Raw genomic sequence first — 72,089 nt, 5'->3', positions numbered from 1 at the left:
CGCTGCCTCCGAGCCTAGTTCTGCCACATCTGGGGTCCAGGAGGGCAGGCGACTCGTGCCAACTCCGTGAGCATCAGTTCCTTTGTTCGTGGAGTGGGGGCGGCAGCTCTTCGAGAGGCTGTTGGAAGAACTGGCGGTGATGTTTTAGGCATGCAGGTAGCCTGCCCAGGGTCCTGCGTGTCTGGTTCACTCCCTCCCAGCAGCTCAAGGCTGGGCAAGGGGCCAGTCCCTCACTCCACCATGCAGGCCCGATGGGGCAGAGCCCACAAACATGCCCGAGGGCTCCAACGAGGTGCTCTTAAGGCCAGGCCTCGGCTGGAGGAGCTGCCTGTCAGCCAGTCACCCTTCGTGCTTGAACCCTGTGTGACACGAATCTGTGGCCGGAGGATGGACAGCGGGCAGCCACCCAAGCATTACTTGCAAGGATAACGGCGGATCAGAGAAGCCAAGATCAGCGGCAAGGCAGGCCTCACAGTCACAAAATAAGACTGACTGCACTTGGGCAGGAGGCCGGGTGAGCCTCTTGCCTCCGCCATCTGCATGGCAGTGAAGAAGGACGAGAGGGACTGCTCACAGCAAGCCCAGCCACAGAGGCCTCGGCTCAGCACAGCCGGGGAGACCCTTGTCAGAAACATGGGGGTTCATCATAGTCTATGTAGCACATAGTCTGCAGGAACACTTCCCCGTTTCCCCACGAGAGGCAGCCTCTGGCACCCCGAGCTCACACACAAGGCTGGCCGGTAGCTTGGGTTCCTCAGGTGGTTTCTCTGTCCTCCCACTGCCAGGGATTCGTGCAAGAAGGATGTGGTTTGGTCAGCCTGTGGAGGGTGGGCCTTGAACTCCCAGGCTCTGCTCCAGACTCGCCAAATAAAGGAGGCAGCTCAGGTGACGTGAGGAGTGTGGGTGCTTATCCTTAGGGTCCTGTCTCCAAAGAGGCCGTTGATGATCATAGGGCAGGCAGGGCTTCGGTGCGATCCTAATTAGCAGGTGTTCATGCTACCTTGTTCCTTCAGATGACGAAAACCTCAAAGCATATTAAAAATTTTAGAGTAAGGGTGCCGGGGTGGTTCAGTTGGTTAGGTCTGCCTTCAGCTCAGGTCGTGATCCCAGGGTCCTGGGATCGAATCTGGTATCGGGCTCCTTGCTCAGCTGGGAGCCTGCTTCTCCCTCTGCCTGCTGCTCCCCGTGCTTGTGCTCTCTCTCTCTCTCTAATAAATGAAATCTTTTTTTTTTAATGAAATCTTTAAAAAAAATTTAGAGTATATTAGGGCCCCTGGGTGGCTTTGTCTGATGAGTGTCCAACACTTGGTTTCAGCTCAGGTCGTGATCTTAGGGTGGTGAGATTGAGCTCCAGGTAGGGTTCTGCGCTCAGCGGGGAGTCTTCTTGAAGATTCTCTCTCCCTCTCCCTCTGCAACTCCCCGCACCTCTCAAAAATAAAATAAATCTTTTTAAAAATGTTATAAAATCGGGGCACCTGGGTGGCTCAGTGGGTTAAGCCTCTGCCTTTGGCTCAGGTCATGATCTCAGGGTCCTGGGATCGAGCCCCGCATCGGGCTCTCTGCTCCGCGGGGAGCCTGCTTCCCCTCCTCTCTCTCTGCCTGTCTCTCTGCCTACTTGTGATCTCCGTCTGTCAAATAAATAAAATCTTAAAGATATAAAATCATTAAAAAACTAATGATGAGAAACACGTATGTTTCCCACCTAGCTTTGTCCTATTTTCTTCATAATTTATCGAATGGAAACACCCAGGGGCCATTACAGCGTCTTGTCTACTCATGCCCACCAGCATTCCTGCCCCCTCTCTGTGTAACTGCCCTCCTGATGTTGCGGTTCACTATTTTCATGCCTGTCTTTATGCTTTGGCTGGATACACCTGTGTGTAGTATTGCTTTGCATGTTATTTTTATTGTGGTTAAGATACATAACACAAAGTTTACCATTTCCCCCATTTTTACGCATACAGTTCAGTGGTATTAACAGAGTGCCATGCAACCATCACCCCATCCATCCACAGAACTTTCTTATCTTCCAAAACTGAAACTCTGTACCCATTAATCAATAACTCCAATCCTCCTCCCCATAGCCTTGCAACCATCACTCTAGTCTGATTCTGGGAATTTATGTTTCTTTTTTTTTTTTAATGATTTATTTATTTATTAGAGAGAAAGAGAATGCAAATGGTGGGAAAGGCAGCAGGAGAGAAAGAGAATCTCAAGCAGACTCCACGTCGTGAAGCCCAACGCTGGGCTCGATCTCACGACCTTGAGATCATGACCTGAGCCAAAACTAAGAGTCAGATGCTTAACCGACTAAGCCACCCACGTGTCCCTGTGCTTCTTTATATAAATGAAATTACACAATATTTGTAGTTTTGTGTCTGGCTTATTTCATTGAGTGTAATACCCTCTAAGTCCATCCAGGTTGTCACAAACGGCAAGATTTCATGCTTTCTTATGGCTAAGATTCCTAGGCATGGAATCACAAGGTCAAAGGGTTCACAGATGTTAAGCTTTTGATATAAATTAGATGACACTCTTTTGAATAACAAAGAGCGGAGGCCTTTGGCCCTGGCATTGTGTGGCTGAGGACAGCTCTCAGGCCATAAAGTAAAGCAGCAGGGTCAGAGGTTGTGGGCAATGGGGAGGTCTCACTGGGAGGTCAGGTCACTCACTGCAGGTGCTCTGGGAGGTGTGTGCCTGGGGCCCCGTGTGCTGCACCTGGACGTGAGTCTGCGTCCATAATCCCACACATTCTGGATCGTGGGGAAAGCAGAGAGGCTGCGGGCACTAGTGTGCTGGCTGTGGCCTTGCCTGTCGTACAGCACAGCACACAGCTGCCGGAAGCCCCTAGTTTGTTTGGATTCCTCCAGAACACACGTGACTTCTTGTGGTGTGAGCTGGCAGACAAGGAGGCCACCAATGCAAAAATTTCACTGTGTCCCGGAGAGGACACCAAATGTAGTTACTTCCCTGCGGGGTGGATCCACAGCTTTTGTGGGGCCTGAAGATTAAACAATTTCTGTGTGTGGGTGGGGGGGTCTGTCTTTAAGAAGCAAATTATGAATGCACAGTTAGGTGTGGGACTGTCGAGGGGCCCTGTGTGCAGGAGGGGTCCTGGGACTGAAGTGTAACTAACTTCATGGGACAGCCGCCCCTGTTCCCCTGCTGGGACTGGGCCTCCCCTGCCTAGGAGCCCACTTTTGTTTGTTTCCAAATGTATTAAATTATGTATTTTCCTTTCTTGCCTTTTGCAAGTGTATGAAAATTTAAGAATTGAGCGATAAAATAGTCATTTTGGGGCAAATTTCTCTAGTTTAACCCTTCCTACCCAAATTGCTAACATGCATCTTTCATAAAAGATGTCACACACACACACACACACACAGCCTCATCTGCAGTGCGGAGCCTGGTACATGGAGGATGGTGATGGGACAGTGAGAGAGTGGGAGTCAGGAGATCCTTCTAGCATTTACTGAGACCATCTGCACAGGCACTGTGCTGGGGACTGCATTGTCTTAGTTCACCCTTTCGCCTGGCATGGGACAGACCCTCCTAGGGGCCTCAAACAGCTCCCATATAAGTGGGCAGGGGGAAATGCCAGGATACCACAAACTGAAGTTTAAATATAAAACTGTTAGCAGAGTAATTTTGGCATCAAACCCACTGCATCAGTCAGTCTCCCAACAGGAAACAGACAGCATGTTCAAAATAGGATAATGAGGAGGGTTTATTTACAAAAATGATGTGGGTGTCAGGGAACCACACGGATAGGGCAGCCACCCAAGTTCAGTAGCAGCCAAGCACTGCCACCGTGAGGCTGGAAGGGATGAGGGAGGAGATGGCCACTGGCCTCCACAGGGAGAGAATGGCACCACAAGGCCACTGAGAGAAGACGTGACCTTGGTTGAGGGACACAGCCCGTGCATGGGGAGAACCTCTCCCCTCTCTCTCCTATCTCCTGTGGGGCTCTCCTAGGACACAGAAGACATTGGATGTGGCCCACAGTCGGCCTCCTGGGGCAGAGGGCGGAGTGGAGAAGGTGACAGGGGTCGCGGTGGATTTAAAGGGCAAAGAAAAGGTCAGTGGCACAGTCTAACCCTTTGGACCCTCAGCATCCACCGAAGACCTTTTTCCAGGTGAAAATCTTGTCTCTCCAACACAGGGGACCTGCAATGTCCCACCAGCTATCATGTCCTCATGGGGTATTGTTAGCTGGTCACACTCCCAGCTGAAATCACTGGTGTTCCTTAAAGTAAAAGGTGAAAGGGAGACAAAGAAATATGGCCGTGGGGTACCTGGATGGCTCAGTGGGTTAAGCCTCTGCCTTTGGCTCAGGTCATGATGTCAGGGTCCTGGGATTAAGCCCTGCATCGGGCTGTCTGCTCAGCAGGGGGCCTGCTTCCCACCCCTCTCCCTCTGTCTGCCTGTCTCTCTGCCTACTTGTGATCTCTCTCTCTCTCTCTGTCAAATAAATAAATAAATAAAATCTTAAAAAAAAAAAAAGAAAGAAAGAAATATGGCCGTGACAGTCTCCACCTACGGCTGGCCCCAAGGCCAAGATAATCCTAAATGTCTTCTTATAGTTCCCATTCTCTGGTCTCTTTCACTTCTGCCAGCACTTTTTGGGACAGGGTTTGTTACCGAGTGGGTGACTTGAACATTCATTCTTGCAGGATCTGAGTCCTTGGTTGCCTTGTTTTTAGGGTTACCCCAGTTTTCCATTACTAGGACTATCAGATGCAGGATTGCTCCAGTCGTGCCCCTCATTTCAGACAGTGTCCTCGATGCCCCCATTCAGTAGCAGCAACCCTGTTTCACCCTTGTGGCCAGGATCAGTCCCTCCACCCAGGACTGTGAACCCCTCTCTTTGCCTGTTGGATCAGTGGCATGCAGAGCCCCAAATGAGCTAGGACCATTTCAGATTCTGATTCATCAGAATCATGACCATGTTTCCTGGTAACTTTTCTTCTTAGGGCACCAGAAGCTCCAACTCAGCAATCTCAAGGCAGTGGAGAGATAGGAGGCAAACATTTTTCTAGAGGGTTATTAGGAATAGTAGTGAAAGAGACCATTCTTACCTCCATCACATAGTTCTTGGACCCACGTATGGCACCCTATATTGGCCACTGGTTTAAGGCACATACTGTGTCTTATAGGACAGCACCCCAGTCTTGCAGAATGTTGTCTCTCAGTGGAAAATTCCACCACCCCATCAAGCCAGAGTCTCCCAGGGGTCTCAATGAGACCAGGTGAAAAAAATGAATCTCACTGTAATCAATAAACAATACTAGCCACCAGTAGAAACCTCCCTGGAAGTCATGAGAGCCATGGTTTTAAAGCAACACTATTAATCATTATTTTTCATGCCACGACCAAGAAGGGGTACCCTGCAAATGTTTTAGCTAAACAAACAGCTCGGGCCAATCCCAGGTCTCCTCCATTACCTGGTCACAAGGAATACCCTGAGGCTACAGGTGTCTTAGTAGAGAACCTAAAGTCATCTAACCACTGCCACTGATCTGTATGTTTCAAAACACTCCATGGCCATTGTTGACCTCAGTAAAGAGGTAAACAGAGGTACACCGAAAAAACAAGTTTATTCCGGACGAGCAGAAGAATTCAGGACAAGCAAACAGTAGCAAGCTACTGATGAGTCTGTTGAGGGTTTGGGGTAGGTTGTATTTATGGGCAGGGAATGTAAAGAGGGGTGAGCTCAGTGTGAGTCAGTTCAAATAAAAAAGCAACGGAGACCAGCCTTGAAAATTTTCCTAAGCAGACAGCATCGGTCAGGCAGTCACACAACCAAACCTCAATTCAGCCCACTTTGTGAGACCAACCCCACCTGGGTCAACTCCTGTTCATGCCTCTGGCGAAACTTCCCGAGGTGGTTTCAACCTCTAATCAACCTGCCATCATCCAAGAAAATTCCAAGACTATCTATTTTCTTCAAATCAGACATTTACTGGGGCGCCTGGATGGTTCAGTCAGTTAGGCGGCCAGCTCTTGATCTCAGCTCAAGTCTTCATCTCAGGGTCATGGATTCAAGCCACGCCTCCCCCCCAAAACAGACATTTATAGAAAATCAATCCTTTAGTCCCTAAGTTTTGTCTTTCTGAGGGCACATGAGATTCTCCGATGATGATGGTTTCGATGATGGTTTCACTGGGTAAGTCCCTCTGTGAAAGAGACCCTGTAATGGTGGTAGTTTTCAAAAACTATTATGAGCAATAAACGAGAGAGACCGAAACATAGCATGTAAAACTTATATTTAAATTTGATTGATTCCTAAAAGATAAGAATTGTTATTTTTAGGATTGTGTTATCTTTTTAAAGCTCAGGTATCTCCTCCAGTTCTATTTTATATCCTCCAGTTCTATTTTATTGTATTTTGATTTATTTAGTTTTACTTTTTAAAGAAGATTTTATTGTACTTATTTGTCAGAGAGAGAGAGAGGGCACAGGCAGGGGGAGCGGCAGGATCCCACTAAGCAAGGAGCCCGATGTGGGACTCAATCCCAGGACCCCAAGATCATGACCCAAGCCAAAGGCAGACGCTTAACAGACTGAGCCACCCAGGCGCCTCTATTTATTTAGTTATAAGAAAAGCTGCTAGTTTACTCAAATTGTTTAACCTGGTGTTTACAGGCTGAAGTTAAAGCTATATGTTGGTTTGCGAGTGATTGGTGGTGATAAAAATCATCCAAAATAACGAGTCACGAGATACTTGAGCTTTAAAAAGATAACACAATCCTAAAAATAACAATTCTTATCTTTTAGGAATCAATCAAATTTAAATATAAGTTTTACATGCTATGTTTCGGTCTCTCTCGTTTATTGCTCATAATAGTTTTTGAAAACTACCACCATTACAGGGTCTCTTTCACAGAGGGACTTACCCAGTGAAACCATCATCGAGCACCACACATGTCACCACGCTTGATCTCACACGGGCTCTCTGTTGCCTCATCTGATTGCCACACTCTTCCACCCTTAAGAAAATTGTCATTTTCATAACCACTCCCCAGACTATGGGGTCTGTCAAACCTCAACCCTCTTCCTGCCCCATCCACTGCTCCCCACTCCCACCCACACATCCTTTGTTACAAATTGGTACATGCATCAAACAACCTTAAAGAATTTTAAATCTGCCCTTCTGTATATCAAGTAGCTCTTTAAAAACTTCAGAAAGCATGAAGTCACCCAGAGAACTTGTTGCTTGAGGCAGATTTTCATGCCCACTCTCAGAGCTTTTAATTTCCTAGTTCTAGGCGAGGAACCATCGTGTTGGTTTATCTTGAATCTTCGACAATTTAATTTCATGCGTCCTGGCGTGGCCGTCCTTGGCTTCACCTTGTTTGGGACTCTCCATACTTGTGGACCTGGATATCTGTATCCTTCCCCAGGTTAGAGAAGTTTTCAGCTATTTTTCTTCAAACAAGTTTTCTGCCCCTTTCTTCCTCTCTCTCTTCCTTCTGGGACCCCTACAAAGTGAATGTTTACTTGATGCCGTCTAAGACATCCCTTAACCTACCCTCATTTTTAAAAATTCTTTTTTTCGGGCGCCTGGGTGGCTCAGTGGGTTAAGCCTCTGCCTTCAGCTCAGGTCATGATCCGAGGGTCCTGGGATCGAGCCCCACATCGGGCTCTCTGCTCAGCGGGGAGCCTGCTTCCTCCTCTCTCTCTGCCTGCGTCTCTGCCTACTTGTGATCTCTGTCTGTCAAATAAATAAGTAAAAAAAAAAAAAAAAAAAAAAAAATTCTTTTTTTCTTTTTTGCTGTTCAGCTTGGGTGCTTTCCCTGACCCAGTCTTCCAGATCACCCATCTGTTCTTTTGCGCCCTCACATCTGTTGATTCCCTCTTGTGTATTTTACATTTATTGTGTTCTTCAGCTCTGGTCGGTTCTTTTTCATATTTTCTGTCTTGTTGTTGAAGTTCTCACTGAGTCATCCGCTCTTTTCTCTAGTCTGCTGACATCTTTATGACGGGTCCTCTAAACCCTTTATCAGGTAGATTTGCCTATAGCTGCTTCATTTACTTCTTTTTCTGAAGTTTCACCTTGTTTCTTTAGAGCATATTCTTCCAAATTTGGCTCGACTCATTTGACTTTGCGTGTATGAATTAGGTGGGTACAGATACTTTTTTTTTTTTTAAAGGTTTTATTTATTTATTTGACAGAGAGAGATCACAAGCAGGCAGAGAGGCAGGCAGAGAGAGAGGAGGAAGCAGGCTTCCCGCCGAGCAGAGAGCCCGATGCGGGGCTTGATCTCAGGACCCTGAGATCATGACCTGAGCCGAAGGCAGCGGCTTAACCCACTGAGCCACCCAGGCGCCCCCAGATATTTCTAAACTTGAAGTAAGAACTTTAATCTTGGGGCACCTGGGTGGCTCAGTGGGTTAAAGCCTCAGTGGGTTAAAGTGGGTTAAAGAAGGAGCTGAAGTGGGTGCAGGCTGGGGCAGTGCTGGGGCTCTCCACACAGAGGACACCCTGGTGGGACAGCCGAAGCTAAAGTGGGTGGAAGCTGGGGGACCCCAAGGCTCTCCGTGCAGGGGTGCCCTGGCAGGGCAGCTGGAGCCAAGGTGGGTATAGGCTGGGAGTCCTGGGGTGCTCTGCTCCGGGGGTGCCATGGCAAGCCATCTGGAGCTGAAGAGGTGTGAGCCTGGAGTGTTCTGGGATGTTTTGCACCTGTGTCACCTTGGGGAGGTGGCTGGAGCTACAGTGATCGCTGATTAGGGGTATCCTGGTATACTGAGTGGCATCCAGACCCTGCTTCCACCTGTGCGATCAAGGTAGACAGTGGCACTCGCCTAGCTCCTCCAACGAAAAGGAAGTTCTAGCAGCTCCCCCATCTCTTGACAGGGTTCTAGGGCGAGTTCTTTTATATCCCAGTTGCCCTTTTATTCATTTTTTTTTGATGATTTTATTTGGCAGAGTGAGCACAACCAGGGGGAGCAGCAGGCAGAGGGAGAAGCAGGCTTCCCGCTGAGGAGGGAGCTCGATGCGAGGCTCCATCCCAAAACCCTGGGATTATGACTGAGCCCAAGGCAGACACTAAACTGACTGAGCTGCCCAGGCACCCCATCTAGTTGTCCTTCTAAACCGCAGGTTTTTCTTATGCCCCACGGCAGGTCCTTCAGCCCTATCCCTCCCCGCTGCAGTTCACAGCTCGGGGTTAGGGTACACTTAGCTTGCCTTCTGCTCTCTTGCCCTTCTCTGTATGGTCACTCTACCTTTTGTTGTGCCGAAGCCGTTCAGTCACCCCTCAGGTCTTCTTCAGGCGGACTTGCTTTCTAAGCAGGTGTAGATTCCGTGTATCTGTGGAGAAGGTGCGTTCAGGGCCTTCCCGTGTCGCCATCTTGAGCTGGAACTGAGCCCTCCTCCAGTTCTGTCAGACCGAGGCTCTATCCCACCACGGAGGCTCCGTGGCTTGCTGTGGTAACTAACCTGTCTCTGCTGGTTAAGCACGTGGTCTTTGCCACTCAAAGTCTCCATTATCCACTGAAATTAGGATCTTGCTGTCAGCTCCAGTGGCTATGATGGATTTCTTCAGGGAGCTGGTCATCGACTGAAACCGTAATAAGGGGCGAGTCTTTCAGTTCTCCCAGAGAGTACAGGCAGGGGACGCTGAGCAGGTCGCATGTAACAGATCCATTCCAACGTCCTCGTTACCTGGAGCCTTAGGAATTCTTTCCTGAGGAACATATGCTGGGGAAGACCTGGCGTTTTCACCTCACTGACTGCAGGCCCGTGTCTCAGTGTCTATCGCAATCACCTGAAGGGCTTCAGATTTGGGAGGTCTGGGTTGGGGTCGGTGAACTGCGTTTCTAACAACTTCTGAGGTGCTGCTGGTACTGCTAGTCCAGGAACTCCACTTCGAAGCCCTTAAGAGCCACTGCTGTGGCCACTCACAAGTCCAGGCTTTCATCAGCCAATTTAGCAAATTGCAAATGCTCCTCCAGGCTGCTCCAGCCAAACCTCTAGGGATCCGCACCCGTATCAACAAACTGGCTGGATCGGGTCTTACATTCCGGCCCCTTTACTCTGATAGACTGAGAAGTCCCTCTCACGTGTATCCCCCCAGGTTCTTGCTGATACAGATTAGCAGATCGTGTAACTCTTTGGTGTATAACCAGGCCTTGTCATTGAGTTATGCTGGGGTCTGATGGTCGTCAGCCATCATGGGCCTAGAGGCAATGACAGGTGAAGCCTGAAGAGACTCCTACCTGCTTGCGAGATAATTAGCTATCGCAACTGGCCATTTAAAAGCCTTTATGTGGGGGCTCCTGGGTGGCTCAGTGGGTTAAGCCTTTGCCTTCAGCTCAGGTCATGATCTCAGGGGCCTGGGATCAAGTCCCGTATCCGTTCTTTGCTCGGCAGAGAGCCTGCTTCCCCTGCCCTCTCTGCCTGTCTCTGTCTACTTGTGATCTCTCTTTGTCAAATAAATAAATTAAATCTTAAAAGAATCCAAGGTTAATGGTTTTTTCTTTCAGTATTTAATGATGTTGCTCTACTGACTTCTCTCTTGAATTTTTTATAAGAAATCTACTTTCATTTTTATCTTTGCTCCTCTGTATATGTCAGTGTGTGTTTTTTGGCTGCTTGTAAGATTTTCCTTTATCATTAGTTTTTAGCAATTTTGATTATATCTTATTATTTTCATATTTCTTGTGCTTAGGTTTTATTGAGATTCTTGGATCTGTGGGTTTATAGTTTTAATCAAATTTTTAAAATTCAGGCCATTATTTCTTCAAAAAAATTTTCAATCCCTTCTTTTTCCCCTCCTTTGAGGACACGTATTACACAGATATTAGGCCACAATTGAAATTGTTCTGTAACTCACTGATACTGTTCATTAAACAAAAAAATTTTTTTTTCATTTTGGATAGTTTCTACTGCTATGTCTTCAGGATTACTCATCTTTTTTTCTGCAGTGTCTAATCTGCTGTCAATCTGCTCTGGTATACATATATATATATCTGCTGTCAATCTGCTCTGGTATACATATATATATATATATATATATATATATATATATATTTTTTTTTTTTTTTTACAATGCTGAAAAAGGATGTTTTATTATCTTAACTTGACCATAAATTATAATGATTATTTATAAAAGTTATATAAATGCAACCTATCTTTAAAGTCTCAAAGAGCCAAATACAAATAAAGCACAGAAAATTAAATGAATTTAAAAAAGTTCTGACATAATTCTTCCACACATTATATGTAATCACTGGAAGAATCATTGCAATAATAACTCAAAGTAATACTAAAGGTAACAAAAGAGATGTTTGGTCATAAATGTAAATTCATATGTACAGTATACCTACAATAATAGATCAAAGTATATCTGCAATTTCTAGCAGTAATAAACATGTTAGTTGGCAATACTGTATTCTTCAATGAAATAAGCAAGCAGATCAAGGATAAAATGTTGGATAGTCTTATCAACCAGGCCATCTTTCAGGACAGTTTCTCAGGGTAGTGTACTACACATGTATTTGAGCTGTTTGTCGTTATTCTAGAGCCAGTACTTTATTTGCACAGTGTGCACATCAAAATATAACAAATAATTATACATCAGGATTGATAGGAATACCAAGTATTATTTCACAACTGCCACTACGTGTTTCTTCTTCTCTGACACAATTGCCACAGATCCAGGCTTGCTATGTTTGAGACGATTCACCTCTTTTCGTCGGCGAGCTTCCTTCATGATCTGCTGTTCCTGGATCTGACTGTAGATAGATTTTGGTAGATGTCGGTGACGAGCAATGCGTTTTATATGAGGATGATGTTGAAATTTCTCCTTTAACTTCTGGTTATAATCTTTGGTTGCTTTTTCTCGTGATGTAAGCACACCCAATTTTTCAGAAGCATTAGCTTTCCACAGGCGAATGTTCATTTCATCAGATCCACACATAATATATTTGCTGTCAGAAGTCCATTTTACACAGATAACATGTTGCATTCTCTTTGTGTGATGGACTTCCCTGCTTCTACTTTTGTCCACAGGAAAGATACGAATAGATTTATCAAAACTAGCAGACACGAACTCTTTCCCTGTGGGAGAATGATCCTCATCAAGCACCGCAGACACGTGATCCATATGTACCATTACAGGAGTGTCCAGTGCACGCATATCAAACGTATGTTGTAATCTTCATTTGCTGCAGTAAAAATGAAAGCTTCCAAAGGGTTCCAACAAATTGTATTTGTTCTCATATCTAAGATGACCTTTTTCAGAGGAGTAGCTTGCCTCATATCATCTAGTACTATATTCCTGTCAGAAGCACAACTTCCCAAGAGAAATGTCTCAATTGGGTTAAATTTAACACTACTTATACTGTCGAATCCCCAGGTCATTGAACAGATAGGACTTGTTCTTTGTTCATCCCAAATGTCTACTTGCTGTCCACATGTGGCAAAAACAGCTTCTTTCCAGTGATGATCAATTCCTGTATACACTGTCTTTCCTAATATTGTATGTAATGGTTCTTCCTCTTCTCCGTAGCCCGGTCCATCCATTTTCCATTGTTTCACAGTTTTGTCATCGCCAACAGTAAAAAAAGAAGTCCCACAAAAGCGAGTACATATTCCTCGTACAAAACCTTCATGGGCTTGTATGGATACATTTCCGTTTAGTCAAGTTCCAAATTCTAATCTCTCCATCACATGCCCCAGAAAGGACAGTAGCCAGGCTCTTTAGATGCTTTGCCAAGCAATTGACTCCATCTCGGTGACCATCCAGAGAAGCAAGGAATGGTTTTGCAAATACCCGTTCCAGTTTGGTAGCATTTAAAGCTCTCACATATTCTTGTGGGACCTCAAAAGGATGTAAGGTAGGATGGAACTTGGAACTCTTTGTAAGTCCAGTTTGGTTTCGCGGACGTAGTTGTCCGGGTTCCGGCTCAGCATCTTCACCTTCATTTTAGCTGCTAGTTGCCCCGGAACCCCCCAAGGCTTTCCTCCGCATTCGGATTACCGCTCTGGTATATTTTTCATCTCAGACATTGTGTAGATTTCATCTCTAGAAGTTTGAGGGTTGTTTTGGTTTAACATCTTCTATCACTTAACTTTTGGACTATCTGAAACAGTTATAATTTTTTTTAAATGTCCTTGTCTGGTAATTCTAATATTTGGGTCAGTTTTGACTGATGGATTATTCTTATTATGAGTCATACTTTCCTGCTTTTTTGCATGCTTTTTAAAAAACCAGCTGTCAGATATTATGAATTTTACCTTGTTGGGTGCTGCAGTTTTTATACTCTTATATTCTTGAGCTTTGTTCTTGGATAAATTATTTGGAAAGTGTTTCTTTCAGATATTGCTTTTTAAGATTTGCTAAATGAGACCATCTGTACTCAATCTATTTTCCACTACCGAGGCAGGATTTTTCTGAGTACCCTATCCCATGCCCTGTGAATCATTAAGTGTTCCAATCTGCCTGGTGGAAGAGGCCACTATTCCAGTCCCATGTGAGTACTGGGCATTCTTCCCCCTAATTCTTTTGAGTGGTTCTTTATTCTGCCTCAAGTAGTTTCTGCACATGCTTGAGCTGTATTCAGCCAGATACTCAAGGGGCCCCTCTGCACATTTCTGGAGTTCTTTTTCTGTACTCTTCCTCTCTGGTACTCTGTCCTGCAAACTCCATCTGCTTCATCTTTTCGGAATCAGCTCTTCCCTCAGTTCAGTTTGTTGGGCTTCACTCGGGTTTCCTCTCATGCATCATGTCTGGGAAACTCTTTCAGGGCAGTAAGCTTGGTGATCATAACCATAGGGCTCATCTCTTCTTTCTCATCTTCAGGTTTCACTGCCTTTCATTGGCTGATGTCCAGTGTCTTGAAAACTACTGCTTCATATATTGTCCATCCTTGGTTGTTTCAGGAAAGAAAGTAGATCTGGTTACCGTTACTCCATTTTGGCAGGAAGTGGAAGGCAGTAGTCCTCCTCCTCAAGATCCATTGGTATGTTCCTAATTGTACATTTATAGTTTCCAATTTCTTCTATGTCCTCTAGGACTCTGTACTGGTCAGAATTATATCAAGGAAGGAGAACTACAATGGATATTATGAAGATTTTATTATAGAATTTCGATTTTACTTCAGTGGTTCTCAAAGTGTGGTCTAAACCAACATCAATTATCAGTATTACCTGAGAGTTATAAATGTAAATATCTAGGCCCAACACAGACCTACTGAATCAGAAGCTCTGAAGGTGAGACTCAGCAAACTGGTGTTAATAAGCCCTCTAGGAGATTCAGATGCATGTCGAAATTTGAGAGTCACTGCTTTACATAATTGGAGAGAGACTGGGGAAGTAATGGTCCAAATGACGGTGTTGGAAAACCAGGGGAAGAATCACTAATCAGCCCTCTTAAACATTACCCTGGGTGAACAAGTTAGTGCTTTCAGGGAAATCTGGGAGTGAGGCACATCTGCTGCTAGAATATGATCATAGAATGGACCAGAGTAGATAACTGAAGGCTGTTTTCATAACTACACTCTGTGAATTCATAGCCAAGTGGTCTGGCAATAGGTCTAGGGTTGTTGTTGTTCAGCAGAACAACAATAAGGAAGAAGAGCTGGGCATGGAGCAAGAACAAGGATGCACAACAAGGAAAAACAGCAAGAGGATACTAGAAGTTTCTGGCAACTGTCACCTCTGACCACGATGACCTTCAGATGGTTAACGCAAGTTGTTTTAGTTCGACCTCCCAAATCCTGTGCAAATTTTCTTTGGGCCAACGCCGACTCCTGCCCAAATAGGGAAGGGAATTCTGGGAAACGTAGGTCTATATTAGCTATGTAGACAGATTACAAAACCATAAAGTTCCATCCTATGTTAACCTGACATTTGGTCACACCTCTTTTAACCATATTTAACTCCAAATAAACAGCAAAGTCACGCTTCTGATTAACATACTCCATGGTTCATCAAAAAATCAAAACCAGGGGCATCTGGTTGGCTAAGTCAGTAAAGCATTCAACTCTCAATATTGAAGTCATGGGCTCAAGCCCCACATTGGACACAGAGCCTACTTGAAGGAGGAAAAAAAAAAAAAAAAGATTCAGAACATGGTAACCCTCTCCCCCAAAGAGAATACAAAATTCTCAGTTTGCATTATCTTCAAGTGATGTTTAAGCCTTTTCTTAAGTAGGTCAAGACCCCTCTGATCTCTATTAATACTTTTTAAGATTGTCAACAAGAAGAGAGAAAACGAATCAGTTGATACATACCTAATAGGTTTATAAGAACGTTCAATACTATTATACTCATTTCTACAACTTGCCATGTGGTCATAAATAGTATCTCTAACTTCTTCCTTCTCCCACCACCCATTTCCTATTTCCTTTGCCCTATACAAGTGCCTTGGATAGTCCTGATTCCTTGCTTGGTGGAAGGACCCAAACCTTCATTCCTGAAGGGTCTGGGTTCTTACTAGTCCAGCCCGCACTAAGTTGTAGTTTTCCACTAGCTTTTATCACATTTTATTGTAAAATTAAGAGCAGCCCCATGAGATATGCTGCATTCCAGACATACTCTCCCATACCCTCTTTGTGTGATCACAACCTAATTCCCCCTTTCAAATCTGGATCAACACCAGTAATCAGTCCACTTGTTCATTACCATAAGCCCAATGTGGCAATCTCCATTTCCAGTCCAATGGAACTTAGCCTGCTGAGTTCTCTGGAAGAGGCATTCCTTTCCAGGCAATTAAGACCACTGGACTAGCAGAACCCAAAGCTGCCTTAGGACTCGATGAGTCAGGCAATATCCAATTAATGATGGGCAATTCAAGTAATTTGGTAACGCTTGGTGGTCAAGCATTCAGTCCTTCCTAAGCCCAATACCAAGCTAGAAACTTTCTCAAAAGGTGAAATACTTTTTCTTCAGGGTGTGGCATAGCTTTTCTTCAAAATCCTTAAGGACTCTGTTGTCATTTACCAAAAGAAGCCTGCTAGAGGTTCTATACAAGTATCCCTACCTGCCACAGGTAACTTCATCATTGGATCTGCTAGATCATAAGCCTAAGTGACAAAGCAACCTGTACTAAGCTTGGACCTGTTGCAGAAGCTTCTCTTGTTCTGGGCCACCCTTATAAATGGCAACAATTCTGATTTCTCAGCAAATGAGTTAAAGTGACATACCCAAAGTATATATTGCCTTCAAATTCCAAACAGGCTCACTAGGCATTGTCTTTTTCTTAATGATAGGTGGCCAGATTTAGCAATTTGTCCTTCACCTAGAAAGGGGTATTACAACATGCTCTGGTCCTTCAGATCCCTAGAATTTCAGAGGCAGGTCCGTGATTTTTTGTGACATCAATTTTCTATCCTCTAGCATGCTTGAGTTTTACTAAGTATCCTGGTAGATGCTATATTCTGCTCACCATGTCTAGAATATTGTGGGCCAGCAGGACATCCTGCAGAATTCAGAGGTGATCAAAGTCTCTCTGCACCAGCTGGAAGAGTAATAAAGCCTTGATATAAAATGATGTATTGTTGGTCCCGATAGCTAATAGCAAATGATTTGTCATTACTATGAGGTTGGTGGGGGAAGCATCAATACATCAGTAGATGTGACAGAGGATTTTTTCCCAGCGAAGACACACATACCTGGAACAGCAGTTGCAGTGGAAGTCATCACCTGGGGAAATTTATGATAATCCACTATCATTCTCTATAATCCATTTGTTTTCTGCACAAACCAAACATGCGTGTGTTGAATGAAGGTAAGAACCAATGTTTCATCTTTCAAGTCAGTGGCACCAATCTCTGCAATCTCTTCTCTGCTCTTTAGATGGAAAGGTTGAGGTCACGTCCACCTACGTTTTTCATACACAATGTACTGTAGTAAAAGAACAGTTTACAACTTCGCTGTAGCTTAGTCTTGAAAGCAGATTAATAATCCCTTCGAGTTTTTCAAAATTGTTGTGGCATTGCAATCCATGAACACGGCACCTCTCAATTTCTTTCATCAGTGTTATTTTGCAGCTTTAAATGTTATGTACATCTTGTTACACCGATTTCTTTTGGGGTTAGAGCAAAGGGGCTGTGTTTCAAGTGTCTGAATTTCTCACTTGGGTCTTTTGATTTCTTTCATCAGTATTTTGTTGTACTTAGCACACAAATTCTGTTCGTATTATGAGAGTTATTCCTAAGTAAACTCTGTAGGCATGTTCAGTTTACTGAAACATCTGAACAGTTCTGGAGGTGATTACTTAGAACCCACTTCCATGTATCACAAACTAACATCTCCCCAAATGATTATCTTGGTTCGCTATTAAGGCAATGAAAACTGAAAAAGTGAAATGAGGACAGTAGGACATTATCTAGAGGATGAGGGTGCACTGAGATGAGCCATCTCAGATTTTACTCAACTGGGCTTATAGGTGTAGTGTTGAGAAATGTTCTACTGTCTCACCACGTGAATTGCTTTAGTAAAATATTCTTAAATGCAAGGATTCCTAAATAGCACAGCCTGCTAAGGACATACTACACACACATTTGGAGTTCCAGTGGGCTTTTATTGAGATAAATTAACAAAAATCAAGATTTTATCAACCATTTTTTCTGAACCTTATAAACTCAGAAGACTCTGGTCCATATGTGTACACACAACATAACACATCCCAACAAAAACAGAGTCCCACTGGAACATTTGCCAATTAACAGAAAGCCAATTTTCCCTTTCCCCAAATGTTTTCAAAAATTTGAGTCCCCACTGTTCACTTCTCAGTGGAACTAGTCCCTTGTGGCTAGGGACATTGGAATTCTATCCCACTTTTACTCAACAAAAATACTTTTTTTTTTTTTTTTTTTTAAGTTTTAGGTTGTTTCAAAAAAGGGAAGTGACTTTGTTTTCTCCAGGCACCCCTCCCCCACAACCACTGGTTAAAATACAGTAGCCTGTATCTTAATAACCCAGCCCTACCCCCTCCCTTGCCCTGCCCAGTATTGTCTACTGGAGAATTTAAACACACTTCTGCTGGAATCTGTCAGCTATGGAGGGGCAGAGTCCAGGTGCCAGGCTAGCTCCCTCTAATCTCATGAACTGTTACAGCCTTTGGACACTTAACTCTTTACCCCAAAGATGAGTTTTTAAGATCAGATACTTTCTTTGGGAGTTTTAAAAAACTATCTTTAAGGATATAAAGTAGAACTACAAGCTCACCAAAGTCCACTTAATTTCACCAAAAAGTTGACTTCAGCTCCCATGAAGCCAAAAATTTTGCTTTGACAAAGGTATTGTCAGAAAATGATTCCACGGTAACAATTTTTTAGATAGAACGTTGAAAAAAGTAGCAAATTAAAACAACATGGCTTAATTCCCAAAAAATTATTTCATTTTGTTACTCATCTATAAGGTCAGGAGTGTGGCTAAAGGCCATTTCTGATGAAGTTTTGAGCTTTCAAAGTGTTTCTAAATCCTTAGTGCAGACACCCTCCCTTTTGGGGCATAGTAACCTCCCTCCCACCCCTATTTAAAAAAAAAAAAAAAAAAAAGAAAAGAAAAGAAAGAAAAAAAAAAAAAAAAAAAAAAAAAAAAAAAAAAAAAAAACAACCAAAAAACCCCCAAGTGATCAGAATGAGATGTTTTGATTCCAACAAATGTACACTCAAGGCTTTGTGCTGAGTTATCTGGTTCTAACCCAAGCAGGATGGTATCAAACACAAAGCACACAGAAAAGGAAAGATGCTCCCATCTCATTCTGAAAACGAATTTTGATAACCAACTGCCTCCCCCCTGCCCCCCCCCCAGCCATTGGGGCCCACCCATATTAATATGCTGGGACCAACTGGAAGATAATTGAGAGATATATTCAGATTTGCTTCTCTCTTACTTCTTCCCATGGAAGATCATTTCAGAGTTAAGTTTATTCTATTCCCAAGGGAAGGCCAAGAAAGTTTCTCCACTGGAATGTATGGGAAGATAAAAACAAAACATAGGCCCAGAGGCAGCAAGGTGTGTAACAGTCCATAACCCATTACACAACTACAACCACAGGCAAAACCAGGAGTTGGACATAATTTAAATATTAAAAATAGGGAACAGTTTCATCCAAATGAACCACTGGAAAAAATATTACCGTTACTTAAAACAGATACCCAATAGTGGAAATAACACAAAAACAATTTCCAAACAATGCTCCTTATAGTGATGGGGATTAAAAAAAAAAAGAAAAAAAAAAAAAAAAAAAATAAAAGAAAGACTAGGCTTTGACCTAGTCCTTAGAGCATCTTTCCATTTAACAATTCCTTTTCAAGAGTCAAGCACCAAAACTGGACAGCTGCCTCTACAGGACTGTGTCCAATAGTGGTGTCCCAGATAGTTTAAGTGCCACTCCTCATCAGAGGCTGTACTTCAGTAATACTTTCAATTAAGTCTGTGCTTTAAGAGGGACCCACAGGCATGTGGCACCAGGCACAGTCTGAGGATGGCAAAGAAGACTGTGCGGTTTGTTTTGTCACCCACACACTCTAGCGAGATATCAAATTGCATTTACAAGCCTTTCTTGCTTTTCTTCTATAATGAATGATCCCTCTTATCTCGCCAGAGGTGGGAGAGAAAGAGAGAGCTGCATCAGTACAAGAGGCAAGATTTTTTTGGTCAAAAGTTGATGCCTTCTAAATTCCCTCCCCCCACCCCTCCCTGGAAAAAAGTTATTCCTTAATTAGGGCTTGTATTTAGTAACCAACATTGGCTGGGTAGAACATAGCTTGGATACCAAATAAATGAGCTTCCTCTTTTTTGGGTTTGTACTGTGCAGCTCTTGCTACAGTTTTTTAAGGAGTTAGGGCTATGTCTGATCAGGAGGCATCTGCAGGATTTTGATCCTAAGGAGTTTTGGGTGAGTCACAAATAGTTTTGCTTAGAACTAGGCCAAGAGTCAAAAAAGCAAACTTTGAATAACTGATTTCTTTATCCAGATGAGTTAAGCACGAAAGCATATGCAGGACTTATCTTGTAATATTTTAGGGTTCTAAAAAATGGAATATGGAAATCAAATTTTTTAAATTTTATTTTTTGTTTTTTTTTTTTTTTAACCCTAGATGCCTCCTGATTGACCTAGTACACTGGGTTAAAAGGGAATTAAAAACATTTAAAAAAAAAAGTTCACTGGTTTGATTCATCTCACTCCTTTTGCCTGGAGATCAGGCCAAACATCAAGCATGTTGGGAGGGGCACAATTTAAAGCAACACTATTGACTGTAAAAGCATTTGCCAGCAATTTACAATGCAAAATGACAGATAATTCTTGTCACAAAGCAAAAGGATGGCAAGCAGCTTTCTGTAGCATGAAAGTTAACAGCTCTCAGGAGTTGCCCATTCCTGCAAGTTTATGTATCAAGGTGGGCAGAGGGCAACACACAGAGTACAGGAAGTGATCCACAGAAAGTAAGCTCCAGAACTGCTAACATTACCAAAGCTGGTACTGGCTAATATTCTGAAATGCAAAATCCATGCTTTGTACATATACTGCTCAGACACTGCCACTCAATTGAATTCCACACTGCAAGGGAGATTAATCGTTGTCCCCTTTTGCTGAGCTCAAAAAGTTCCTCGAACTTTTTTTAAAAGGGGAGAAAGAAGCAAAGCAGAGAGCTCCTCAAAAATAACATCTTGAGTCATAGGTTTTTGAAGTTTCCTTGCTCTCTGGCAGGTGTTCTCCAAAGCTATTAGATGATACAGTGTGGTAGCAACAGTGAATCCCAGACTTCTGGGTCCCTCTTCCAACACAGGGTCACCACAGAGGTCTGCACTCTACACGAAGAGACCAAAGTACTTTTTAGAATTTAGTGTTGCGGAAAACTGAGCCCCTCTCATCTTTAGCTGCTCCCATAATCATTCTAATCCCCTTAATCCCAGCAACCTTCATCCAAAAAAAAATATATATATATATGTATATATATATATATGAACCCAGAAAAAAACTTATTTACAAAGTTTATACAAGTATACACACCCAATTTTCTATGGGACGCGCTTTGCCACAGAGGAAAGAGGGTCAGGCTCCGACATGTCTACACATCAAGTGCCATAACTGCTAATGGAAGCGTATGTAAACCAGTCTTTAGTGTTCTGCTATAGAGCACAAAGGCTTGTCATATGGCTCCTGCAATGATAGACTGCTCTTTCCTTTGGGAGCGATGATGTAATCTACTCAGCCCAGAAGAAATTTTTACTTGGGATTGTTTTTTTTTTTTAAATACATGTATTTACAGTGCGGATGAACTGCAGTTGCATATCAACTCCTCCACATAAAGAAAAAGAGAATGGTGTTTAACAGTACTAATACGTGTCATCTTCCAGCCCTGGGCTTGAGTATCGGGTAAAAAGGGAAGAGAGAGACTTCAACTTGAAACGAAAATGAAAAGACAAAAGATTTAAAAAGATAGGAAAAAAAAAAAAAAAAGAAAAAAAGTAAAGAATTACTATTGTTGACTCCTTGGGCTGTGTCTAAAAGATGATATTCTGAATGGTCTCATAGCATAAGGCACTTCGCACAAATAAGTAATAAGCTCTTCAGGCTTAAAAAACGGATGAGTAATAAGGGAGAAGTTGAAATGCACTCAAGAGTCAGCTGTTGGAGAATTTTGAAATTGTAGACAAGCTTGTGTGTTCATCAAGATTCTTCTCTTTTTAGGGTTTCTCCCCTTCTCTTCTTTATCCTCCTTCCTTGTCCCCCTTCCCCAGAAAACATTTTTAAAAAACCAGCGGTTAGTGCAACTAATGTTCAGTCAGCACACAGTGCAAACAAGTGGAACAAAAAAGGTAAATTCCTTCTTTTCAGCTTTTTCTCTTCACCAGTTAAAAAAAGAAAATGTCTGAGCTCTTTTAAGTCTTCATAGTTCCAAAATAAAAAGAAGATGAAAAACCCACAAAGAGAAGAGCATCCCCCCCAAACGATGTGTCACAGATCCAAACGAGCCTTCTGTAGTTTGTCAAAGCCTAAAGAAAGAAGAAACCTAAAATTAACTTATGTGAAAACAATATGAACCAGGATACCTAGGTTTTCACAACTCCAATCCAAATGCTCTCTCTGTAGTGGCTTCGACTGAGCCTCTGCCTGCCGTAGAATCCATTTAGGATTAAGGAATTTCTGCTAATCATTCCAGAGATAGAACAAGAGCCTGAAAGTTCTGATATCCAAAACAATTAAATTTAAAGAAAGATTTTTTTTTTTAAACTTCCATAAACTCGACAGCTTGCCAGGATACGAGCAAACACTGGCTACTTTTATGTCTGAGGGTTTTGCTTGACATTTTGGGGGGTAGGGGGGAGAAAGAAACTAAAATGAAAAGAGTAACAGAATCTCAAGAGTAACAGGTAAATGGGGTGCCTGATGGCTTAATCGGCTGATCATCTGACTTAGGCTCAGGTCAAGCTCCTAGGATCTTAGGGTCCCCGCCCGGCAGGGAGTCTGCTTGTCCCTCTTCCTCTGCCCCTGCCCTCTCTCTCTCTCTCTATCTCTCTCAAATAAATAAATAAATAAAATCTTAAAAAAAAAAAAAAAAAAAGAACAGGTAAAATGCTCATTGCTAATTTGGACACTACCTTCTCTCAAATAAACAAAGTTTCATTTTCCTTAGAAAAAACTGCAAAAACAGCCTGTATTCAGTTCTGCTGAGCCTTCTTTTGAGCATTATTACCAGAGTCCAACAGTCACCAAACAATAAAAGATAAGGATGGTGCAGGAGACAAGAGTGGGCATTTAAAAAAAGACATCCTCACAACCTGATTAAACATCTGGCAAGGAGGCACTGCAGACAATTAACCTGATTTATTAAGACGCCCAGCAGAAATTAAGAGTGATGCTAACAACAGAGAAATAACTGAGTGATAAAGGAAAAGACAAAAAATATTTTCATATTCAGACTGATGAAAAAGATTCTTCTTTGCTTTGTTTTGGAAAGCCTTGGATTTGTCTTAAGTACTGCTCACATATCACATTATACAAGAAAACTGCATTCAACAGCACCATGTAGGGGCGTCTGGGTAGCTCAGATGGTGAACCATCTGCCTTCAGCTCAGGTCATGATGCCAGGGTCCCAGGATGGGGCCCTGCATCCAGCTTGCTTCTCCCTCTCTCTCTGCCTGTGCTCTCTCCCTCTCTGTCAAATAAATACATCAACCCCCCACCCCAAACAAAACAAACAAAAAAGCAGCATTTATGAATTCTCTAATGGGACCACAACTTCATAGAAGCAATACATCCAGTTTATGGTCATTTATGCCAACAGGTGTTCTACCCTATCACTGCTATTAAATTTCCTCCAGGAAAGAGGATCTTGATTTAAACGCTATGCTTACTTAGCTGTTCTGTCAGGTACGCACATGCTTGTTAAGGTTTCTCGTCTTCTACAGGCTCGCTGTGGTATTCTGCCACATAAAGGCTCTTGTCAATGTTGCTTGGGATTGGTTTAATTTCTGTTCCCAGCTGCTCCTCAATACTTTTCAGGTTGAAGCGATCATCATATGTGATCAAGTTGATGGCTAAGCCAAGATGACCAAAGCGACCTAAAAATGAAGAACATTTTTTAATTAATAAAAAATTGAGTTAAATAGGAGAACTGATGTGCACATACAAGTCTATCAGTGGCAAAACCATACAGGACTGATGTTTTTGTTCAGTGCCATTCTGAGTTTATAAAACTGCTTCTTATGATAAGGACTCCTCATACACACATTACAACTTCAGGTTTCACAGCCCAAAGTAGTATACTATTACTCCTTTTTCAAATGACAAAACAGATACTCATTTGTGTCAAAAGTTGCCAAAATATGTACTCTAAATAGTAGTTACAGACTGCACCACCTAATGAGAAAAGGATCTCACTTGTGAATTTTATATCAATTTAAGCATACAGTAAAGTTGTTTTTTCTTAAATGCTCTAGAAGAACTGGGTATTGATCTTTTTTTTCCTTTTAATATTTATTTACTTGAGAGAGACAGAAAGCATGAGAAGTGGAGGGTCAGGGGGAGAAGCAGACTCCCTGCTGAATAGGGAGCCTGATGCAAAACTTGATCCCGGGACTCCAGGATCATGACTTGAGCCAAAAGCAGTCCCTTAACCAACTGAGCCACCCAGGGGCCCCTAGAAATCAGTCTTAAAAGAGCATCTTCCCACCCCCCCGCCAAAAGGGCATCTTCCTTTTCCTCACCTGATCTTCCAATACGATGGAGATAGGTCTCTGCCAGCTTTGGGAAGTCAAAGTTTATTACCACATTCACAGCTTGTATATCAATACCTCGGGTAAACAAATCTTAAAAGAGAAAAAAAGAACCTCTATTATATCTTTCAATTTAAGCATGTTTCTTGGCACCATAATACTCTTTAACATGTATTTCTAGGTGCAACCTAAGTTTTAGTCACTTCACTCAGTAATTCAAATGCACTTGCAAATTACTAGCATTACCTTTCATGAACATTATCATAAACAACTTTCTGCTAGCAAGTTACCTTTCCCAGTTCCATAAAGTTTTTTTATTTTTTATTTTTTTAAATTTGTCAGAGAGAGAGAGAGCGAGAGGGCAAGCACAGGCAGACAGAGTGGCAGGCAGAGGCAGAGGGAGAAGCAGGCTCCCTGCTGAGCAAGGAGCCCGATGTGGGACTCGATCCCAGGACACTGGGATCATGACCTGAGCCGAAGGCAGCTGCTTAACCAACTGAGCCACCCAGGTGCCCACAGTCCTATAAAGTTTCAAAAAATGGTTAAAGTAACTGCAAATCCAAGAGGTCAGAATGACTGGTAAACTATAAACTCCTAATAAGTATCAGAAGTAACTGTCTTTTCATCTATTTTTTAGTATGTAATCTAAGATTAAAATAGATTGAAAACTTTGTTGTGTAACCAAGAATACCTCAAAAAGACGACATAATCCACTCATAATCATTATTTGTACTTTTTAATTCACTCATTTCACCCTACTAAGTGATTCACAAGACTGAGGCAAGCACAAGGCCACCCCTTCTCTTTCCTACTCCCTACAGTAACTATGCTAATTTAGGCTCTGAAAACTACAAGTAAAGACAATTACAACAGACTAACAGCTAGGTTTCAAGGCTTCTATCAGCTCCATACTCAAACAAAATAATCCATTATGGTGACCAGTTATTTCTAAAATACTGCTTTCAATGTGTAACTCATTCCTTTAAATTGCCACTGGATAAAATTAAAATTGATATACAAGGTCCTCCACTCTACACTCTGGTCCTATCACAGTTCTCGAACACATCTCTTCCTCAAACCTTCCTCTCCATGAAATTCATCTACTTACCGTTCCTTAAACCTATCTTCTTGAAGCCCTCAATGGATTATATTTATGCCAGTTCCCTAACTTAAAACTCCTTCCTGCTTCAAGTCTAAAATTTATCTAGTTTACAGAGCGAGTTACAATTCCATCTCTTCTCAGATCATCATACCCAGTTAATTTCCCTTCCTATTAAAATTTAGGATTACTTACTATACATACCTCACATTTGCATATTAGTATTACTCCCTTGTAGATCCAGCCTAAATCCTGTAAATCAGGTTTTACTGCCACAGGACCATGCCCATTTGCTCATGTACTGTTTAAGGGTGCTTTTGAGATGGAATGGCAGAGTTGAATAACTTGTAACAGAGACCAAATGGCATAGAGCCTAAGATTTCTACGATCTGGCACTTTATTTTTTTATTTATTTTAAGATTTTATTTATTTATTTGACAGACAGAGATCACAAGTAGGCAGAGGCAGGCAGAGAGAGAAGGGGAAGCAGGCTCCCCGCTGAGCAGAGAGCCTGATGTGGGGCTCGATCCCAGGACCCTGGGATCATGACCTGAGGCGAAGGCAGAGGCTTTAACCCACTGAGCCACCCAGGCGCCCCCGACCTGGCACTTTAAAGAAAACGGTTGCAGGGCCCGTCTTCTTAATGTTATCTTTTTTATCTGATTAAACTAACAATGATATTTCACATGTACTTATTTATACACCTATGTTATTCAGTACTTATTTAATGACATACTAAATACCATTTCTGTTTGCACATTCTGAATTTGCTTAATTCAACATTTCACTGATGAACTAGTTCCTCTTCTACAGGCTCCCTAAGTGCAGGGAGTGTGTATTTAAAAATCTTTAATTGTGTTAAAATATACATAACATAAATCTGAGGAGAAGCTGTATTTTTTTTTTTTTAAGCATCAAGCAAACTAAATACCTGGCACAGAGTAAATAAATATTATGTTGAGTATCAAAAACTATTTTCGAATGAATAAACTACAATAGATTTTTGTGCAGAGTTCACTTTAAGGCATTACCATTTTACAAATAAAAAAAGGCATAAAAGAAAAGTATGACTTGCCCGAAGTCATACGATTAAAAGTTAAAAGGGTGGGACTTGAACTCCAATTTAAAATTCTAGGAGTCAAGTATCCTTTCCACCAAATCAGGTATTTTATATTTGAATACTTTGATACAAAGGTTACAAGTGCTGTATTAATCACAGCTGTATTAAGTGTCCTTTTAGATATAAAAAGCAGAGAAACAAGATAAACTGGAAACACTCAGGATATCAGACAGCCCTGTTGGTTTTTTTTAAGATTTTATTGATTTTTTTTTTTTGACAGCCAGAGATCACAAGTAGGCAGAGAGGCAGGCAGAGAGAGAGGGGGAAGTAGGCTTCCTGCCAAGCAGAGAGCCCAATGCAGGGCTTGATCCCAGGATTCTGGGATCGTGACCTGAGCTGAAGGCAGAGGCTTTAACCCACTGAGCCACCCAGGCGCCCCTCCTGTTTTGGTTCTTATAAATTAGCGAATTCAATATTCTGCTAGTATAAATTTGAAGTTTATTTCTATAGTAGTGTTCTTAAAAATCCAAGTTGTGTGTAATCTAAAATTTTGATCTGGGTGCTAGTAATACGGGTATGTACACTGAATATCCTTATAATTACTGTATTTCTGTGTATAGATCAACAACAACAACAACAAAAATTCCAGGTTCTTCTATCTACCCAGAAGCTAGTTGAGATGATTAATCTCAAACCAATACTAAGATTATATTTCCAATGTAGAGATGGGAGGATACTCAATCCATTGGTTCTGTCTGATCTGACTGTCCACCTGCCTCCCCAATTTGTTCTTCATGTACTGAAATACACCAAAATACAGACTAGCCTGTTTCTGGCAAAAAGTTTAAAAGACCACAGTAAGTGACTTCCAAAATGTAGTTTCTTAATGTAATTTATTTTGCACATGGTACAGATAACGCATTCCTGTATTCAGAAAACACGCAAATTCCAAAACTAGCTTAAAAGACAAAGATGAGGTATGAGTGCCAGTAACAAGTATTCTGCAGTTTCAGCTACAGAAACTAATTTCAGGAATTAACTATAGCTCATTCTCAACTTCAGAAATTCCAGCAATGGCGTAAGGGTGAGCTGAACTCTTGTCACAGATTCTGTTGGGAGATACGGACAGAGAAAGCAGAGGTGAACCAGGAAAAAAACAATGTGTAAAGGAAATACTTACCAGTGCAAACAAGATTGCGGCATAAGCCATTTCGGAAATCATGAAATACACGATTTCGATGTTCCTAGGAACAAAACAATGCATCTGATTTGTTTAAAAACTCATACACACAGCCCTAAAAATTTCTCATCACTAATTTCTCTTATCCAAAGTTTTGCATACCCAAATTTATACAAATGAGAGATGAACAAATTCAATACCCCTAAGTTAAAAACAGAAAGTAAAAAAAGTTAATCATAAATTAGTCTCCCATGGGAATTAATAAGCAACTAAAATATCTACTTTGGGGCGCCTGGGTGGCTCAGTCAGTTAAGCATCTACCTTCAGCTCAGGACAAGATCCTGGGGTCCTGGGATAGAGACCCACGTCAGGCTCCCTGCTCAGTGGGGAGCCTGCTTCTCCCTCTCCCCACTGCTCGTGCTCTCTAATAAATAAGATCTTAAAACAAAACAAAAACACCTACCCATATCTTTATTTAGCATTTATTTAAACTGTTAAGGATATTCTTACCCTTTCTGCTGAAGTGAATTTTAATTAAAGTGACAACTCTCACCATCTTTTTGTATATCCGTTTTTAAAATGTTTCAAACAGAAGATGACAGAAGTTTGCCTTGACCAAAACACTATTTATTTTACTCACTGTACGCAAAAACAAAAATTTATTTTCCTTTTTTTAAAATTTGAGAGTGAGGGAGCATGCAGGGCAAGCAGAGGGAAAGAATCTCAAGCAGACTCCCCACCAAGCATGGGGCTCGATGTCACCACCCTGAGATCATGACTGAGCCAGAATCAAGAGTCAGATGCTTAACTGGCTAAACCATCCAGGTGCCCCAAAAATGTACTTTTCAATTAAAAAAAAAAAAAGAAAACACGTGCATAACGATTCTAGCACAAGTGACAAATCTAGAACCTGACAAAGTGGTCTTCCCTTTCAAAGCAATGTTCTTCCATTCTGAAACAGTCTCTACAGCTTAACACATTAATTTCCTGTAACAATTTCTAATATTAGGGTCTACATAGTGGTATCTGATCCATTATCAAGCTCCTTTGAAAACAAAAGTTGAGTTAACTCAAATTCTTAATCTGTTAGTCTACAGAAACCGTTTTCACAAAATTTCAATGTTTAACTACCACACACAATAACAAATGTTTTTATAGTTTTGAATTTATTTCAATTGCTAAATCAAGTTCTGAAATCTAGGGAGACTGCATCCTAAAGGCAAATAAAGAAAAAAAGGGCTGAAGAGGTACATAAATTGAAAATCTAGAAGAATGTTGTCCAATAGAACCTCCTGCATAACAGGAATGTTCTGTATCTGTACTTTCTAAAACCACAGCTGCTAGTCACATGTAACATGGCACTTAAAATGTGATTAGTGTGACAGAGGAACTAAATTTTAAATTTCATTTAATTTTAACTCACATTGCCACATGAAACCAGTGGTTACTGTATTAAACAGTGCAAAACTACATTACTAGGGAAAAGGAATAAAATCTTGTATTTCTATTATGCTTGACAAAAATACTCACATTTATGAATTATCTCAATCTTCCAACAACCTTATGAGCTAAGAGTATGTTTATACCTATTTTATAGTTAGAAAACTGAACCAGTGGTTAAAATGAAAGGTCCTTTGTCTACTAAGGAATAATTTATTCTTAAACTTAGGGCATATGGAGGAGCATTAAAACAAAACAAAAATCCAAGAAATACTTAGAAAAAGATTTTTTTAATCCACACACGGAGTTCTAGTTTTAGACTCACCTGCCTCATTTTAGCATGGATATAGAAGCAAGAATAACCCAGTTGAGAAATCTTCTTGGCTAGCAATTCAACTCGCTGAGAGGAGTTACAGAAAATGATCGACTGGTTTATCTGAAGCTGAGCATGGCGGGTGGGGGGGCGGATAAGAAAGAAAAACAAAAACCTTCATCTACTTTGCCAAATCTTGAAAATATTGACTGACAAATGCTAAAAACATGATCTTAGAATCTCATAATACGAGAGACGCAAAATATCGTAAAATGTAAATATCATAAATATTACTCATTTACTTAACAGCTGCAGGTAAGTTGTAATTTTATTGTAGAAGAGTATACATATTAAGAGCCACGTAATTGCCAACATGACTGAAACATTCAATTCTCATTATCTGTAGTAATTCTGTTCTATAAAGTTCTTACAGACACTGAAAATGTGACTGTAGAACCACTGCTCCTAGAGAGATACAGGGAAAGGTTCCTGAGAGCCTCTAGTCACAACTTTTTCATCAACTGATCAACAGATAACCTTGTTTTATGTGTGCTACCGTTCAAATCACCTTATTTACTTGTGGCCAACAACACTGTTAACTCCTATCTATATAAAATTTATCTTAAACACATTTTCTCTGCAAACCAATCTTCTTGTGCTTAGGAGCAATGAACAGCACTAAGCTTTGGAGCCATTTTAAACCATGAAATAAACCAAAAAACAAAACAAAACAAAACCACACACACAGAGAAATGCAAAAAATGTGGCACAGACTGTGAGAAAGACATTTGTTTATGAGAGCTGAAACAAGAAGGCAGTGTGTCACTTTGTTCAATCTCAGCTGGGAATATGCGCAACAGCTGGTATTTCCCATAGTGTTACTAATATCCACAAAGGACTTCAAAAGCACACGAGTATTGACTGTAGGGTTACAAACTTTGGCATGTAGCTGAATTCGCAAATACAGAATATGCAAATAATGAGGACTGACTATAATTAAGGTCCAAGTATTTTAGAATTTAATTAAAAATGTCTTTGAGGTCTATCATACAGTATCAACTTTAGATCCACAACCAAAACTACCTTTTAGGAAAAGCTATGGACTATTTTTACACTGAAAATGGTGAGAAAACAGACACAACTGTTTTTTGGGGGTTAAGTAATGGGTAATATTCAGCAACTGAAGCCTGTTACTTACCCTGGAGAAAAGTGTGTTGAGGCAGTGTACTTTTTGGCGCTCAGTTACATAGGCGTAGTACTGGGTTACTCCCTTCAAAGTTAGTTCCTCCATCAGGTTAATCTCATAGGGTTTCTGCAAATGGGAATTCTGGAAAAAAGAAGAGTCACATAATTAAAAAAAAGCAGAACATATCTTTTAAAACTTGAAACAAATCCCCCAACATTTCTGATCAACTCGTGCTTAAAAGGCATGCATGCAGTTTTCTTCAGAGTATAAGTAATCCATGACAGTAAAAATATGTTACCATATAATAGAAAATCTAACATTCAGATATGTAGCTAAATTCCTATTTTGTACTTTGTGTACAGGATTACATTGTAATCAAAATTTATCCAGGATCAATGGCTGTATGTCAGTCTGACACCAAATGCTAAGTGAATACAGAATTTAATCAAATTACTGTTTTTAAAAAATTTATGCAAAACTAACCTTAATTCAACAGCTGACAAGAAAGCCAAAAACCTGAAATAATCAGCATAAACTGATAATAAGATGTTATTATGAATAAAGGTATACTCATGGGCAAGAGAACAGCACTGCTTCCTAGTACAGATTTATACTCACCATGAATTTCTGTACACTAAGAGGGAAAGTAGCAGAATATAATAATATCTGTCTGTTTTTAGGTAGCGTGAGAATAATATCCTCCATTATCTGCACAAAATCCTGTGACAGCAACTTATCTGCCTGCAATACAAAGGAAAGACAATTTCAAAAACAATTAGTGTCCAAGGTCTTCAGCCGCAGGAGCACTTTTGGAACAGTGTTGATTGTGAACAGTACTCTAGGACACTCCCTACTCCAAAGGCACCAAGACACATTTGCAGTGATTCAGAAGAGGGAAAAGCTATTAATACCATATTCTAGAGGAAAGAGAAAACTCTAGATAGATAAAATCCTTGTTCCCTTAACAAAATTTTAATGTGATTTCCATGAGAGGAAATACTTGGCTGAGAGTACAATCTAGAGTCAAACTACCTGGTCTGAAATCTTGTCTCCTTCACATTTATTAGCTATGCTGACAAGTTATTTAACGACCCAATACTTAAGTTTCCACAAATTTAAAATTAGCAGTAGTAACTGCTTTATAGGATACCTACCTTACAGGGTTGTTGTGAAAAGCAAATGAAGAAACACATACAGCACTTAGTGCTACACACAGTGACTAACAAACATTATCTCTCTTACTCAAAGATAAAAAACCTGTCTGAATTAGACTATGATTGACCTGATCTAGTTATCTAAAACATCCGAAGAGGAAAATCACTTTATCTCAAAATATTAACACCAGTACAGTGTATGTATAAAAACATGGCCAGATCCCCAAAATGTAGAGTACAGTAAGTTCTTAAAAGGCACTTACAACCTGATGAGATAACAAGTATACCAGAGACAAAAAAACCAAACAATACAAAGCAGGATATACTAAATGAGGGGTTAGAGACATCAGATGTTTTTTAAGACCACTGATTTTAGAAAGAGACTTAGAATGAACTTGCCTTTGAGATATTCAACAACTCCTTTCCTTGAAAAAGAAAAACAAAACCTATAATCTTGCATCCCTAAGAAAAAGACACAAGGTTGAACTATTGCTACAAATGCCTACCATCTATTGCCTTTAATGGGCAAAACATGTTTTATAAAAAGCGAATTAGTTTGAATTGACAAGAATCATGCATTTACCAGAGGTTCATAAATACGAAGAGCTTTTGCTTTATTCACTGGCAGTTATAAACAAAGCACAGAATAGTACTTTCCAAATGAAGAGACATTACCTCATCCAATACTATCATCTGGACATGATCAACTTTTGCTACTCCTTTCTTGATAAGATCCAGGATTCTTCCAGGGGTAGCTATCACCACGTGCACTACAAAAGATTAGAATATATATATATTCTCATTCATTTTAGCTTGGGCAAAGAGGATACAGTAAAGGTTTATTATACATATTTTATCAGAAAATTGTAGGGGTAGGAATAATACAAACAGGCAAGGATGTGTTTTAAGATAAGAATTTTCATTTCATCTTAGGTTGGTAAGAGAACAGTTGTTTGTTTCACTGCTACATGGGACGGGCTAATAGCTTGCCAAACCATTTGCTCCAAATAAGGGGGAATACTTGTCTTAAAACTATCCCCAATCAATAACAAAGACATACCAGGCATCTCACATACAGTTGCTTGCCTCTGAACTACAGTAATGGTCTTCAGAAGATTGTTAAAAGGAGGAAATGAGATAACCATTTTAATTAAGTGTGCAGTATGAAGCACATAGTAATTTACCAAATGATAATCATATATAAAATTTTAAACTCAAACTTTATGTATAATTTTATATAAGGGGATTTCAAGCTTGTGTTTCGTTATCTTTTTTCATTCTGTGATGTATCATGGAGAACTCAATGAAAATAAAGATAGATCAGCTTCACTGCTTAACAGCTTCGTGGAATTCCATTCGGACTATACCCCTGTATTTAGTCCTCTGACATTTAGGATATTCCAATTTTTCAGTACTACAAACCACACTGCAGTAACCCTGTATTTGCCCAGTATTTCTTCAGGAATATTCTTGAAAATACACATTTATCATTTTAAAACACAATGCCAAATTGTCCTCCATAAAGATCATACCAATTTATACCCTCAAGCTGCAAGACAGCCTATTTCTTCTCAAACTTATTATTGGTTACTAGTATCTTTTAGCCTTCCCAGCTAGATACGGTACCAAACTATTTTTATTTACATTAAAAAATTATCAGCAAGGTTAACTATCCTTTCAATTACTATCAATTTATCTTTTTTCTCCAATGAAATGGTCACTTCCTTTATTCATTTTTCTATGGCAGTGTTTCTGGTCCTTAATTCTTAACGATTTTTAGTGAAGTTCAGGAAACACCCATGTCTGCAATTATACTTGAACAGCTAGGCCACATTAAATCAGTCATTCCCTACCTGTGTCATCAAGCCTCATTATGTCATCCCGTAAATTGGTTCCTCCTGTGGTTGCCATCACTTTGGCCCCTCCCATGTGCTTGCTGACCTGGATGCAAATTTGACTGACCTGTAGAGCAAGTTCTCTAGTGGGAACAATCACCATTGCTGGAAAAGACAAAAAAGAAACATATTTTAAGGGTGTAATAAGCTACCGAAATACTGGCCCTTGCAATCTAGATACTCCGGACATTCTAAAAAGTTGAATCATAATAAGCCTAATTCTGAAAAGTCAAAAAAGTAAATCTCCTTTACCAAAAAAAAAAAAAAAAAAAAAAAAAAGAGAGAGAGAACCTATTACAGGGTTCTAGCTTTGGACTTTTCTGAGCAGCACAGCTTTATAAACCTGGTACTCCTTAGTTACAAACCTTTAAAGGGTTCTCTGCCTTGGCAACCACTACCTCAAAGTTTATTAATATTTCAGTAAGGGATTCACTGAACACCTGAATAAGAACTCCTGCTGCCCAGATTCCATTTACATCACACGCATGTAGGTAAAAGGAAGACAGGAGAAATGATCATTACAGATCAAGATCAATTTATGAAAATTTCAGAAAAAGCTTTAGAGGTCAAAATTTAAATGTTAGCTTACTCTGCACAGAACTATGGAAACTTGTTTCTTCCTACTTCCTAAGCTCTTAAAACCACAAGGCTTTATAGAAGAAAAAGTTCATGAGCTCTTGTAGACATGTAGGTGCCCCAAGAAACAACTCAGTTCCAGTTTTAAGTAGCAAAGTCAGATAACTTTATGATTCTTGCTTTCTTATCTATAAGCCAATACCTATTTCGCCTATTTCACTGGAATACTATCAAAACTGTGTGCTATGTAAAAGCCCTCTGAAAACTTAACAATCTTTTTAGAAAGCTGGGTATTTTATAAGACAACTGGGCCACAAGCCGTGAAAAGAAAAGGTAAATACTAACCACAGATTATTTAAGTTCTAAAAAAAGATGGTAATATCTTCCACATACCTGTAAAGTAAAACCGCCATTTTTAGTTTAAACAAACTAACCTTGTATATTGTCCTTCTTCAGGTCTAGCCGTTCAAGTAAGGGAATGAGGTAGGCACCGCTCTTGCCTGTTCCATTTTTTGCTCTAGCTAAGATATCCCTACCAGATAAAGCAATGGGAATGCTCTCCTCCTAAGAGACAAGAAAATGCAAATTACTTCTGAATAAAAACAGCACATAAGTAAATTATTCTCTAAAATATAATGGAAGTATACCTCTTTGGTATGGCTTTCAAGTGTCCCACATTTGCATAAGAATAGAGGCCAAGTAAATTACCAGTCAAGATCACCATCATTATCAACCAGTATTTATGAGAACTGCTTATAGTGTATTATTAAACTGTATCCCAGTGTCATAAAAACAATATAGATTTGCATGTGTGAGAATGTGTAGGACTAAGGGAGCTGGGCATCTACAACAAAGAAAACAAATGAAGAGGAACCCAGGGTGACACAAATAGGACTTGAATAAACAGAAAAAGAAGTGAAGGACCTTTCACAATGTAAAACTGGGAGAAAAAAATGGCACAAATAATACAAAGTTAAGACCGTATATTCTGAGAAAAGTAAGCAAATTTAACCACAATGAAAAATTGCAGCTTTGACAACCCATCCTTGCAAAAAATAGGAATCGGCTGGCAAAGTTTAACTTTAAGTCCTATTTGATTTATCTTATCATATAAGCTTATAATGTCAGTGTCCTATATTCAACTTCTCTGTCCTGAAATGTACTCAATTGGAGGCTCAATTCTATTCCAGTCATCTTAATCCATGGTCATATCAGACAGTGACTTTTCATTTTCACATTTAGCTTACTTTGTCATACGTGTTTTGCAAGGATAACATTTCCTATTAGGACAAGTTACCTAAACAACAGCAAAGGATTCCCCCAAATTACTGAAAATTGAATACACACATACATATATAGATAGAATAGATATAAAAAGGGAATAAGAACATTTCAATTTCTGAACCTAAAATTTTTAATTTTAATTTATAAAACCAGAAAGTTAGGAAAGTAAGTTAGGAAAGAGATTCATAATCACTTTAACAATCAGTTCTGTGTCTAAGCTCATGACCAAAATAACTATCTCTAGGGGAGCCTGGGTGGCTCAGTGGGTTAAAGCCTCTGCCTTCGGCTCAGGTCACGACCCCAGGGTCCTGGGATCCAGCCCCGCATTGGGCTCTCTGCTCAGTGCAAAGCCTGCTTCTCTCTCTCTGCCTGCCTCTCTGCCTACTTGCGTTCTCTGTCAAATAAATAAATAAAATCTTTAAAAAAAAAAAAAAAAAAGAACTATCTCTAACAGTTTAAAATCATTATTATAGGAACATCTAATAATCATCATGACTTGCATTTCCCCTCATAATAATCATCCTACTTAGAATGCATCAAAGGAAAACAAACAAACAAAGAATGCATCAAAGAGGTCAGATGGGTTCCATATGACCAGAAAAAGAAAACACAGCTCCCAGAACTGTAAATATGGTCCAGTAACAATACTGTTACCCTCTGTTCCTATAACCAGCATTAAATAGTCTGCTTATTATAATAAAGCAGGTCAAAGAAAAAATCCTTGGCTTTGACCCTTTGGTCTTAATCTCTTCGTTCCTACTTTGAGTCAACTCTGTTCATCTACAGTTGCTCTGGGGGCTTATTACCCCCTTGGGTTCATTTTTTTCTGTGTTTTTTAAGATCTTATTTTTATTTATTTGAGAGAGAGCGAAAGGAGAAGGTCAGAAGGAGAAGCAGACTCCCCATGGAGCTGGGAGCCCAATGTGGGACTCCATCCTGGGACTCCGGGATCATGACCCGTGCCAAAGGCAGTCGCTTAACCAACTGAGCCACCCAGGTGCCCCTTTTCCGTGGGTTTTAAATAGGCTACTAGCACACTACTCAGTTCTCTAACAGAATAAAAGTCTAGGTGGTCTCCAAGAGCCTCCAAATGACTTAAGTCAGGTTCTTTAAAATAAAACTTTTGAATGAAGTGAGGCAGGTGAGAATTAGCTTAAGGGTATCCTAATTTCCCATTTTGGGAAATCTAACTCAGATTAAGGCCACTAAATTCTATTCCCTTGTACTCTCTGATAGGGTTTATGCTCTACAGAAACTGTTTAAAGATAGGCTTTTTCTTTTTCTTTTTTTTTTAAACAAAGTAAGCAAGCTAGTCTCCAAGTTAAGATACACTGATAGTTTGCCCCATATAGTGACCATTATGATTAGCAGTAGCAGTCACGGAATTCAACACATCCACACTGTCTCTTACTACTATCCGCCAGAAAGATCAGATAATATAATGAAAGAGAATTCAAGTCAGGCTCAGACAACTGTGAAACCCAAGAGGAAATCATGGGAGCTACCAGGGAGAAAACAGAGGAGGAGGAAGCAAAAAACTTTAAAAACTGTCTGCTGGGCACCCAGATACTTTCATTTATATCCTTTCAAGTTAGGTATTTTTGTTTTATAATAAAAACATTCCCACACAAAAACTTGTTATGTGAATGTTCACAGCAGTATTCAAAATGGCTAGCAGTGCAAACAACCCTATCAACTGATTGATAAACCATAGGTGGTACAGCCATACAATGGAATTATTATTCGGCAATACAAAGGGAAGAAGTACTAATACATGCTACAACATGGATGAACCCTAAAAAATGCTAAGTCAAAGAAATCAGTCACAAAAAACAATGTATGTCTCCATTTATATGAAATGTCCAGAACAGGCAAATTCATGGAGATCAGTGGTTGGTCAGGGCTAGGGGAAAATGAGGGGAGACTGCTAAAACAGTTTCTTTTTAGGGTGATTAAAGTGTTCTAAAATTGATTTGCACAACTGTGAATACATTAAAAACCACTGAATTGCATACTTTAAATGCATAAATTGTGTGATATGTGATTTGCATCTTAGTCAAGTTACCAAACCCATGACAACCCCACAACAACCTCAGGTCTGATTCTGCCACCTTACTTCTCCAAGGCCGTGTTCCACCATTAAAGTGGAAATGACCCACTAAGTTATCTGTTGTGTTTCAGTTACCCTAGGATCCACCTTCCCTAGGACCCCAAATTTCTTCTGAGGAATTACATGTCCCCACCCCACCGGATAGTCTAGGTAACCTCTCCAGCTAAACAGGAGACATCAACTGAACCCAGGCCAGCTCCATGCTCTCTTCTAAGAATTTAAATTGTTATAGTAGATCCTGTAACAATTTGTAGCTTCCCAAGCCCTTCAGAACTGCCTCAGTCCTTGGTCAATGCCAAGTGTGACTTTTCTCACTCTAGTGAACTCCTCTGATATTCTTTCAATAAATTCCCCTTTGCTAAAGTCAGCCCAAGTTGGTTTGCTGCCTACAACCAAAGCACAGTATACCTTCCAATTTCCTAGTACTGAGAGGCATTCGACAGAAGTGTGGTACCGAAAAAAGGCTGAAAATTGCCCTATTAGCTGCTTTTAGGGTAGTTGTTTCTGACACTTCCTGGGTCAGCTGACCTTAAGAATCTTAATTTTAGCGGGAAAAATAGTATGAGTATGGTAGAGGAGATAGCAATGGTTATCACAGGTTATCTACTGCTGCCCAGAAAAAAGAGTCTGGAAGATAATAATTTCAAAAATATCTCTAACTTAAGGAACACACCCCAGTTTTACCACAGTAACTAATGAGTAAATGCATTTAAAGATTTTTTTTCTTGCAAATTTTGGAAAACAATTCCTATAATCCTAAGAAATCCACGTTAGCAAGAGAAATGATTTACAAAGGATTAAGAATGCTGTAATCCCTAACTATCAACAATAAGCTATTAATTCTTAATTAAAACTTATTACACCTAGTTGACAAAATAATTTCTCAAAATAGTTGAGACTCTTGACCTGATGTGGAATTTTTTTGCCAACAATAAGGAACTCCCCTATTTCCCTCAATAGTGGACTAGCTGCCATTTCATCATTATCTTACCGAAAAAGTCTTCAAAAGGTTTGCCTAGGGTCTGGAAGCAGTCAGAGTTAGAGTTACCATTTTCAATCATCTCAAAGTTAATACAGCTAACCCCTGAATGTGGGGGTTAGGGGTACTGACATCCCACACAATTAAGAATCCACGTGTAACTTTGGACTCCTCTAAAACTTAACTAATAGCCTACTGCTGAATGGAAGCCTCACTGATTAACATAAACAGTCACACATTTTGTATGTTAGGTGTAAATAAAGTTAGAGAAAAAAAATGTTATTAAGAAAATCGTAAGGAAGATACATTTACAGTACCATAAAAAATCTGTGTATAGGGGCGCCTGGGTGGCTCAGTGGGTTAAAATCTCTGCCTTCAGCTCAGGTCATGATCCCAGGGTCCTGGGATCGAGCCCCGCATCCGGCTCTCTGCTTAGCAGGGAGCCTGCTTCCTCCTCTCTCTCTGCCTGCCTCTCTGCCTATTTGTGATGTGTCAAATAAATAAATAAAATCTTCAAAAAAAAAAAGTCTGTGTGTAAGTGGAACCACGCAGTTCAAACCCTTATTGTTCAAGGGTCAACTCTGTAAGGTTTCATGATTTTAAGCAGAATGAAACAGTAGGTTCTTACACCTTCCAAAAAAGTTTGCGCTCCTATAAAGCTATGCTTTAGAGTGGCAGAGTTATGCTAGCTATGGGGCATAGCATTCAGAATTAGAACTAGAGTCACACACAGATGGCTACACCACAGAAAGATGTGTAGGCGCAAGCTGTAGTATGTCTGGTTCCAGCCTGTCAGTGTAAAATATTCTTTCTGGAGGATATAATTAAGTGCTTCATTGTCCAATAATCTTATAATCAATAAAATTTCACCTCAAAGAAAATTCAAATGCAGAGGACACCCACCATCTGATCAAGAAGGCTTCTTCAATATTTGGGGGAAAAAATGCCTGCTTAAAACTGTAAACTAAGTACTATGGAAAAGAATACCTTAAAAACAATAGGAAGGCAAGGAGAGACAGCATATAAGAAGAGAATGAATAGAGGGCAGCCAGTAATGAGGTTAGATTTCGCTACAGGACTTCTAAATTTCTTTTTGGTTCTAAAATCCTAACATTTATGGTTTATTACACTGAATAGTTTTTTTTTTTTTTTTAATTTATTTATTTGAGAGAGAGAGAGATCACAAGTAGGCAGGGAGGCAGGCAGAGAGAGAGGGGGAAGCAGGCTCCCCGCCGAGCAAAGAGCCCGATGCGGGGCTCGATCCCAGGACCCTGAGATCATGACCCGGGCCCAAGGCAGAGGCTTAAGCCACTGAGCCACCCAGGCGCCCCTATTACACTGAATAGTTCTAAGGAACATCTTGTGTTTTCCATAGATTCTTGGGCAAAATAATAGTGAGAAAAAGACAATGTGAATGGTGGTCTTAGATATCTAAAATAACACTTTGTACTTGTACACTGCTTTGCTATTTCACAACATTGTTTTAGTTACATTTAATCCTCACAAAAACCCTGTGAGGGAGATTATTATTTCTACTTCACCAAAAAAGCTAAATGTGAGACTGGTTAAGTGATTGGAAAGATAGCTGCCTATATATTATACTAATACTGAAAGTGCAAATAACAAAGTCAATTTTAAATTTTAATACAAAGGTGGAAAACAGGAGTCAGCAAGAGTTCATTAAGAATTAAGTCAGCTGGATGACACAGCTGATTGTGTGTCTGACTTGGTTTTGGCTTAGGTCGTGATCTTGGTGTCATGGGATTGAGCCCCACATGGGGCTCTATGCTCAGTGCAGAGTCTGCTTGGGTTTCTCTTTCTCCCTCTGTCCCCCACTCCATAAATAAAATCTTTAAAAAAAGAATGAATTAAGTTTGCTATGAATGAACCAATCCTTTTTTTGAGGAAGGCAGGGGCATTTATTCCTTCCTGCCTCCCCATCTCCTTTTTTGATAAAACTACTGTATGGAATAGTAACCTAAAACAATTACAGAGCATTTATCATCTACTAGGCACTATACCAAGCATACTAAAATGAACTACCTCATTAAATCTTCACAACTCCTCTATGATAAATAATATCCTAACAATTTTACAGGCCAGGAAACTAAGGCTTAGAGAGATAACTCAAAATATCAACTTATAAAGGACTGGAGTTGGGATTGGACCTGGGCAGTCTGACTGCCCATACTAGTTCTTCAACAGTTCTATAGACAAAGTTAACCTGCAGACATGTCAACCATGATTTCAAAGCATTCTAAACACCACTTAACATCTGAAAGCCCATTTCCTGCCATCTACTTTGCTAAGTACTAGAGATACAAAATTGAATGATATAGTCCCCTCAGTACAAGACTCATAAAACTTTTCACCCCTGTAAATAAGATGGATTAACATGAACTACATAACAGAAAAATAAATTTCCAAAATATTTTCAATATTTGCACTCAAACTGCCTATCTGGTGACGTATATAATCTTATCTTGACACTTTCTCAGCCATAATAAACTTTAGTTTGTCCACAAAGGCACACAAAGATAAAAACCCCTAAGCAACCCCTATCCCAGTATTCTCTGCTTGGAATATGAATCACCTCTAGGTTATTCTGTCTTCCTCTAATGGCTACATATATACGCAATTTCAACGAGAAAGGGGCTTATCATATCACACTGAAATTATCTGTACGATTAGCTGTCTTATCCCCATGACTGTGAGGGCAGAAATCCTGTCTTGTTCATAAAAACATCTCCAGTCTAGGTCACTCAGTACGTTTGCTCAATGAAAAAGTACTCAATGATGTCATCGGGTTTGTCCTTATTACAGCTTGGGTTTAACAGTTTTAACATGTGTGTTTATGTTTACATGTATCTGCCCACACACATACAGGTATTTCCTTGTTCTAGTCACTGAAAGGGCCAAGGAGCAAAGAATGTACTTGGATTTAAGTCTCTAATACTACTACCCCACTAAGCAGGGCTCCTTGGAGAAATGGCTGATTCCAAGGCTGGGACAAGACAGGTACAGATAGGCTCAGCATCATGATATGCCAAAAAAGAAGTACTCAAGAAAAATGAAGGGGTAAGGGAGGTGAGGAGTGAACAGGCAGAGCACAGAGGGTTTTTAGGGCAGTAAAACTACTCTGCCTGATATTACAATGATGAGTACATGTCATCACACATTTGTTCAAACCCACAGAATGTACAACACCAAGAGTAGACCCTAATATATATTATGAACGTTGGATAATGTTAACTGAGGTTCCTCCAGTTGTAATAGATGCGTCATTCTTGTGAAGGATGTTGATAATGGATGTTATGCATGAGTGGGGACCCGGTTTAAGGGAAATCTCTATTTTCTGCTCAACTGCTGTGAACTTAATATTGCTCTAAAAAAACCAGTCTATTAGGAAAAAAACAAGTGTGTGTACATTATAAACACACAGGGACCAGCTTCATGGAGCTCACGATAGCCAAAAAAGGGACAATTTGACCACAAAAATACCACGGGGGGGGGGGGGGATTTTTGAGTCCACACTGATAATATACAAATACATGAAGATACAGAGAAGGCTTTTTTTTTTTTTTTTTTTTAAGATTTTATTTATTTATTTGAGAGAGAGTACAAAGGGGGAGGATCAGTGGGAGAAGGGAGCCCAATGTGGGACTCCATCCTGGGAATCCAGGTTCATGACCTGAGCCAAAGGCAGTCGCTTAACCAAATAAGTTACCCAGGTGCCCCAGGGAAGGCTCTTCTTTACAAGGCCAAATGTGGAAGGAGTGCTAGCTAGCACTGGTAACTCATCATAATCTATCAGAGCAAAGATCAAATCATGCAAGAATCAACAATGGATTGCTAAGACTAGGAAGAAATTTTGGTGGAAGAGTAAGATACCTGCATGGTCTTAAAGTTCTTCCCATAGACTACTTATTAGTTTCAAGGGAAGGGCGGGGAAAGCAATTAATTATACAGCAGAAAAATCAGACACCACCTTGAGACAATAATGAAAATTAAATTCATCAATGAAAACTGTATGGACACTGTGTATACCTTCAAATGTGGTAGCTTGAAAAGGCCGTAACATAACTTCTGCAGTAGTTTGACTAAGAATGAGTAACTTGAGGCTAATCACGTGGAGACACAGCACAAACCCAAAATGAGGAATATTCTATTAGGAAAAAAGGGCTGTATTTTTTAATATCAATGTCATAAAAGACCAAAAAAAGACTAGGGAAATGCTCACAACTAAAAGAGGTTAGAGATATAACTAACTAATGCAATACCTGATTTTAGGAGGCATTCTGTACAGAAAAGAAAAAAAAAATGCTATAAGGGACATTTTGGGGTCATTTAAAAATTAGAATACAAATGACAGCTAAGATAGAAATACTGTATTAATGTTAAATTGACCAAATTTAACACTGTACTATGTTTACGTTTGTACTACGGTTACACAAGAAAATATCCCCAGGGGCACCTGGCTGGCTCAGTTGGTATGGCATGTAACTCTTGTTCTCAGGGTCTTGAGTTCAAGCCCCATGTTGGGCATAGAGCTTACTCAAAAAAGAAAAAAATCCTATTTCTTAAGAAATGCACGCTGAAATGTTTAGAGGTAAAGGGCCATGATTTTCTGACTTTTCTTTAAAAGGTTCAGAAAAAGTGTGTAGGTGCACATGTATACACATGAGAAAAATGCTAATTTTACCATTCACACAGATCAAAAAGTATGGAATGCTTAACTTCTAACATTACATCCCAAGTGGATGAAATGGGAGAACGTACCTGAATAGGAGATGGCTTTTCCCAGCCCATTTCAAAAATTCCCATCAATAACTCCCGTTTCAAACAGTAATCTTCAAACTCATTTCCTTTTGTGGAGGTCACATCCTAGTCAAACAAACAAAACAACAAAATGAAGTGCAACTGTGTTCCTTTGGTAGTTACTATACTTAAGAACGTTTGTTTGAGAGACTTATTCTTCCTCTACCCCATTTAAAATACAAACATATGCAAATGAGTTCTGTCTTGATCTATATTTCAAGTATTCCTAAGGAATAACCACTCTTTAACACACACAGGCCACTTAAAAACTGTTTTGGGGAAAGGCCACCCTGTGGTTATATTCTTCTGAGGACTGGTTGAATACTATTATTTCTATGTAAGTATCATGCTTTGAAGCTTTGAATTACAAATAGCAAGAGGTGAAGTCAAACTCTGCTCCACCACTCACTGTCTGCAAATATCCTATTCTAAATAAAGATTTCTTAAACTTAGCACTATTGACACTGGGCCAGAAAATTCTCTTTCATAAGGGGCCATCCTGCAGCATCCCCGTAAGTTGAGTTTAACAAGCTATGATAACTGGGGCGCCTCGGTGGCTCAGTGGGTTAAGCCTCTGCCTTCGGCTCAGGTCATGACCTCAGAGTCCTGGGCTCCAGCCCTACATGGGGCTCTCTGCTCAGCAGGGAGCCTGCACCCCCCTACTTGTGATCTCCCTGTCAAATAAATAAATAAAATCTTTATAAAAAAAAAACAAAACAAAAAACAAGCTGTGATAATCAAATGTCTCTAGCTACTGCTAAATCCCCACTAAGGGACAAAAATCACCCCCAGTTGGGAACACTGGGCTAAGAGAACGAATCTCTCAACTTCCTTGTCCTCATCCACAAATTAAGGATAATACCTAACTTGAATCTTACTGTACTGCTAGGGGCATAAGAGAATTTTGAGAAAATGTCTTGCAAACCATGAAAATAAGTTAGATAAAATATACAGATGTATAAATACAGCATTGAATATACAGATACACATTATTATATTAATGTAATTCCTCCAAAAGGTGAAAATTTTTGGCAATTCATATATATGATCCATACAATTTCAACCACTTCAATCTAGGAGTAAACACACAGTGCCTATTGTCATATTAAGTAACTAATTCACTTTTAGAGTTTCCACACCATTTTTCCACTTGAATTTTACAATCAACTTACCGAAGTTTTGATTCTTAGATCCTTTGGAGGGAGTTTTAAAGTCTTTTTCCAGTCATCACCAGGTCTATGGAGAATATAGTAAAATTGAAGCATGAGAATTCATAGTATTGCTAGTCTAATAATACAAAGATGATTCACCATAATTAATTATAATTAAGTTCTAAAAAGCACAGTAAGTTTAATATACTGCCATTTACTTTGGAATATAGTTAACAGAAATAAACAGCATTAGGAAAACTGCTCTTCTCACAAAAGAACAATCTAGAGAGGATAAAAAAAAATCAAGAATAGAAGGGAATAAGGCATCCATCCTTTTAAGAGAAGCAGTGTAATATGTAGTGCAACTGTTGTCCAATCTGGTAACCACTGTGTTTTATTTGATATAAGTAGTGTGTTTTAATTTAAATTAGTTGCCAACATTTAAAAATTAGGAGATTTCATATAAAGTCCAGATTCAGGCTTTTTTTAGGGGAAAAAAAAAAAAAAAAAGGGGGAAGCTTTAGCAACACTGGTTCCAAACTTCTGCAAGTCAACAGTTTGACAGAGGTCAGTAACTGGGGGCTTAAATCAAGCAGCAGATTCCTTTAGACAAAGCAAGTACCTGCTCATGTAGCACAGTCTCCTGTAAAGCATCTGAGTTTCTAACTTTTGATGACTAATTAAAACCAAGGGCTCCAAAGTTTCAGACCTGAGGCCAAGCTCTGACTCTAGTACTCAGTATTTTTGTGACTTTGCAGCAGTTATTTTTCTAAGCCTCCAATTCTCTTATATAAAGGGAGTTGAGAATTATATCAGGTAATTTACATAAAACACTCAGCATAGTTCCTGGCAAAATAAGAACTCAGGAGGTGCCCGAGTGGCTCAGTTGGTCAAGCATCTGGCTTGGCCTCAGGTCATGGTCAGACTGAGACCTACATCTGGCTCTGTGCCCCCAACAAATAAAATCTTAAGAACAAAAACAAAAAAACCCTCAGTATTAGCTGTTAATGACTATCTCTCAGTCTTTTTTTTTTTTAAGTGAGAATGCTTGAAACCAAGAAAACAAGAATAAAATTCTCTTTTTGGTCAAGTAAAAACCTCAAGTAATACTGAAGCACCTAATGGGGAAAAAAATGGTCAATAAAGCAGATAATGCTTCCAAATGTGTCATCTTTAAATAAAAGTTTTTACGATTTCATTATAGCAACGCTTACATAATCAGAGCCTCCAAAACCTCTCCAGAGTCTTGATTTAGAAAGATGAGGACTTATTTTACTTAAAGCTAGGTCCCACATAATTTAAAGTACTCTAACAGTTAACTATTTGCTCCCAATTTCAAGGGTACCAAAGCCTTTCAATTCTGCCTATAATTAACACACCAAAGTCTCTGAGCAAAAATGTCAGCTGAACATCGTAGTGTGCCAGCCTGCCATTGTCAAATTCAATATAAAGTGAATAAAAATGCAGAAATACAATGGAAAATCTTATCACAAGGAATTTATAATCTTAGGAGTTAGAGGACCCAAACTATTTAAAATAAGTGACAGAGATTAAGTATAAGAATGAATACTGAAGACAGTGATGGGATCTAGAGCCTTCTAGATCCCAGAGATGACAGATTAAAAAAAAATTTTATTTATTTATTTATTTATTTATTTATTTTTGGACAAACAGATTTAAAGAACCCACAGAATGAAAAAGAACCCATTGAGACAAACCATAAGAGACTCTTATCTTAAGATAGGGTGTCTGGGTTATGGATGGTGGGGAGGGTATGTGCTGTGGTGAGTGCTGTGAATTGTTTAAAACTGATGATTCACAGACAATTGTTTAAGACAGATGATTCTTCAGTACCCCTGAAGCAAATAATACATTATATGTTAGTTTAAAAAAAAAACTAACAAAAACCACCATTAATCCCAGGCAGACCAAAAATAAAAAGCAAGGGGCGCCTGGGTGGCTCAGTGGGTTAAGCCGCTGCCTTCGGCTCAGGTCATGATCTCAGGGTCCTGGGATCGAGCCCCGCATCGGGCTCTCTCCTCAGCATGGAGCCTGCTTCTTCCTCTCTCTCTGCCTGCCTCTCTGCCTGCTTGTGATCTCTGTCAAATAAATAAATAAAATCTTTAAAAAATAAATAAATAAAATAAAAAGCAAAATCTGTTGTCTGAAATCAGAATTTAAGTAGAAAATAATGAAATAACACAGCTTTACGTTTAAAAATAGCCTAAATCTTGCTAGCCTATTCATATATTGAAAAGACAAACTACAATTTAGAGAATATTCTTAATTTCTATACTAATTAAATCTTAAAAATAGAATATGCAATAACAGAATATGCATTAATACTAATTCTTCCAATGACCAAACCAATTCCAATGGAAATTAACTCTTAGAGGTCACTAGCAAACCACATTCAAGTAACCATCTATATGATATTCTGGTAGCTTGTAAGTGCTACTCTTCTTTAGAGTGCTTTTTAGGCATGGAAAAGACCTAGGTTGTAATATACACACATTAGTTCAGTGACCCAGTTTCAACATCATATGAAGATGTCAAGAGAATAGATCGATCTCTATGGCTAGATATTAAAAGTCAAATATGAAATGGGGTCAAGAGTCTATTTTTTTTTTTAAGATTTTATTTATTTGACAGAGATTACAAGTAGGTGGAGAGGCAGGCAGAGAGAGGGCGAAGCGGGCTCCCCGATGAGCAGAGAGCCTGATTTGGGGCTTGATCCCAGGACCCTGGGATCATGACCAGAGCTGAAGGCAGAGGCTTTAACCCACTGAGCCACCCAGGTGCCCCTGGTCAAGTCTTCAATGTTAATTTTCTATTAACTGAATCTTAGAGTAATAGTTAACAGTAATAACTTAAAGTGTACACTTAGGGGCGCCTGGGTGGCTCAGTGGGTTAGGCCTCTGCCTTCGGCTCGGGTCATGATTCCAGGGTCCTGGGATGGAGCCCTGTGTTGCCCCGTCTTGGGCTCTCTGCTCAGCGGGGAACCTGCTTCCCCCTCTCTCTCTGCCTGCCTCTCTGCCTAATGCGATTTCTGTCAAATAAATAAAATCTTTAAGAAAAAATAAAGTGTACACTTAGATGACGGACAGCACATTTAAAAGAAAAAATATTCTGTAGTAAGATGAGGCAACAAAGTTTTTAGAGTCAACAAAGGGGCCTGGAACTATTCAGTTCCATGCATTTCCAAGAGTTCAAAATCTTGAAAACCCTAGGAATATATAATGGCTTGTAATCTTGTGTATAAAAGGAGAGAGCTTATTTTTTTTAAAGTAGAAAACTAAAGTTCCATAATCTTAAAAAAAGAAAAAGTTATGGATAAATTTTCTGTCGGTGAGTATGTCTGGGACAGTCTTTAAACTTAAAACTTGAGGGGCGCCTGGGTGGCTCAGTGGGTTAAGCCTCTGCCTTCGGCTCAGGTCATGATCTCAGGGTCCTGGGACCGAGTCCCACATCCGGCTCTCTGCTTGGCAGGGAGCCTGCCTCCTCCTCTCTCTCTCTGCCTGCCTCTCTGCCTACTTGTGATCTCTCTCTGTCAAATAAATAAATAAAATATTTAATTAAAAAAAGTTAAAAAAAAAAAAAAACTTAAAACTTGAAACTGGCTTTAACTGCTATTTAAACTAGGGTAAGGTACAGTTTAACACTAGGGAAAAAGCCATACTGGCAAAAACAGGATGAATCCAAGCTAATTATGAAAGCCAGAAATGTTTCAAACAGTAATGTATACAAAATGAATATATATCATCTGTATCTATATTTTGTTAATGAACCTGAATTATGACAAAAATACATTATTCAATTGCAAATACCCAACCGCCATAAAACAGTCATCTGTCTTTTCCTTGCAAACAAAATGGTTAAAATAAGGTTTAAAGTAGTCAACAACAAAGTAGCAAAAAGATACCACCTTGGTCTCCTAAGTCTGTTTATTATTCATTCTAACACTTACTTAATAGTGGTGGTCATACTCTGTGCTTGCTGCTGAGTGCCATTATTGATTGTGTTGGTATTTTTCAGCTGGTTCATCTGTTGCTGTGTCTGTGTGCCCCCTCCTCCGGGGCCACCACTGGGCTTCACAGGGCCCCTCAGCTGACCATTTTGACTGGACAGACCCATTATAACAGGGTTCTCTGTTCTGGCCGTGCTCATGCTGTATTAATTGTAAAGATGTCTCTTTCAAACTTCAAAACTTTTGAAAGTCAGTAGAGAAACTGTAATAACAGTTTATTAGGCTCTCCAAAATGAAGAGATAAATATAAGTCTTGCTCAATATATGAGTCCTTTATTGCAATGCAGGCAAGCACCTGTAAGTCTCTGAACGGTAAGCAGCAGTAACTTGCTCTCATGCACCGAATCAACTTTTTATTTTTAAAAAGCCCTCTAACAAGGTTGAGTTATAGATCTGAATTCACTCACTTCAATCTGAAACAAAGAGAAAGTTTAATTAGCAAACATAGGAAAGTTAGAAAAAACTTTCCCTTTTAAAAGAACCCCTTTAGAGGAAATTTCATTCTATTAAATAAGAATACAGATGTACTTAGACCAAAACACTAGTCAGGCTAGGAAGAGACACAAAAAGATGGACTGCCTCAAACCACCCCCCCCCAAGAAAACAAAACAAAACAAAACAAAAAAAACTCCACCAAGACAACTGAGACCAATCTCAAACATTTAAAATTGTCAGTTCAAAGTAACCCAGAGAAGATTAGGTAGAAAGATATTGTGATTAAATTAGCATTAGCTGTCAAATGGCAATCTCTTCCTTCAGTTTCCTCCCTGATGAATACTCTAAAAGTCTTTGCCACCTCTAAAAGTCAATGATTCATTATACTTAATTGTGTTACAACTGAATGAAGTATCACACTATTTTATTAATGTAAATCTACGTATCTTGTAACAAGGCAAGACAATTCATTTTTTTTTTCCTATTTCTGACAGCAACTGCAAACTCTTGAAATTAAGTGCTACTATACTATGCTTTCAGGAAAAAAATAACTTGTGCCTTTATGAATTTTAACCACAGAGGTTCAACTTTACAAAAATGAATTATTTTTTCTCTTAAATTTTGCCCCTTAAAACAGTAACTGAAGAAGTCAAGAGATACAGACATGTCTACATGTCAAAATCCTTCACTTGAGAAACAGCCAAAAAGAATCTTTAGCTACCTTAATAAAATCTGAATACTAAAAAACTATTAGCTACATACATTTCAATAACACTTTTCAAAAAGTGTATCCTAACTTAAAATATGTGCTGTTATTAAAAATACCTACAAAAACACAAAAAGGAAACTGCCTGTTTTTAAAAAAAAAGATAAATCTGTGAAAGAATAAAACACACTGGTAACTTTAACCAATCTTTCCAAGAAACCGAGAGTACTAATAAACAGTTGTTTTAAAAAAGAACTGGCCTGGGGCGCCTAGGTGGCTCAGTGGGTTAAGCCTCTGCCTTCCGCTCAGGTCATGATCTCAGGGTCTTGGTATGGAGCCCCGCATCAGGCTCTCTGCTCAGCAGGGAGCCTGCTTCCCCCCTCTCTCTCTGCCTGCCTCTCTGCCTACTTGTGATCTCTCTCTCTCTATCAAATAAATAAATCTTAAAAAAAAAAAAAAGAACTGGCCAATGTCCGCCATTTTTAATTAGTCCCAAAATCGAATTTTTATCTTGAAATGTAGTAAAGAAAAACAATTTACAAAGGCCAGAAAATAAGGACTACTACCTCTGTTGGGTTTGTTCTTTTTAAACTCCTTTATAAATCCTTACCAAAAACTGCGTATTAATTATTGATTTTTTTTTTTTTTGCAAATGCCAAGAATTCCAAAGTAATACATCTTTTCTAAAAGTCAACTGGCTATGTCTTTTTTAAAAACTGAAAATAAAGTTGCTCAGAAGCAAATCCTGGTTATCATATACACAAAGCTGTATATTTCTAAGTCTCTTAGAATCTGATGCCTTAAGCACACCGTGGTTACCAGCCACCTAATTTCAGTTCAAGGTGGTAAATGGTTTCCTGTATTGACAGATTTATATTATGATCAACAACCACGGAGTTCACACAAGACTTGTTCGCCAAGCACTAAGAGAATGAAGAGGGCAACCTCTAAAGATTAAAAGATATCATTATTGCCCCTCGAGCTCTTAACATAAGACCATTTATCTCCTAGATCCAAAATGTGACTATTACTCCCTTCTTACTTGAACAGAAACCTGCACTGCAGCTTTATGTCTCAGAGAAGGAAATATTCCTCCTACCCCTTCCCAATTTAGACTTGCAAGTTACATTCTACATTTTCAAAAATACGAACGAAACGTAGACTAGTTGGGAGGAGCCCCTCGCGGAGTTAATTACAGCACTTCCCAGATTGTAGTTAGCAACTGACAGTTTCACACCCAAAACACTATCGTCATCTCAGACAAGAGCTTTTGTTTGCAAATGCAGCGCAGTTTCTCTAAGCTCGGTCTGCAAGTTGGAGGGACTGTTTTATTCTGAAGGGAAAAGGGGACTGTGGTAGAGAAAAGGGAGTGAGCGATGAGGGAAAGAAACAAGCCAATGATTTGAGCCCCGTAACTGTGGGGCAATAATTTCTTGCTCCCCAAAACGCCGCCCCAAACCAACACTTCTAGCCAGCCCTCTGTGACCATAAACACAAAAGGGCTGGGGCCCTATAATCGCAGCTGCGCCACAAGAGCAGGGAACCAACTCCGCGGGTAGGAAACAATAGGGACTCCCCCTGTAAGGCCCCAAAGAGAAACCCTTAAGTGAGAAAGCCCCTCCTTTTCCCTCACGACTCGGGGGCTCCATAATCACCCTCCTGTTACCGACCTACGAGGCCTTATTCCAAGCAAGCAGCAGCGGGTCCTCTTCCGAAACCAGCCCTCCGACACTGCATATCCCTGCCGCCCCCTATAGAGCCGCCTCGTACCCTATAACCTCCACCATCCCCCTAAGTCCTTGCCACCTTGTGGTCCCACATCCCTTCGTCTTCCACAAAGCTCCTCTGAGTACTTCGCCCGCTCCTTCTCCGGACCCCGCCGCACACGACATTCCCATATTCGACTCTTCTCAGGCGCCCCCACCCCACAGGGCTGCCGCCCGCCGTCCGCCTTCCTCCCCGGGGCCCGGCCAGGCCTCAGGCCTCCGCCTCAGAGCGCCCCCTCCCCCGCCGGCCGAGGGGCTTCTCGCGGCCCCGACCGCACCGCTGACCTCGACCTCACCACCTCACCCCACTCCCCGAGGTTCGGGCCCGAGTCCTACCACCGAGGCCACTCCCGCTCGGCACCCTCGGTCCTTTATTGTTGACTCGAAGCTCCCAAAATGGCGGCGGCTCCTTCCTCCTCGGAAACCTCCGCCCGCCCCCACCCGGCCCCTAGCCTCTGCCTCCTCCTCCCGCCCCCGCCCCCGCCCCGCCCTGGGGGCTGCTCCGCAGGGCTGCCCGCGCCCGCCGGCTCTCCCCGCCGCCCAGCCCTACCTCCGCCGCTGCCCGCTCTCATGGCGCCGCCGGAGTCGCCGCCCGGGCTGAGCTAACTCGGTTGCTCTGCCCCTCCCCCGCTCGCCCGCCGCCCCTCCCCCTCATCTCCCCTCCCCCTGCCTGTCCGCATGGCGGCGGCCGCGGCTCCTCCTCCACGCAAGATGGCGAGAGCTCAGCTACCGCCGCCGCCGCCGCCGCCGCCGCGCTTGTCGCGGCGTCACGGCCTCCCCGGCTTCGCGGCGGGAGGAATGCGGGCCGGGGAGCCTCCCTGAGGAGAAAATGGACGGCCGTGCTCTCACATCGACTGGGGACCCCAGAGACTGCGACTCGAAGGGGAAGTCGGGTTCCTTTCTGAATGGGAAGGAGAGCTAGCTTTTTCACAGCTGAGGAGAAATGAGTGGGGATTGATGGCTGGGAAGACTGTGCCCTGCCTTCGCTCCCCGCCAGGTGGAAAGCAGGGGTTGTGACCAGAGGATGAGCTGCTTGTTCCCGAGCAAGGACGCGTTCCGTGTACGAGGCGTCCGGGTCGCGGCTCGGGGACGGGAGAGTTGGCCTGAAGTCCCCCGCGGGCGGCAGAGGATGCTGCAGTACTGGGGGAGGGGGAAAGGGGGGCAGGGGGGCAGCCGAGCCCCTCCGGGCGCGCTTCCGTCCAGGAACGCGCGGAACTAGTGGCCCGGAGGCGTCGGCGCGCGCCCGGGAGTGGGGGCCGGAAGGGGGGCGACGGCACGGGATAGGGGGCGGGGGCCCGGGGCTGCGACCTTCTCGGCCCGAGAGGGCCGGCCTCCTGGATAGGAAGGGAAAACGCTGAGGAGTCACTTCTCACGGAAATAGGAACCAGAAGGTGGCCGAGGGCGATTTGTTCTCCCGCCTGCCTGACCCTCACTAGAAAGCTACTTATGTATTTCTGTATCTGTCCCCTAAGTCCTTGTCATGTCCTAATGTCTCCACGTAACGGAAATATCGGGAGCACTGTTTGGTTCCAAGCAAAACAAAAAATTTGAAGCTAGGAAGCTGGCCGGGCCCAGGGAAAAGAAAAACCTGGGTCTCACCCAACTGAGAGACAGACTGGATAGGACAATGGCCAGACCGTGTGTGACAACACACCTCCGACCCCAGTCCCTGCAGCAAGCTGCCCCAGGTAGCCCGGGATCGGCCCACAAGGAGCAGCACTCTGGTCACTGACTGCCAGCTTCCCCAATTTTTGCCCCTGCTTCCAACTCGGGGCCAATCAGAGAAAGCCAAATATGTTCCCCAAACCAATCACATCACACGCCCCGCTTCTAGTTAGCCTGCCTCCTGCTTCCTCATGCCAACGACCTCCAATCAGAGCGCGCCTCGAGAGTTCCCTGTTTTCACTGCCTGCCTCTGAGTCTCCACCAAACTGAAGGTGGCCGCCTGCCATGCTTAGCAAGCTCTGAATAAATCGCCTGTTCTCCTCTGGTCGTCTTTATTTCCACACAGCCAATGCAAAGGTGGTTGAGAAGTGTGAACAGCCTCTTCTTGAGGTTATGAAGAAGGTTCCCCTTACAATTTTTTAAATTCTAAATTTGTAGCATGTCATCTCCCAGATTTTTTTTAAGATTTTATTTATTGGAGAGAGAGTGAGTGAGAGGGAACACAAGCAGGGGAAGTGGGAGAGGGAGAAGCAGGATTCCTGCTGAGCAGGGAGCCCGATGAGGGGCTTGATCCTGGCAATCAGGGTTCATGCCCTGAGCCGAAGGCAGACCTTAAGGACTGAGCCACTCAGATGCCCCCCCCCCCGATTTTTTTTATACCATCATTCATGTAAGGGAATAACCCTGCACCTTGTGCCCATTCTAGAGAGAGGATGGCTAAGTTGTTAATAAAAGGTTAAAATGTGAGGCCTGTCTTTCCAAGGAGCAGGAAATGCAAGGGGAAGGAGGGTAGAAAGTAAATGGGAGGGAGAGGAGCCTAAGGATTTAAAATGGGCCACTGCCTGGTGATGGATTTCTTTGCCTAGGCCACTCAAAAAACGAGACTAGGCAGAGGAAAGGATTGCGTTCACAAGTGAATGCCTTCAAAAGGGGCCTGGCTGAGGTCAAGACCAAAAACAAGACTGAGGAGGGAATATGAAATAGACGACCCGGTTCTCACCTAGAAGTCTGCCAGGGTTAAAACCTTTAATGATCCTGCATGTTCTTGCAAGACACTCAGATATCCTTAAAACTTAGCCCTTTTCAGTTTTGTGGTGAGAAGAACAGATGGTGCAGAATTAAACTATGAATCATGGGGTCTTTCTTCTGGGTTCAATTTCAGTGGTAGGTAGGTCCAATCCCAGTATCTCAATACAAGTTTTTTTCTTCTTAGTTCAAACAGATTAATGAGAATCATAGAAAATGGGACACTTTAGGAATACAGATGAATTATTTGCTAATGTACACAGGATCTTTGTATTTATGAGTTATATTTAAAAATATCACACAAAGGCTCAGACTCTTGAGTTTGGCTTAGGTCATGAACTCAGGGTTGTGAGATGGAGCCTTGCACTGGGCTCTGTGCTGGGTGTGGAGCCTGCTTAGGATTCTCCCTCTCCCTCTGCCCCATCTTTTACCCCCCACTTTCCCCCCACCCCCACTTGCTCCATACCCTCTCTAAAAAAAAAAATCACAATTCTGATCCTTTGGCTTTTTAGTTAATATTGAATATGATAGTTTGGGTGATGTGCGGTAACTATGGCTTCTGGAGGGCGTCTTGTCCCCAGTGAGGTCACCTATTAATTGTAGTAAAGTGCTTCCCAAGATATATTGGTCATTTCTACTTTGTTTTTAGTCACTGGCTTTTCCCTGGTACCCTACTTATTGGGTTTTGAACTATAAAGCTGTTAGCTAAAGTGTTAGGTCTGCCTTGTTGGCTGGCTCCTAGAGAACTGGTCTGCAGGAAAGATATTTTTAAAAAGAGTCATACATAGAATTGAGGTTTTCAGCATGTTTAAAATACAATAGAATTCTTTTTTTTTTTTTTTTAAGTCATGAGCTGCAACTAGAAAATGCTACTTGGAATTTGATCACAATAATGGGTCCCCCCAGCAAATATTATTTGTCAGTCTCATGTCCTGTCATCATTTAGTTACCTAAAAATAACTAGAAGGGAAAAAAAAAATCACAGGTTAATTTATACTTGATTTCATTTAAACTTCAACTTAAAATATTTAGAATCTAGAATTCCAAGTAATTTCAACCTGGAATATATACATCTGTGATACTATCTTAAAAACCCCAAATGTTTTCAACATGCTAAAATGGATTTCACACTTTTAGCTTTCTATGAGTTGTTTTTTTTTAAGGAAACATGATAGTTGGTTTTTTTTTTTTTTTAATTTCCAACTACTTCATTACTTAGAATAAAAAAGATTTGCCCAGGGCACCTGGGTGGCTCAGTGGGTTAAAGCCTCTGCCTTGGGCTCAGGTCATGATCCCAGGGTCCTGGGATCGAGGCCCGCATCGGGCTCTCTGCTCCGCGGGGAGCCTGCTTCCCCCTCTCTCTCTGCCTGCCTCTCTGCCTACCTGTGATCTCGTCTGTTAAATAAATAAATAAAATATTTTAAAAAAGTAATAATAAAAAAAATTAAAAAATTAAAAAAAAAAGATTTGCCCATACTATATCCTCAGTAACATGATTATATCACACCTGCCTAAGCTTTATAGTACAGCATTTCTCCCTTTCATGATTTGCAGGATAATATTTTGATTTTCCAAAAGAAGGTTCAACATTTAAAGTTCTTCTCCAAATATGCTCAAAGCAACATCTGGTAATTGCTAACCAAGACTAAAGGTTAATGAGCCCAAGATGCCAAGTGCAATTTTATTTGGACCCATCGCAGGTAAAAATTGCTGCTTTAACTTATACACCTGAAGAAAATGAAGCAGCATCAGGCTACTGAGGACTTAGCAAAGCGATCCTCAGAGAGGTACAAGTACTACACAGAAGTTAATGCATACTAAGCAGATGTCTTTAATCACTGAGAGACCACACCAGGCACATTTTGTTGGAATAAATGTTCCACTTCTAGAATAAACTTAAGTCGAAAAGTAGGAAAGCAATATTACAAACAGAGAGGAAGTGGGTGGGTTAAACACATTTTCCCCAAACTGCCAGCTTTAGCTGCAGAATTTATATTCCCTTTGACAGAAAAAAAAAAAAAAAATCTCTCCATTCCCAGGGTACCACCACCAGCTAGCTCCGCTCACCAGGTTTCTTTCAATCTCATTAAGTTTCAGCATTGTTCTGGTCAGCACCCAGAGAATCCTAGCTATTCACATCGCCTCTTTGGTTCTCCTAAAATCGAGGTGCACCAACAATTTTAACTTACTCATCAATCTGAAAATAATGCGTGGCTAGGAAGACACTGAAATCTGAAGTCCAGCTCATTAGGTACAAATTTAATTCGGTCTACTCAGATCAAGAAAGAACTTCCACCATTCCATCTATGGGCCTTGGTCCCCTTGGGTATTTCTGAATTAGTTCAGGGCCGGTGGCTGACAGGTAATGTTGACGGGGGTCCGTGGTGAACTTGTGGAATGGTCATGGTATTTGTATGTGTACCATGCTTCCTTTGTACCCAGGACCTTGTAACAAAACTATGTTTCTGGGGTGCCTGGGTGGCTCAGTGGGTTAAAGCCTCTGCCTTTGGCTCAGGTCATGATCTCAGGGTCCTGGGATCGAGCCCCGCATCGGGCTCTCTGCTCAGCAGGGAGCCTGCTTCCTCCTCTCTCTCTGCCTGCCTCTCTGCCTACTTGTGATCTCTGTCTGTCAAATAAATAAATAAAATCTAAAAAACAAAAACAAAACAACAACAAAAAAAACTATGTTTCTGAATAATCTCTCTTTCTCTCTTTTAAATTTGTCTATTTATTTTAGAGTTAGGGCTTGCACATGTTGGGTGTGGGGGGGAAGAGGGAGAGAATGCTCAAGCAGACTCTCTGCTGAGCACGGAGCCCAACCTGGGGCTCAATCCCATGACCATGAGATCACGATGCCCAACCAACTGTACCACCCAGGTGCCCCTGAATAACCTTCTCTTGCAGGGGTAGCAACAATCACGACAAGTGTCCCACCCTGACTTCCTGCCACTAGTCATTTTGCTGGACTTTTACTGGTCTTTGAAGATAGACTGGGATCTTATGTATGAGCTCTGGGAAGGTACCTTATAGCTGAAGAGTGGGTAGTCTCTTCAGTCCTAAGTGCCAAGATTGGATTAAATACCATCTGTAGCTACCAGGACAAGACAGGGAACATGGGGAGAAAAGAGTATTTCAGGGTGGAGGTCTCCCCAGTGAACTTCTAGCCCTTTATCTGCTTGATGAAGTTTAAACATTACTCTTTATCATGTCAAGCACCCCCTACATGACCCTTTAATATCTCCTAGTTTCTTTTTCCACCTGGAGTCTGTACTCCATTGACAGATTGGGACTGCCAATGTGCCCAGCCAATTGATTTCCCACTCTTCCTCCAATACACTTGGGGCTCCGCTGTCTTGATAGGAGACCCATCCCCTCACCTTCCATTGTTTCCCTTGAGAAACCTCTCATTTTCTTTCCTCTATGTAAAACCTTCCCGTTCCCTTGCTCCCATCCAACCAGAGCTCAGATTCCAGAGTCAGGCAGCTATGGGTTCAAATCCCAGTTCTGCCACTTATTAACTCCATATATTAACTCCATATTATTTATATATAAATATATATAAATTAGGGCGTCTAGGTGGCTCAATGGGTTAAAGCCTCTGCTTTCGGCTCATGTCATGATCCCAGGGTCCTGGGATCAAGCCCTGCATCAGGCTCTCTGCTCAGCGGGGAGGGAGCCTGCTTCCTCCTCTCTCTGCCTGCCTCTCTGCCTACTTGTGATCTCTGTCTGTCAAATAAATAAAATCTTCTAAAATAAATAAATAAATATTAAAATATATAAAAATAGGGACGCCTGGGTGGCTCAGTTGGTTGAGCAGCTGCCTTCGGCCCAGGTCGTGATCCTGGCGTCCTGGGATCGAGTCCCGCATCGGGCTCCTTGCTCGGCAGGGAGCCTGCTTCTCCCTCTGCCTCTGCCTGCCACTCTGTCTGCCTGTGCTTGCTCTCTCTCTCTCTCTGACAAATAAATAAACAAAATCTTTAAAAAAAAATTAAAAAAAATAAAATATATAAAAATAAATTTTATATATGTAATACATGTATATATGATTTATTTTAATAAATAATTTTAATAAATATTTAATTAAATAAATTTAATTTTAAAATAAATTATTTATTTATTTGTTTGTTTGTTTGTTAATTTCTACACCCAACACGGGGCTCCAACTCACAACCCCCCAGATCAAGAACTGCACGCTCCAGGGGCACCTGGGTGGCTCAGAGGGTTGGGCGTCTGCCTTCAGCTCAGTTCATGATCCCAGTGTCCTGGGATCGAGCCCCACATCGGGCTCTCTGCTCAGCACGGAGCCTGCTTCTCCCTCTCCCACTCCCCCTGCTTGTGTTCCCTTTCTTGCTCTGTCTCTCTCTGTCAAATAAATAAATAAAATCTTTAAAAAAAAAAAAAAAAAGAATTGCATGCTCCACTGACTGAGCCTGCCAGGTGCCCTGGGAAACTTTTCTGAACTTCTAAGCTTCATACTCCCCGTTTATAAGATGGGGATAATAGGACCTAGAGCTATGTAAGAATAAATCCCTTATTTTAGTAGTTTGTAGATAGCACTCAAAAAATTACTTGGCATTATTATTATTTTATTAAATTTTGTCTGAATCTATTTTTAGTCTATTGGATTAGAGCCTCTGGTAGTCCAGTTCAATTCTTCTTTTCTCCAGCCTCTATTTTCACTTACTTCTTCAGCTTGGTGCCTTACCAACCTCAGATAAACAAGTGCTACGCTCTAATTTCACAGCTTCTGCTCCAGGAATGCTGGTGCTGGAGAGAGGCGTGTAACCAAGCTGATTGGCTCCACGACAAATTCCTGTTCCCACACCTCAGCTGAGCCCTTTCTGCAGCTCTGCAAGCCTCACTGGTGTTTCCCAATCATGTGCTCATTAGCGTCAACACAGGCACTTTGGAAAACCGGATGCCGGAGCCCCATCCCTGAGGAATTAAATCAGAATCCTTGGGGCAGGGGATCCAGCATCATTTTCTGTTTTAAGGCTCCCCCAAAGATCCTAATGTGCAGCTGAGGATAAGAACCACTGTTTTTAAAGGACATTTTTCCTCCCACAGTAGCATTCCAAATCTCTTCTATCCATACCTCACCTTCAAATCAAAGCCTTACCAAGGAAGCTTCATTAACTTTCCACCTCCCTTGCACAGACTTCTGATTATTCCCATCTTAGAGGATGAAGTGCCACACTTCCAACCTCAAGCTAATCTGGCCTTGACATCTATCCCTTTTTAAATAAAACATCCCAGGGACCCTTGGGTGGCTCAGTCGTTAAGCCTCTGCCTTCGGCTCACGGCATGATCCCAGGTTCCTGGGATTGAGCCCTGAATCAGCCTTCCTGCTTGGTGGTAAGCCTGCTTCTCCCTCCCCCACTACCCCTGCTTGTGTTCCCTCCCTCTCCCTCTCTATCAAATAAATAAATAAAATCTTTTTTAAAAAATTCCATTGGTTACCATCTTTCCCTTACATTTTAATATCTCCCTCTTGGCTGGTTCTTCCCCTTAACCTGGATTCATGCCCAACTTTTTCTCCATTCTAAACAACAAACAAAAACCATCTCCCCTCACTCTTGTTAACAAGGTGAGTGGGAGACGAGGGAGGAACTAGCAGGAATTATGCTAGGTGATATCCATTCTTGCTCTGGGGTTTTACTTCCATTTCTGCTTCTCTGCTATTACTTCAACCCAAACCCCATGAGTAGGAGGCTGGCCCTACTGACCTTCAGATCACTGCTGGGATAAGACTACTCTTGTGATTTTTTTTTTCTTTTGTCTTTGAATTTCTTGGTTCTTCTTATTATTCAAGTTTCCGCTTAATGTTACCTCCTTTGAGATGCTTTCCCCTGACCATGCTTTTTATTTTTTAATTTATTTTTATTTATTTATTTGACAGACAGAGATCACAAGTAGGCAGAGAGGCAGGCAGAGAGAGAGGGGGAAGCAGGCTCCCTGCTGAGCAGAGAGCCCGACGTGGGGCTCAATCCCAGGACTCTGAGATCATGACCTGAGCCCAAGGCAGAGGCTTTAACCCACTGAGCCACCCAGGCGCCCCCGACCATGCTTTTTAAAGTAGTCCTCCCTACCCCCCTTCACTCTTTACCCCCCTTTTAAGCAACCTGAAATTATTTTGTTTACATGCGTATTGTCTGTACCCTCCCTTGCAGCAAGCCCAGCTCAAATCCATTTCTACCCCTGGGCTTCCCTGATTCATCCCAACTGTTCCTTTGTGTTCCCACCACTTCCAGCTCTTTCACTGCTAAGGTGATAACAACCTGGTTTGTTGAGAACAGTTTGGGTTTATGCTTGTGTTTGTCCTCAGTAATTATTAATGGTGCTCTTGTTGATTCTCAAAAGTATCACAATTTGGACAGTAAGTTGTAAAACCAATATATTTATAGCCCTGAATCATAGCCAGTTGTATATGTGACTAATTTCTAAACTCGTTGAGGACAGGAACAAAGTCATGTTCATATTTCTTTGACCAATAACACACAGTAAGGCATTTTGTATAAATAGAGTAGAAGCACGCAAGCGTTTGTTGAATTGGATTGGATGATGCATTAAAATGAGATCATGTATGTGAAGAGTCTAGCACAGTATCTAACACATAGTATGTTAGGTTAAAAAAAGGATTCAGTCAATTAATCTTATTTTCCTTACCCTAGATGATGCCAAATGTCATGTCTTCCCGCCTAGTCCCCAAGCACACTCTGGCTAGTTTGCTTTGAGTTTTTCGAGGCCTTATTTCTTTGTGCTAGATCGGAAGCTCATTGAAGACAAGTATCACATCTTACAGCAGAACTAGTTCTTCTGTAAAATTGCTTGATATTGACATGCCTGGTACTTTTCAGTGCATTAATTTGCAGGAGAGAGTGAAATGATAACAATGGGAGGAAATATCAGGTTAGGTGTCCGCAGTCAGTGGCCCTAGAATCAAAGATTGCCGTCCCTCCTTGTAGATGCATGTTCTTCTTTCAGCCAGCAAAAGTAGGAGCTCCAGATTCCTCCATTCCTAACATTTTCAGTAATTAAAAGGGCACAGGTTCAAAAGTAATGTTTATGCAAAAGCACTGTGTCTTTTGGAAGTGGGAAAGAATGAAAACTATATATAGTGTTGAGATCTGACTTTGGAATAATTAGACCTGGGTTTGAATCCCTAAGCCATCTATCCTCCAGGAAACTGTTTTCTCATCTGTAACATCGGCATGATGCATCTGCCTCTGGGGTGATTGTAAGAAGAGTAAAGGAGAAACATACGTGAAATGCTTAGCATAGGGCCTGACTCCTGGCAAATGCTATTCATGTTTATGGTGTGCAGTCTAGCCTGTTCTGATGCTAAAGGTAGGGCGGCTAAACATAGAACTGTTACCAAATTTTCAGTTAAACCTTGTTTCTAATGTCAATGACAAGCTGTAACTCTTGTCCATTCATTCAACCACTTATTCTTTTGTCCATTCACTCATTATTCATTCATTTATTCTATGCCAGGTACACAGTAAATACTTACTAAATGCTGTTGAATGAGTCACAGAGTAATAATAAGTAACTTGGGGGAAATTAAGATTTGGGGGGTGGAGGGGCGCCTGGGTGGCTCAGTTGGTTAAGCATCCAACTCTTGGTTTTGGCTCGGGTCATGATCTCATGGTTACAGGATCGAGCCCCACATCAGGCTCTGTGCTTAGTGCAGAGTCTGCATTAGATTCCCTCTCCCTCTCCCTCACACAATCTCTCTCTCAAATAAATAAATTTAATTTAATTTAAAAAAGATTTGGTAGGCAGGGATATACCCAGGCCCTGGATGATATCTCTCTGGATGATAAAAGTTCCTTTGACTAGAGCCCGGACATCACACTGGAGGCTGCAGACCCAGCCGTCTCACCTACGGACAGCACAACCAAGAACACAGAGCATTCCTTCCAGGCCTCTGCTACCTGCTCCCAGATGGTGACTGCCTCATTCTTCATGCAGAAAAATCGATGTCCTAGAGAAAGTGCTCCTCACTTTCCCTTCCCCACCTCTAGACTCATTGTCCACAGAACCCAGCCTCACCTTCTTCCCCAATATCTCTCCCTTCCCAGGTGGGGTGAAGTACTCCACACCTGTGCCCTCACCGTGCAAATTTCTACTACTGTGCCAATCAGTCGGTATCAGAGTTAATGTGGTTGTAGGTTTGCCCTCCACAGGGACTGGATGTACCTCTGCCTTGGTCTCCTCTGTATGCCCAACACCTATCCCGCCGCCTGGCATTCGGAGGTGCTAGGTAAATGCTTATTAATTAGGCTCTGGAGTCAATGGCACCTTCCCTTTTTGTCTCCTTCTCAAAAACAACCTTGCCCAAAGACCGACGTATAATCTCAATCTCTGCTTCCTCGTCTGAGATCGTGCCCTCACCTCCCATTTCCAATCCATCACCAAGGCCTCTGGGTTCCTCCTCTAAAACGTTTCCTGCATCTGTCTTCTCCGTGTGACCCCAAGGGCCTCCCTCCTCACCCCCAGAGCTGCCTTTCACGGGCTCCTGACTGTTGTAGTGCCCAACCTGGCCCCCTTCTTTACTCCCTCTTGCCTTCCCCTAATCTGTTTTCCACACGGCCTCAGTGATATATTTTTTAATGTAATGAGAGCATCCCCACCGCCCATTTTCAGCAGCTTTGCGAGGAGCTGAGAGTGTGTTCCACATTCCCAAAGAACCTACGTGAGCTGAAACCCTCCCACCCCTCCTACTTCAGCCCAAATTGCTGTACCCACCGCGGCCCTTGGGAATTCTTGGATCACCTAAACTTCGTTCCCACCTCAAGACATTTGTATCTATTGTTTTCTCTATCCCCCCACCTCCTCACACAGTTGGCTCCTTCTTATTCTTCCTATCTCCAAAAACATGTCATTCCTTCAAGACCTCCGTCCCCTTACACACACCCCACCTCCTTCCCAGGACCTGCCTTCTTCTTCTTCTTTTTTTTTAAGATTTTATTTGCTTACTTGACAGACAGAGATCACTAGTAGGCAGAGAGAGGAAGGGAAGCTGGAGCCCGATGCGGGGCTCAAAACCAGGACCCTGGGTCATGACATGAGCCGAAAGCAGAGGCTTTAACCCACTGAGACACCCAGGCGCTCTACTGCCCTCTTCTCTTCACAATCCTTATCATAGCTCTGAGTGTTATTTCTTCATGGGCTGATCTGGCCATCTTCCCTGTTAGAACATAAGCTTCAGGAGAGCAGGAACCACATAATATTTTGTTCCCTGTTGTACCCCAAGTGCCTAGGACAGTCCCTAGGGCAGAGAATACAACAAACTAAATTTGCAAGTGAATCCACGAATGAGTGCCCTCATTCATTATCTTTAATTGCAAACTGTCAAGTTCTTCTCATTCCTTTCTTTCAACTTGTAAATTGGTGTAAGAGTCCCCAGACTAAAGACAGCTTGCCCTAGACTTTGTGCCTCTCCCCCCACCCCCCACCCTGCTGCGTAGTTTCTTCTCTTAGACCGCCAAAGAGTAGATTATCTGTCTAGGCTTCAGCAGCTCCCACTTGATGAAACGGCTCTCACTAGTATCATCAATGACTCCTTTATCATTAAATCCAAGGACATACGCTCCAGTTCTCAGCCTACTTGACCTTTCCACGGCCACATTTCCTCAATTTTGTTCACAAAACACTAGTCCCTTGACTGTGCTAGTGAAAAAGTGTCTCATGGTCCTCCCATTAGACGCTTTTGTACTACGCTGTACTTCGACTCCGTAGCATTTCGCAGAATGGCAGTTAATTAATTTGTTTAATTAGTTAATGTCTGAATTTCCTGAGGAATGTAAATTCTAGAGAACAGGAATCCTGTCTGCTCTGTTACTGCATTGGCCCCATAATTCCAGCACATAAAAGATGTTTAATTTTTACAAAATGAATGAATGAATATGTTTCCCTTTGGGAAATTTACAGTGTGGATTAATATATTAAATGTAAAATCCTAAATGAAAGAAATGTGTTCAGATTTGTTTAGCACAGGATTTTTCAAGCTGGACTGCCCCAAGCTCTCTTTGTCCTCTCACTCCCTGCAGAATAAGGGCAAACCTCCCGTGGGATTTTATCAAACACACATTAGCACACTGGATATTGTTATGCACTGTTTCTCCATAGTTTCCTTTCTTGGCTCGCAAAAAAAAGCCCTACTTTTCCTCATTCTCTTTCTTCCTTTTAAGGTGGTCTCACCCACAATCGTGAGGTCACCAGGCATTAATTAGTGTGTGGACAAGGGCTCAGATGCATAGCCCCCAGCCTTGTGTCCCCACGGAGTGCCTTTATACTATTGTGGCTGTCTCACCAGCTCTTCAGTCTGACGGTGGCAGAACCCCTAAACTGTCCTGCCCCTGTTGTCCTGTGTATCTCGTTTAACGGAATCACCAGCCATCTAAGCCAGAAACTTAGAGGTCTCATCCTTCATTCCTCCCATGATCCTACTCCTCTGAATTAAAGTGATCCATCTTTATTTCAGAAATACTGTTGGGCACCTGGGTGGCTCAGTCATTTAAGTGTCTGCCTTCAGCTCAGGTCATGATCCCAGGAATCTGGGATTGAGCCCCGAGTGGGGCTCCCTGCTCAGCAGGAAGTCTGCTTCTCCCTCTGTTCCTCTCCCCCATTCTCTCTCTCTCACTCTCTCAAATAAATAAATAAAATCTTAAAAAAGGGGCGCCTGGGTGGCTCAGTGGGTTGGGGCCTCTGCCTTTGGCTTGGGTCGTGATCTCGGGGTCCTGGGATTGGGCCCCGCTTTGGGTTCTCTGCTCCGCAGGGAGCCTGCTTCCTCCTCTCTCTCCTCCTGCCTCTCTGCCTGATTGTGATCTCCGTCTGTCAAATAGATAAATAAAATCTTTAAAAAAGAAAAAAATCTTAAAAAAAAAAGTACTGTTTACAACTTAGCTCTTTGGTCTATACCCACTGCCGTTATCTTGATGTACATATTCATTATCTATTGCCTGCTTTACTGCAACTGACCTCAGAATGACCTCTCCCATACCAGTCTTCTCTCCATTCCAATTTACCCTTCCCGCTTTTAGAACTGACTTCTTGTGGGCTTTTAAAAAAGATTTTATTTAGTTATTTATGTATTTGAGAAAGAGAGAGAGTGAGTGGGCACACCAGCAGAGAGGAGCAGAAAGAGGGACAAGCAGACTCTGTGCTGAGTGTGGAGCCCTACATGGGGCTTAATCCCAGGACCCTGAGACCATGACCTGAGCCAAAATAAAGAGTCAGATGCCCAACTGACGCAGGCACCCCAGCGCCCCAGAACTGGCTTCTTAAGACAAATTTGTCCAAATCACTCTCCAGCTTGAAGACCCTACTATTTGCAGTTTTCCATAGGGTGAAATCCAACATTCACAGACTAGCACGCAAGGTACCTTCTTCTCCCAGCCTCTCCAAACTTATCTCCCACCCCCCTTCTCTCAATATTCTCTGTCCCTCCACCTTCGTGACTTGCCTGTGCAGAACTGCAGCTCAGTTGAATAAACATTAACTCAGGGGCACCTGGGTGGCTCAGTCATTAAGCATCTGCCTTGGGCTCAGGTCATGACCCCAGGGTCTTGGGATTAGCCCCGCATGGGGCTCCATGCTCAGCGGGAAGCCTGCTTCTCCCTCTCCCACTCCCCCTGCTTGTGTTCCCTCTCACGCTGTGTCTCTCTCTGCCAGATAAATAAATACAATCATTTTTTAAAACATAGTTTTAAAAACCAAAATGAGGGGCCACCTGGGTGGCTGGGTGGGTTAAGCCTCTGCATTAGGCTCGGGTCATGATCTCAGGGTCCTGGGATCGAGCCCCACATCGGGCTCTCTGCTCAGCGGGGAGCCTGCTTCCCCCTCTCTCTCTGCCTGCCTCTCTGCCTACTTGTGGTCTCTCTCTGTCAAATAAATAAACAAAATCTTTAAAAAATAAATAAATAAATAAAAATAAAAACCAAAATGAAACATTAACTCGACATCCACCATGTGCCAGGAGTGGTACTGACTCTGAGGAGTGAATATGTATGAAAGCAGATAGCTGACCTCAAGGATTTCACACTCTAGTAGTAGCAAATATAGACATATGAACAAAATAACATAACGATGCATTCTAATGAAAACATGAGCTTCTGAGAAGGAGGAGGAGGAGGAGGAGGAATGTGCTAAGCCTGGAAAGATTACCCAGGAGGGAATAATTAATTCTGCAAGAGGGCAGGAGTGTGGTATTTCAGGGAAGTTTTCAAGATGAAATTCTGAGCAGGATTTTGAAGGTTGAGCAGGGATTGGTCCGAGGGGCCAAGATGGAAGAGCATTACTGCCACAGTCAATAACAAGTGGACCAGGATGGGGAGTGCCCCCCCAAGTAGCTTAGGTGGGTACACGTGTTTTGGGGAGACAAGTGGCAATAGCTGAGTCCTGAGAGCCAGTCAGGGTCGCTCTGTAGACAGCCTGTGTGTCGGCATTCAAGTTTGCGTATTATTCTGTAGGTGAAGGAGAACCATTGAAGATTTCGAAGATGGGGGTGACTTAATGGGAGATTAGGACTATTACTTTGGCAGTTCAATAGAGATGGGTTTAGAGGGTCCAAGGAGATCACTTAGGAGGGCTCTCATCATCTCTCCCTTAGACTGTTGAAAACACCTCTAACTGGTCTCCTTGGTCCCTCCCATCCACCCTCTACCCAGCATGAGGTCTAAGGAAGAGAAAGCAGATTTGAAAGATCAACAGTAAGTTAAATGACAAAACATGGAGATGGGTTGGATTTGGGAAAGAAGGGTGAGGAAGGGAGAGAGAATGATGTCAGGGTGTCTAGGTCTGTGGACTTAGTGAGGTTGGAGGCAACACCCACTGTTAGAATCTAAAAGGCAGATCAGGCTTCAAGGTGGAGATGGGTATATACTTTCAGAGATGGGTAAATTGAATGCTGAGTTTGAGATGCCCCTTAGACACTGTCTTAGTTCAGACTGCTGTAATACAAAATGCCATAGACTGGGTGACTCATTAACAATAGGAATTTCTTTCTCACAAGTCTGGAGACCAGAGGTCTGAGATCAGGATGCCAGCATAGTCAGGTTCTGGTGATAGCTTTCCCCTGGAATGTGACAACAGTTGACTTCTCATTGGTGGGAAAGAAAGCTAGCTAGCTCCCTGGCATCTTTTTATAAGGAAGGGGATTAATCCTATTCATGAGACTCTACCCTCATAACCTAATGAGCTCCCAGAGACCTCACCTCAAAATACCATCACATTGGGAGTGGAGTTTCAACATATAATTTTGGGGAGACACAAGCATTCAGTATATTATGGAGATTCAGAACTGGAGGTCAGGGGAGAGGTCAGAAGTGGAGATAGGAAAGATATAGTCTCCATAAGGATGAGAGTTAAATGACCGGAGTGGACATCACCTCTCACGAAAGGTGAGTGGAACTGAGGCAGGAGAAGAAAGGATAAACTCAAGAAAGAGCATGTTGGGGTGGGGGCAGGCAGAGGAAGAGGATGGAACAAAGAAGGCCCAGGAGAGACAGCAAGGAGAAAGTGGGGACTCCAGAGAGGGAATTTCAAGGAAGACGTAGCGTTAAGAGTCACAAGAGTCCAGTGAGATGAGGACTGAAAACTGTCCCTGGGTGTGGCAACGTCAAGACCATTGTTCACCTTGGCCAGAGCATTTTTGGTAGTTTATATTGGGCAGAATATAGATTTTGGTGGCACAATACTAATGTTTATTGAATGCTTTTTATGTGCCAGGCATGTGCTAAGTGTTTTATGTGAAGCATCTAATTTACTGCTCATGGCAGCCCTCTGAAGTGAGGCAGGCACAGTTACCTTTTCCCAGGCAAGGAAATTGATGCTTAAAGGAAGGAAACACTTTGGGTTACTAATGGCAAGAGTCAGTTTGGATGTAAACCCAGATATTCTGACAACAAAATTTGTATTCTTAATCACTATTCTTTCTTTCTTTTTTTTTTTTTTTGAAGATTTATTTATTTATTTGACGGAAAGAAACAGAGAGAGAGGAAACACTAGCAGGAGGAGTGGGAAAGAGAGAAGCAGGTTCCCTGCTGAACAGGGAGCCCAATGTGGGACTCGATCCCAGGACTCTGGGATCATGACCTGAGCCGAAGGCAGACACCCAACAACTGAGCCACCCAGGCGTCCCTTAATCACTATTCTTTATCCTTTCTTTCGAATGAATGGAAAGTGAGGGACTGGAGACATCCGCTTTTACGAATCTTGGCTGAGCAGAGGAGAAAAATAGGGTGATTCAGAGAAGGGAGAACAGGGCTGACAATTATTTTAAAGGCATGGAAAGCTAGAGCATGCCTGTGTGCTCAGAGTATGTCTTTAAAAATAGCAAGAGGACTAACAACTCATAAGGAAGTCATTTCTCTGCCTTTCCTGTAGGGAATGTGTTGTATCACAGCACATACTAAGTACCCGGGTCTTCAGTGTGTGTTGAATGAATGGGGCAACAGGTGACAGTGAGTAGGACGGTTTGAAAATAGAGGGGCTTTCAGAGGAAATGGAATGGCCATGGGGCTGGGTTCCCAGATAAAATACAGTATGCACAGTTAAATTAGAATTTCAGATAAACTAAGAATAATTTTTTTAAGATTTTATTTATTTATTTGAGAGAGAGAGAGAGAGAGAGAGAGAGGCTTTGCATGTGCAAGCAGGGTGGGGAGGGGCAGAGGGAGAGAGAGAATCCCAAGCAGGCCCCATGCCCAGTGCAGAGCAGGACACAGGCTTGATCCCACAACCCTGACCAAAATCACAACCAGAGCCAAAACCAAGAGTCAGATGCTTGACCAAGTGAGCCACTCAGGTGCCCCAAGAATAATTTTTTAGTATAAATATGTCTCAAATATTGCATTGAGACAATACTTGAACAAAAAAATAACCTGTTGTTTACCTGAAATTCACATTTAACTGGCTTTCTGTATTTTTACTTGCTAAATCTGATCGTCCTACCTGGGAGAAGCTGTGGGGTTCCACAACAATGCTTCCCAGCCTCTGGACCTTGTGCACAACATGGCATGAAAGAATGAATTGTCTTGGGGACACCTGGCTGGCTCAGTTGGTAGAGCATGCAACTCTTAGTCTCAGGGTTGTGAGTTCAAGTCCCATGTGGGCATGGACCCTACTTAAAATGGGGGGGAAAATAATAAAAGAATGAAGGGTCTGAATGGGAGAGCAGGTGCCTGGGGAAGGCCAGGTCTCAGTCCAGAAGGACAGGACGGCTGCTCTCTGAACCAGATTAGAGTAGTAGTAACCTAACTAGTTGGGAGAGCAGATTTCAGGGCCAGACAGACCTGTATTTGACCTGGATCATGTGATAGCTTCGTATTTCTTTTTAAGTAGGCTCCATGCTCAATGTGGGATTTGAACTCATAACCCTGAAATCAAGAGTTGCATGGTCTATCGACTGAGCCTGCCAGGGGCCCCCACTTTATATTTCTGAGACTTGATTCCTCACATAGAAAATTTAAATTATAATAATAGTACCTTGTCTAAAGTTATTGTGAAGACAAAAGGAGATTACATATATACACAAAAACTTACCCGAGGGGCACCTTGGTGGTTCAGTCAATTAAACCTCTGACTCTTAGTTTTGACTCAGGTCATGATCTCAGGGTCATGAGGTCGAGCCGCATGTTGGGCTCCATGCTCTGCGCAAAGCCTGCTTTCCCTCTGCTCCTCCCCTCTTCTAAAATGAATAAATAAATCTTAAAAACAAACAAAAAACAAAAAACTTACCTCACCGCCTGACCCATCCTAAGCCACCTAATAAATGCATTTATTAATTCAAAACTAGGTAATGATATCATTGTGTGATAAGTGCCATTACAGAGGAAGTAGATAGAGTACCCACGGAGAGCCAGCAGGAGCGGCACAGAAGGGGTATGGCTTCCCAAAGGCAATTACACCTAAATTGAGACCAGAGTCAGAATTAGCCAGATGAAGGGCAGGAGGAGGGAGAATGAGCACAGCATATAAACAGCCTGGAGACAAAGTGGAACTTGGTAAATTTGAAGTAAAAGTAGTTCAGGTTGGTTGGAGTATAGAGGATGGGGAGAGGTGAGCACGGGCCAGATCCTGAAGGGTCTTCTAGGCCGGCCAGATTAAAAAGAGTTTGTACTTTACCCCAGAGCAGTGGGATGTCCTGAAAGCAGGGGTCGAAAGCTCAGATGCCTTCAGGGAAAGGCAGGTGACCAAAATGACTGTGAGGCAGGAGGGTGTGGTGAGGCCTGCAAAGACTTCAAGAGTACAAGCTTACTTGAAAGCATGCAATATGAATTTTAAAACCTGTGAAATTTGAGAAAGGATTTTATGCAGTAGTCATGGTCACATTTGTATTTTATTTTTTAAATTATTTTTAAAGATTTTATTTATTTATTTGTCAGAGAGAGAGAGCACAAGCAGGGGAAACAGCAGGCAGAGGGAGAAGCAGGCTCCCCAGTGAGCAGGGAACCTGGCATGGGGCTTGATCCCAGGACTCTGGGATCATGACCTGAGCCGAAGGTGGACGCTTAACTGACTGAGCCACCCAGGCATCCCTATCACATTTGTGTTTTAGAAAAAGAAACTGGTGGGCATGGAATGGAGCTAGAATCGAGCCAGGAAGACCAGAAGGTGATCTGGATGAAAATGAAGTTGTGAGCTAAGATCAAGTATGGAGGGAAGGAAGTGGCAGATTCTAGAGATGTTCAGGAGGAAGAATCAACAGGCCTTGGGTGTAAATTTGATGTGAGGTGAAGGGAGAAGCCAAGATTCCCTTATTATTATTGTTACTGCTCTTACCGCAATGAGAATTCTATAGGACACAGGGGAAAGATGACACAGAGGTCAGTGGTAAGAGAAGCCAAGTGGAAGGAAACACAAAGAAGTAAAAGGATGAGGAATTAAAAGAATATGTGACTCAGAAGAATGGCATTTGGGGGGCACCTGGGTGGCTCAGTGGGTTGAGCCTCTGCCTTCAGCTCAGGTCATGATCTCAGCATCTTGGGATTGAGCCCCACATCGGGCTCTCTGCTCTGCCGGAAGCCTGCTTCCCTCTCTCTCTCTGCCTGCCTCTCTGCCTACTTGTGATCTCTGTCTGTCAAATAAATAAATAAAATCTTTAAAAAAAAAAAAAAGAATGGCATTTGGGTCTTTGACCCTGGATGCCGAGTCATGGAAGCCATTAGAAACCTGAAAGTTCACATTGGAGTTTCTAGTAAGAGGCCAGACTAAGCTCACATTTAAAAATTCCCCACCTTCAAAACTTCACTGAAATGACAGAAAAAGGACAAATAGAACAGGAGAGGGGATGAATGTTAACTGTGTTAGCAGAACCAGGAAAACTGTATCCCAAACTATCAGGGAAAAAACCATGAAGCAACTTGATTTTCACCACAGAACTCCCACTCAGGAACTGAGGGCACAGGAACCCCACAGCCATGCAGGGAAGGGACTACATATTAGAGATGGGTTCAATCTCCTAACATGCAGGTAGGTATCCAGAACTGCTCGTCCCTCATCCCTCATCCCAGTAGAAAGCTAGAAACAGAAAGCTGGTACAACAGAGGAGACCTGAAGATACTACCTTTGGATGTTCCACCAAACAGCCTAGCTAGATCAGTGAAGTTCCCAAAGGATAAAGCCAACACCTTCCCTCTGCACACCTCCCCCCAATATAAACATCCAAGAATCACAGGGTAAATGAGGAATTCCTCTTATGTGAAGGAGAGACCAAAATAAACAGAAAAAAGTTACTTTAAGAAAACAGACTGGGTAGAAACCTAGTTCCTGTTTTCCTTCCTTCCTTCCCTTCCTCTTGACTAATTTAGTCCCAAAGCCATGGGCAAGGTAGATATCTATGTAGGGGTTGGGGGTGGGGAGGGTATCAGGGCAGGGTGAGCAGGACTTCGGTAGGATGAGGGTAAGGGGTGGTGACTCTTGGTGTGACCCAGGTGTGGGGGGTTGCAGTCTAAGTACGGTGCCAAGGAATCCACACAGGTATTGAGCTCATCCTTTCTTTCTCTCTAAAACCAAAAAGCATGATAAAGATT

General features: G+C 41.7%; 1 protein-coding gene and 1 pseudogene across 2 annotated transcripts; both read right to left on the bottom strand.

The window, feature by feature from the left end:
* Positions 1 to 11,523: 11,523 nt before the first annotated feature.
* On the bottom strand, positions 11,524 to 14,979 carry LOC111153830 (annotated as a pseudogene).
* A 4,234-nt stretch (positions 14,980 to 19,213) lies between these two features.
* On the bottom strand, positions 19,214 to 51,799 carry LOC111153763 (DEAD-box helicase 6). 2 transcript variants are annotated; one of them, XM_022512984.1, is made up of 14 exons: positions 51,697 to 51,799; positions 48,394 to 48,866; positions 44,448 to 44,511; positions 43,237 to 43,341; positions 34,519 to 34,648; positions 33,467 to 33,613; positions 32,289 to 32,383; positions 31,078 to 31,200; positions 30,472 to 30,600; positions 29,286 to 29,402; positions 27,521 to 27,584; positions 24,173 to 24,274; positions 23,321 to 23,527; positions 19,214 to 21,958 (listed from the first exon to the last, which is right to left on the bottom strand). In XM_022512984.1, the coding sequence occupies exons 2-13, from the start codon at positions 48,591 to 48,593 to the stop codon at positions 23,352 to 23,354; spliced, it is 1,452 nt and encodes a 483-aa protein (XP_022368692.1). In that variant the 5' UTR covers positions 48,594 to 48,866; positions 51,697 to 51,799; the 3' UTR covers positions 19,214 to 21,958; positions 23,321 to 23,351. The 2 variants fall into 2 exon arrangements, with proteins under 2 accessions (XP_022368692.1, XP_022368691.1); XM_022512983.1 differs by having other exon boundaries at positions 23,345 to 23,527.
* Between the last annotated feature and the right edge of the window lie 20,290 nt (positions 51,800 to 72,089).

Source organism: Enhydra lutris, unplaced genomic scaffold (genome assembly GCF_002288905.1).
Source record: "Enhydra lutris kenyoni isolate GAN:26980312 unplaced genomic scaffold, ASM228890v2 scaffoldscaffold34, whole genome shotgun sequence".
Taxonomy (NCBI): Eukaryota; Metazoa; Chordata; class Mammalia; order Carnivora; family Mustelidae; genus Enhydra; species Enhydra lutris.
This window is presented reverse-complemented; position numbering and strand designations above follow the sequence as displayed.

Excerpts from the sequence above, each read along its gene's own strand:
- LOC111153763 (XM_022512984.1), bottom strand. The coding sequence starts at position 48,593 with ATGAGCACGGCCAGAACAGAGAACCCTGTTATAATGGGTCTGTCCAGT. Across the intron at positions 44,512-48,393 it reads AGTATGACCACCACTATTAA|ACCTGGTGATGACTGGAAAA; the intron begins GTAAGTGTTAGA and ends TATTCTCCATAG. Across the intron at positions 27,585-29,285 it reads TCCATGCTAAAATGAGGCAG|GAACATCGAAATCGTGTATT; the intron begins GTGAGTCTAAAA and ends TTTTGTTCCTAG.